Below are 72,089 nucleotides of genomic sequence, written 5' to 3'. Positions count from 1 at the left end.
AGATTCATGACGGACATAAGTAAGCCATACTACATTACCATGGATGACTTGTGCATGAGAAGAGGCATAAAAGGAATTCATCAAGGACAAACATGACTAGAAAAAGAGCAGGCCACTCATGCAGCAAGAATGAGAAAAAGCAGCTGGACAGCCTGAGTGCTTCATGTGATATTAAAGCTCAGCTCAAGTGACACCTACAAAAGACATTTTTACTGATTATGTCAATCATGTTTCTCTCTCATCCATATTACTTTGTTTTTGTTGTCTACACATTTCGTATCAAATCCTCCACAAATATGCTTTCTTAAAGTAGAATGTAAATTCCTCGAGCACAGAAGTTACTCCATTGTCTTTCTATCCCTAACCACGAACACAGGTACAGGCATCTAGTTAGCACTTAAACACTTAGGGCCTGGGCCTGCAGGAACTCCCAGTTGAGGAAATTCCCTCCATCAATGCAGGTTAGCACCTTCTAAGCAACTTATCATTGTAGACAGTTGCCTAGAACACAGAAGTTAAATGACCTGTTCAGTGTCACAGTGAATATGGGTCAGAGACATCATCACTTAAGACTCAGATCTTCCTCATTACAAGAGCATGTCCTTTTTCTACTATACCATTCTGCTTCTTTAATAATTAAAGTGAAATCAACATTTTAAATACTTTGAAGGTCTCCTGCATATAGGATGGATCTTCTATGAAGGACTAATGAAAAAAAAAACAGTATAAAATTGTACAAGATGGAAGTATGTAGAGACAGGATAAGACCTACATAATATATTGCATATAGTAAGTACTTAATAAATGTTTGCTGGACTGAAATGAATTACTATATCAGTAGAAGAAGCACTCATATTAATGAAGCCACAGATCTATCAAAGCAACAGAGTTCACTTTGCTTGGGCAGGGATTCACTTAGCTTGCAGAAGGTTAAATGACTTATCTAAAGTCAAAGGGAATTAATAGCCGAGTAGGGACTTCAGGACTCTTAATTTATGATGAAGTTCATATTGAAGCATATGAATCTCCCACCACATTTCTGAAGTTACAATGAAATCTAAAACAGAGAACAATACGGGCAGTTTTACTGTAATGCAACATGTGTGTTCCCCAAAAGCATCTCACTATGCAAAATCAGGTAATAAAAACCACAGTGTTTTTGAGGAAAATGAGGTTAGGGCACAATGCTCAAAAATTTCATTGGTGACACAAAAAAAGGTAGGAATCTAATTTTAAAAAAACCAGCAGCATAGTTTTAAACACATTAAATCATTAAGAAATACATAAATACTACAGTAAATAATGGTGATATCTGGGCTGATTAGCCTGTACCCCAGGCTGCACAAGAAAGTTGGGCCTCTCACTGCAACTCTCATCCTTGGGGCTGAAAGTCAGGGCAGAAAGGGGTGTGGGAAAAATGATACAGAACATAACCTTTCTGCTTCTGCGCCATAAGGTACACAATAAAGATGCCACTTGACAAAGACCTGAAGTTTGCTTGTGGAAATGGGCATTGGAAGGGTGCAATTCATGCATTACTATATAGTAGTATCATTTTTTTTTTTTGCCTTCTTGCTATTTCTCATGAAAAATTCAGGCAAAAGCAAACTGGAAATTTGTGTTTAACTCAAAATGTTCCCTAATATACAAACTGTGTTAGGACAAATTTGCTTTTTTAAAACATGTTAGAGCAGACCTATTCCATAAAGAGGATGAGCAATTTAAAATTTAGTATATTATTTTCTGAATTTTATTTCTTACACAACTCAAAGATAATACACAGAACATATTCTGACCTACAGGGCTCTCACTGCTGTGTGGAAACCTTCTTCTAACCCAGCTATTTAAAACTTATGACTTTGGGCCAGTTACTTGTCCTATCTAGGTCTCTTCCATCATATGTAAAAATGCAACTGAGGGACCATTTGACTTCTATGCTAGCTAACTTACAGAAGTTTTCTTGTTCTCTCTAAGATCTCTATTCCTCCTGATGACACTGCTTCCATGTTCACTTTTATGGCAGTGATTATGCTTTCATTCATCCCCTCCTCCCCTCAAATCACTGGTCATAATGAAGGAATTGGTTCACTACTTGCTTCCCACTGCTACTTCCAGGCTCACCTTCTATCACTACTCCCACAGTAACCCTTCTCTTTCAGCCCCAAGGCTCAGAGTTGCAGTGACAGGCCCAACTCCCTTAATTAGCTTGGGGTACAGGCTAATCAGCCCAGATATCACCATCCATATTTATTACTCTACCAAGGTTCTGGTGGCTATTGTCTATAGTTCTTCCAGAAATTCTTCTTTCCTCAATTAGTTCGGTGCCTGGTTCACAATCTTTTTCTCTTCCCCAACTCCTTAGCTAATACTAGAGAATTTCAATATTCATATTGATATTCTTGCAAACACCCTAACCTCCAGTTTCTGAATTTATATGTTGCCCATGACCTACTCCTCCACCACACTACAACTACATACAGAGGTGGTCATATCTTAGTACTACTATCGCCAATAAATACACTACATCAATGTCCTTGAATTCTGAAATTCCTTTAACTGTTCATAATATTTTAATTCCCCTCTCCCTTACAATTCCAAGCCTTGTTCCTCATTCTCACCATCACCTCCAATTCATCCGCCCCTTAGAGTTCTTTCTCAGATCATCACCACCTCATTAGCCATACTCTCTTCCTTTGCCCAATCTAATCCCCTAGTGAACCAATTCAACTCTCCATTGTCCTCTTCTTTTGAGTCCCTTGCCCCTTAATCCTAGATATTTTGCCCTGCCAAGCTCCATCCTTGGATTACTCTCGCCATGTCCTTTCTTTGTTACTACATAAAAACTCCCGAACAAAGAAAAAATCGTGAAACTGTGCTAAGTGGGTCCGCCACAAGTTTATGTTACACAATCTCAACTGGGTTCTCACTAAGGTAAATCAAATCTTTTACATCTCCCTTAATTGATTCACTATCCTATTCATCTCAACAGTTTTTCTAAACTTTTTCCTCCTTCCTCAAACCTTCCATAACTCTCCCTCACTTCACCCTCTAAGCTGAAAATCTTGCCTCATATTTTACTGAAAAAAAGAAGCAATTCACAGAGATCTCTCTCTTCTACCTAATTCCTTGTCTTATATCGCTCAGATGTCTTCAGCTACTATCTCTCCCTTTAGCTCCATCTCATATTGAGTAGTCTGTCTTGCCAGGACAAACCCCTCCATATGCACAAATGATCCCATTCTATCCTGCCTTCCCATCCGTACTCACTTATCTTCAACCTCTCACTTTCTACTGACCACTTCTGTACTGCCTACAAACATGCTCACATCTCTCCCATCCTCAAAGAACCTTCACTTGATTCATCCATCCCTGCTTGTTATCATCCTATAACTCATCTCTTTTGTAGCTAAACTGTTTGAGCAGGCCATCTACAATTGATGTTTCCACTTCCTTTCCTCTCACTCTCTTGGATTCTGGCTTCCAACTTCATCATTCAACCGAAATTTCTCTTTTCAAAGTTACTAAAGATCTTTTAATGACAAATCTAATTGCTTTCTTTCAATCCTCATCCTTATTGACCTCTCTCCTTGACAATGTCAATCACCCTTTCCCCCTAGATACTTTCTTCTCTCCGGGTTTTTGGGACACTACTCTCTCTTGGTTCTCCTCCAATCTATCTGATCATTCCTTCTCTGTCTCTTCTGCTGGATCTTCATTCAGATTTTGCCTGGTAAGAGTGGGTTGACAGGGATCTGTTCTGAGACCTCTTATCTTCTCCCTCTATACTCTTCATTTTGTGGTCTTATCAGTTTCCATAGTTTCAATTATCTCTATGCAGATGACTTTCAGATCTTTTTGTCCAGCCCTAATAGCTCTCTTAATCTCCAGTCTCACAGTTCCAACTGCCTTTTGGATATCTCACACTGGATATGTCATAGACATCTTAATCTTAACACGTCCAAAACTGAGCTGATCTCCCCACACCCTTTCAAGCTCTTCTCATTTTCTAACTTCCCTATTATTATTGAGAGTACCACCATCCTCTCCCTTTCACAAGTTCTGAACTGACAACTCAAGCTCCCCCTCCACACACCACATCCAATCAGTTGTCAAGTCTTCTTGTTTCTACCTTCGTAACATCTCTCACATGTCTCCTCTCCTCCGATGATGTCACCAGCACAGGTCCTCATCACCTCATGCCTGAACTACTGCACTAGACCTCTGATGAGTCTCCCTGACCCACCTCTCCTGATTCCAGTCCAACCTCAATTCAGCTGTCAAACTATTTTTCCTAAAGTACAGGTCTAATCATATCACTTCCCTGTTCAAAAAACTCCAGATTCAAATATAATATAAAATCTTCTGTTTAGCTTTCAAATTTCTTCATAGCCCAACCCCTTCCTACATATCCAGTCTTCTTATGCCTTACTCCCCTCCATGTATTCTCCAATCCATTAATGCTGGCCTCACACACAACCCTCCAACAAGGAGCTCTGAACATTTTCATTCCTTTTCCTCTATACCTGGAATACTCCTTCCTCATTTCCTCTTCCTGGCTTCTTTCAAGTCTCAGCTTATGTTCCACCTTCTGAAAAAAGTCTTTCCCATCCCTCCTTAACCTTAGTGCCTTCCCTCTGAGTCTACCCCCAATTTATCCTGCATGATAACCTATTTGTACATAGTTGTTTGCATCTTATCTCCCCCCATTAGATTGTGAGCTCCTGGAGACAAGGAACAGGTTTCTTTTTTTTCTTTTCTTTCTTTCTTCATATGCCCAGCACTTACAACAATGTCTGGCACACAGTAGGCACTTAATGAGTGCTAGATGAATTGACTTAATATAGGCTTAATTCCTGAATAAACCCATGAAAGCAAGCAATCAGTGAGTCAATTTATAGACTGCTATATCACATGTTGGCAAAAGGTAAACTTGGTTTGTGTGATTGGGACATGCTTCATGAATGCCTTGGTATTCTATTTTCAAAGTATTGCCACTGCAATTCTGCTTAAAAAAAAAAAAGCTTTTTGAAGTAGCTTTCAGAGTTACTTAGAGGCGTATGTTATTGTGGGGGAAGGGTGTCAAATAAACTGCTGGATGATCTTCTATGGAAACAAGAAATAATCTCAGGGCATACCAAAAGAGTTTTCTCCTTTCTAAAATTTAGGACAATGGATTGTATACAAATGTGTCCTCCAGAGGAGAGTGAAGGGAATTGTTGGCTGTTCCACCTTAATGTTCTGTTAATGGCAGGACCACAAATAAAAGGACATTATCGGTTTCATTTAGCTTATGTACTCATTATCCTCTCTGCTCTATCAATAAGTAGAGTCAATATAAATCAAGTATTTGGAGATATTTGCACTATATACTTAGGACTAGAAGGGAATAATCAATTAACCTAACTTTTTAGTCACATTATAGTCTCTGCCAAAGGACTGATGGAAGTTGAAGACACTTTCACATACTAATCTTTTAAAACATTTCCCAATCTTTTAAAGTCCATTAAATATTGTGATATCCCTTATCCTTTCTATGACCACTAAAAGTTCATGGAAAAGACTTACTGCTATAAAACAAGGAAATTTCTTCAAATTATCTATATAAATACATGAAAAAGCTCCAAGTTGTCACTTTTATGAACTGTATTTTCATTCTACTATTTAAACATTTTTTCTTCTAAGAATTTAACAGGCAAAAAAAAACTTCTATAGCCACCTTTTTGTGCTAACACGAAATCTTAAAAAACAAACATGACCATCCTACAAAAGAACTACATAACTAATCAAATGCTGGCATAGTTTATAAAACTTCCCTAAAGAATACCATCAAAAGTCTGTAATTTCTTGGTTGTAAACCTATGTTCTAATTCAGTATGCAAAACTTTTTTATGCTGTAATAAAGCATCTGTTAACAAATTTTCTTCTCCTTTGCAAACTATCTAACCAAAAAGTCATTTCCTCATTATGCTACTTTGATAAATTCCCTTTCAACAAAAGATATCTTAATTGCAGCGAGTTCTCCATTACAAATTTACAGTATGAATCTTCAACAGCCATTTTGTTTTCCCTGGCAACACTAGTAACCAGCTGTCTCCAGCCAGACTATTAGCATTATCAGTTAATTTGGAACATCAGCTGAGAAGCAGAAATGGCTAACTTTTATAAGAAGAATGTATTTGTATATTTTATGCTGTTCTTTAAACATGCTTTATTTCTCTACTGGGCTTTAATGTAATTTGTTCTTTTTTAAAAAAAAAATGCTGATTCTTGCTCCTACAATCATATCCCTGACTCCACCCTTTAAAAGCGGTTAAGCCATTATCTTTTCAAATATAAAAATCCTTGAATACTATTGTTTTAATTATAGGTATTGTAAATATTTTAAATTAAAGCAGTCAAATATTTAGCAATAAAATTTACAACTATATTCCAACAGAACAGCTAGCCATGAATAATATATAAAAGCTAACATGCACTATTTTCTCTTCTCAAGGGTGTTCCTAATAGCCAGCATGAAAAACAATTCTCTACCTATTTTGACTGCAGTATCCTGCTGTTTGAATGCCAATTACAATGTGCTTTCACAATTTCTTCAAAATCTTAGATAACAAATTATCTAATGCTATTTTATGTGTTATGGGATCAAGAGGAGAATGACATTGCTCTTCAGGATTCATCTGTAATCCAAAGAAAAACTTCTACTCATCCCTATTTTCAAAAAATTGAAAAGTTACATCATTAACTTTCATCAAAACAACCTAAAACTATTTCTTTTTTAGAAGAATTCTCTTAGTACGTAAATTAACTATTTAAAGAATTAATTAGCCATCTGACTTGATGTATAAATATAATCCTACCTTAAAGTAACAATAAAGAAAGAAAAAGATGTTTGGGGGAAAAGGAAAAAAAAAACATTACCAGGGAGACAAAGGGCTAGAAGAAAGTGTCTCAGAGTAGGGTGTTGCTGAACTACTTTAACAACTTCATTTTCAATTTAAATCCCTCTCCCTCATATTGGGTTTGTGGTGTGATGCTACTACTCATCCACCCTGCTGTGAAAGCATCTGATTTGGATAACATACCCAGCTCCTGTGCCATATGAGGAACCAATCAGCTTTCTTTCTTTCATCTGCAACGTTCCATCAGGGTTATATAACATTTTAGAAACAAGAAGCAATCTAATAATATATAATAGTATATGTCAATGTGTATAGATTTCAAGCTGGATATTGTTATTAAGCATGACATCTGAAAGCCTTGTTATATTATTTAGACTTATACAACATAATCAGCATAATACTAAGAAGTTTAAGGATTTGGAGAAAATATTTTCATCGGGAAAATTTGGGGGAAGGCATAAAGAATATTATTAAAACAATGCATATTAAAATAAATGCTGTGCCTCTTTAATTATTTCTCTTTTGGGGGAAAAAAGCAACTCTCACAGCAACTAGTAGTAGATAGCGGTAAATGTTTATTCAAATAAGATACACATGAAATGATTCAAGTTACTTGAGCTAAAATGTTGTTAAAATGTTTAAAAATAAGTGCAGGCTTGGCTTAAAATAAGTCAATCACCATAACACTTAAGAAGAGTATTTCAAAATGCTTGGTCAAATATTTTTCTAAACCAAGAAAATTAAGGGTCTGGTTGGATATTCCCTAATTTCATTTCTAAAAGTCTCATCTCAAAATTATAAAACAGTAACATAAGAATACATATGTTTTTGTTAAATGTCTTTTCCAGCTGGTAAACTTATAATTATAATATATTCTGATCAAAAACACCTGCAATGGAAATATATAAAAAATGCTTTCTCTGTACTAGAGATAATACTGCATTGCTTAAATATTGTTCATCTCATGATCTACATATTATTAATGTACCAGTCCAGATATTCAGGCACACACCCAGGTGGACCTAGTCAATCTACTATTTTCTTCTTTTTTCCAACTCAACAGAGTCTTGTAGAGGCACTGCTTTGATGAGTGTTATTTTCTTTAAGCTAAATCTGCGATGTGTGGTTTTATTCAAATAGTAGACATTGCCTTAACTGAATGGCTCTCCATATATGGTAGCCATAAATGTAGTCCAAAATATATTACAAGGAGATAAATTTCTGCAGAACTAAATTATTTTCAGAAAAACATTTTTGGACATATCTAAAAGTCAACTGTTCTAACAGTATACACCTTAGTGACAGTGGTTTAAAGCAAGAAGCTAAACATTCCTGAAGAAACTAAGGGAAGAGCAATACGATTTGCCCTAGGTCTTTCTTCTCTCTTTTCACAGTCATTGTCTACAACATGGCTGTTCTTGTAGGCATCTGACTTTCAAGAAACAAGTAATCATTTAAATCATGACTATAACTGTCATCAATAAAAAATGAAGTCAACTCCAGCGTTCATTCTACTGATTTTCCACATCTCACCAGAGAATGCTTGACTAACCCTCTCTCATATTACAAAATGAACAAAAAAGAAGGGATCCATTTGCCAGGAGCTGCAACAAATGGGTAAAAAATAATAATAATAAGACTTATAAAGTGCCTACCAGAAAAAAATCTATAGTTTTAATAGAAAAAAACTTATAGAAGATATACATGTATATTCATATACTATAAACATAACTAATCATTTAAAAACCAACTCATGTGCATGCACTGTTGACTGCCACACAATTTATCTGTATTTCCTTCACATTAGGGGCAAGCAAAATCCAGTACATTCTCAATCTTAACCATAAACAAATCCTAAATAGCTAAAGAGACCTAACATCCTTAACTATATTCTAGACCTTAATCTTATCAATTTTCTCCTTCAGTGTGTCAAACCCACCTCTGAATCATGTTGAAGGTTATTCTTTTCCTAAGCCCAGAACATGCTGCACCATTTTGTTTGTCTTCTGGACAGCGAAGAAACAGGCAGCACAGCAGTGAAAGAGCGTCCTGGAGTCAGCAGAGTCAATGCCAGCCTCCTACTGCAGTCTGTATATTGAATGCACTCAAACCCACAGGTGCCTACGTAAAATCCTCCAGCTGCAGACTGCAACTTAACATTTCCTCAGCAGCAAATCTGTATGCTGCTTTCACTTTTCATTAACCCACTGCATGGCCAGAATACGCTAAACCTCTCTGTCTCTGAAAATTTTCATTACAAAATGCTGTTGTATATATAGTTTTCTGTTATGCAAAATGAATTGTGCCTTTCTAATCATGAAGGTATATTCTGAAGGGTGATCTTTTTAAAGAGAAATGCATTCCTAATGTGACAAAAATGACAATTAAAAAAATTTTCATCATAATGTTACTCAGAATTTCCATAAACACCATTATTCCTACTTTTACAAAACCCGAGGCTTCCTCATTTTCTTCATTAATAGCTTTTGATTTTGCGTATCACTTACTACATCATTTCTTAAATGCTACATTATGACTTATCAATATATTTACAGTCACATTTCCTACATAAGTTTCATAAAAATTAAACCACCTGCCTGTGGATGAATTTTACATTTTCAGAAAAAGATACATTCATATACATACACATACATATAAAGTCATATATATGTGTGTGTATGTATATACATTATATACATACACATGTTCTATACATACATTTTAATATATATGTACATATATTTTAAAAGTGTGCATACACAACACACAGATTTTGTTGTTCAGTTGTTTTTAATCATGTCCATCTCTTCATGACACCATTTGAAGTTTTCTTGGCAAAGACAGTGGAGTGGTTTGCCATTTCCTTCTCCAGCTCATTTTACAGATGAGGAAACTGAAGCAAACAGGGTTAAGTGACTTGCCCAGGGTCTCACAGCTAGTAAGTGTCTGAAGCCAGATTTGAATTCAGAAAGATGAATCTTTCTGACAACAGGCCCAGCACTCTGTCTACTATGCCACCTAACAGAAACAGATAGATAATGTGTGTGTGTGTGTGTGTACACACACGAATATATGATATATACAACATATACATATATATGCTAACATTTACATAGCACTTTAAAGTTTGCAAAGCACTTTACACATTATCTCATTCGACCCTCACAGCAAAATCCAGTGAGACAGGTGCTATAATTATTCCTTTTACAAATGAGGAAACAAGAAAGAGGTTAAGTGCCTTGCCTAGGGTCACAAAACTACCAAGTATATGAGGAGGGATTCAAAACCCTCAGGTCTTCCCTACTCTGCTATCACCCCTTTACAATATCAGTAATAAATGGGTATAACCATGAAAAGGAAAATAGAAACTAATAATCTGTTGAAAGGCTTGATGAACTAGGTAAAGTAACGATCCAAAGCAATCATGAATTTAGAGATGGAAGGGGCCTTAAACATCATCCTAATTGAAGCTTCTCGTTTTATGGATGAAAGTACTGAAGGCCAGAGAAGTTATATGACTTGCTCAAGGTCATATGGGTAGTAAGTAGTAAATACAGGATGCCAACCAGGTCCCTCTGCTCCAAATCTAGCATCACTTTAAGGATGCAACCCATTTTTATTCAATATAGAAATATAGAGGTCAAGGAACATAAATCTTATGGCATACTTTCTACTTTAATTCAACTGATTTCTCCTGCCACTTAAAGGCCCACTAGCAAAAATACTAAGATAGATAAGATTCACCCCCTTCCCTGAGGGAGTTTATGATTCAGTAGCAGTATATAACACATACACTATATAACAAAGAACCTGTAATCTCATTATTGTGGATCACAAGACCATAGGATCACAGATCCAGGCCTGGAAGGCACCTGAGATGTCCTGTAGTCCAAGCCCCTCATTTTACAGAGGGGAAAGCTGAAGCATAGGGAGACTGAGTGATTTTCCTTAGTTTACAGGGTGTAGTATGAGGAAGAGCCAATCCAATATGCAAAACACTCTGTTTGGCTTGCCTCCATGTCCTCCCATAAATTCACCATCAAAGTCCACCCACCATATTAGGGTCTTGCTTTATGGTTGACACTTCACAGAGACCAATGGAGCACAAAACCTATCTGTAAGTTACTGCTCAGTCACTACGTAAGTGGGACAGTTGCTTTTGGGTGGGGAATGTTGTGGGTCATATATTTTTCTGGAGCATCATGTGGTGGAGAAATGGCTTTGGAGCCAGGAAGACTTGAGGTAAAGTCTCACTTCCGCCAAATACTGGCTATATGACCATGAGCAAATCATATAAACTCTCAGTTGTCCAGGAAACTCTGCAGAAAAGGTGCCAGCCTGCACTGGTAATGGCAATTTCCTCATTTGGGAGTTCCTTATATCATTGAAATTACAGCTCTAGTTTCCATCCCTGTATCTCTACGATGACAACCAGTCTTTATACATCTTCTCCTAAAGAATTTCTCATTTTTAATGTGCTGAGGATACAAAGACAAAAGTGAAAGTCTCTACCCACAAGAAGGTAACAATCTGTGAGAGGGGGTATAACTGCTTGATTTTTTTTTCTTTTCTTCTAAGTAAAGAGGCCATCCCTTGACTCACTTCTTAAAGAGGCCTATTCACTGAATGGGCATTACCTCACTCTAAGCGAGTACCTGAAAAGGCCTTAGCCTAAAAGGGCCAGAGTCTCCCATTGCATCCTGGGTCATCCCCAGGATGAATACCAGGTCACTGGATCCAGATGGCTCTGGAGGAGAAAGTGAGGCTGGTGACCTTGCACAGCCTTCCCTCATTCAAATCAAAGTCAACTGCAATTCATGTCATCATTTCCCTGATGTCATGATCCTCTTTGAAAACGAAGGACAAACACAACAACTGTGTGTCAGGCACCCAACTGTTCTCTTTAAGCCCAGTTAGAGATGAGATTTATTAGGAAGCACTGGCTTAATTAGCTTGACTGACTCCCCAAAACCTTTCTTCATATCTAATCCTCCCTCAGATCCAACCTCAATTATCAAATGTCTCACTGCTACAAATGAGAAGTGTCTTCCTCTCAAATTTATGACTTCAGGTCTTTTGTCCTAGGATCATAGACTCTAGATTTAGAGCTGGAAAGGACCTTAGAAGTCATCTAATTCAACCCCCTCATTTTACTGATGAGGGAACTGAAATCTAGAGAGATTAAGTGCTTTTCCAAAGACATTATCTTTGGCAAGGCTGGGGTTCAAACTTGAGTCCTTTGTCTGTAAATCCAAAATGCTTTCCACTGTGCCACAATGACTTCTATATGTAGAAGTACTATCACATGATCAGGAAAAAGACAAATATTGCTGTATAGTATCATTCACTATATTAATACAGAAATAACTTTGGTGAATAAAGTACTTCCTTGTGGTGGTATTTAACCTACTTAACCCGAAGGACTAATACAAAGGCACAAATATAGAGGCGATAGAACTTTAACAGTGAACATGAAGATCCCTAAGGTGGAACCTAAAATCATAGATTTAGAGCTAAAAGCAACCTCAAAGACTACACGGTTACCTCCCATTTTACAGACGAGAAAATTGAGGTCCAAAGAGTTTATAGATGATTTCCCCAAGGTCATACAAGTAATAAATGACAGACCTGAGATTTAAACCTAAGTCCTCTGATTCCAACTCGGGCATGTGCTCAGTAGATAGAGAATACACCTCTCTGTGCCATGACTCAGTTAACTCTATAAAGCAAAGCACCATGCTGCCTCTCTTGGAGTAAGAGAGAGGTAGAGATTCCAGTAGCTTACTCAGGAATTGATCACAAACTGGACTAAGACTACACTCATGAAAATTCATCTTCAAAGTAGTTAGAAAGATGTATTCTCCATTTTATAGATAGGGAAACTGAGACCCAAAGAGTCTCATCCATTTGGTCAAGGTTGCATAGCAAATGAAAGAATATTATTATACTGAACTCAGTTAATTGCTGACTTTACAGATTTTTTTCTTCAGTTTAAGTGGCCTCCACAATCCATCTGAGCTCTACAAAAATCTAAGAAACTGACAGAAAGTCAAGGAATTACTGTGTCTTGTTACACTAATGATAAAGAATGGAAAGAATGGGAAAGACCTACAAGATTTATAGCAACAGAAGCAATGATATAAATTCTTAGAAAAATCAAGACTGTCACAGAATTGTCATGGATCTATACATCCTTCTCCATGCCGATTTTTGTTTACAAGTTTCTGGAGGAGAAGACTTACCTGATGAACTTCTTTTATATAACATCTACCAAAGAGAAAAAGATACTAAATAATTCTACGAGTCTCAGTAGAATGACAATGATTTTCCTAGATTCTCTTCCCAGTCAAATCTCTATTGATTTTATAGACCAAGCTCTTTTTCCAGTATTCACTACTTGAACTTTCTTACTGTCTATAGAAACAAAAAATAATTCTTTCCAGTAAAATGTTCAACAAAGACTAAACAGTTCTCATAGGGTGTGGTCACTGCACACTAGTGAGTTTAATGAGATATTCTACAAATTTTATGAAACTTGCATATGCAAAAGTCTCCCATGAATTGTATGGAACTTATTATTATAATCATATGAACAAGTGTTCTAATTCTATATTACCATATAGTATTAGCGACAAAGAATAATACTATGCTAAGAGGAAGAAAAATTTGAGGACTACTTGCCTAGTGAAATGAGATTATTTGAAAAGAAGCTCTTAGTTACAGGCATTCTTTACCTGGGGTCTATAAACTTGATTTTAAAATACTGTATAACTATATTTCAATATAGTTGGTTTCTTTTGTAATCCCATTTATCTTATTTTATGTTTTTTAACAATATTATTCTGAGAAAGGGTTTACAGGCTTTTCCAAAGTGCCAAAGGTGTTCATCATACATACACACACACACGCATGCACACACGCACACACACAAACACGCAAATGTTAAGAACATTTGTCTCAGTAAAATATGGTCACAGAATTTTAGACTTGGAAGGGACACTAGAAGTCATTTAGTCCAACAGATATCCTAAAAAGAAAAACCCATTCTAACAAACCCAACAAAAAGTCATCTGTTTGAAGCTTTCTAATGAGGAAGGTTATCCTCCATCTCAAGGTAGCTGATCCTACTTTTTGAAATCTCTAATTATTAGTGAGTTGTTTTTTTCATGCTGTCAAGTCTCTATTTACTTCTATGGGACTACTTAGCAATTTCTCTTAGTTCTGCCCTCTGGATTCAAATGGAACAAATCTAATCCCTCCTTCCAAGTGATAGCCCATCCTACATACAGCTGCCAAAGTGATTTTCCTAAAGCGCAGGTTTGACCATGTCAGATCCCCTATCCTATAAACTCCACATGTTCCCTATTACCTCTAGGATAAAAGAGAAAACCCTCCACCTGACATTTAAACCTTTTCAGAATTTGGATCCAACCAATCTTTCCAGTCTTATTACATATTACTCCTTTCCATGCACTCTACAAGCCCTCCATTATGGCTTTCTTTCCATTCCTCGTATATGACACTCCATTTCCCATCTCCATGCTTTTGTACTGTAGGCTGTGCTCCAGGCACGCCTCGAATGCTCTCCCTCCTCATTTTCTCCAATTGGAATCCCTGTTCTCCTTTGAGAATCAACTCAAGTGACTCCTTCATAAGACCTCTTCTTGTTTTCTTAGCTCAAGGGTTCTTAGAGTCTGTGAACTTTTGTGTATCAATAAAATTTATTTCCTTTGTAAACCTATATATTTTATACATTTGAAAATATTTTTCTGATAAAGGGTCCATAGGCTACACCATACAGTCAAAAAAATTTACTGCACAAAAAATGATTAAGAACCCCTGCCCTAAGTGCTTCTTCATTCTTCAGTTTACCTGTATCTACTTTGTATATGATTTTTCATTTACCTCTATATTTGCATATTGTCTCCTCCTTTAAAACAAAAGCTCCTTGAGAGCTGAGAATGTTTCATTTTTTGTCTTTGCAGCCCTGTAGCCTAGCAGATAGAAGAAACTTAGTGTTGCTTGACTGACTTAAAAGCAGTAATCCTACCCCTTCTTTGATTCTACTCATTTTCCCAATTTAGCTTTTAAAAGAAATTTCTTGTCTTTGAAGCTACAGACAAGAAATTTCTTTTAAAAGTTAAATTGGGAAAGCTGTCTCTGAGCTTTAACACTCAATACTATTTTTACAGGACCACGTCACACTCTTATCTTCATCCTTTGTTACTGTCTCATGCTCTTCCTAATTCTATATCTTTTTAAAACTTAAGTTGGTTGATATGTTGATATGACATTGTTATCTTGAGACAACTTCCATTTTTCCTATGTATGGGAATATCATTCTTGAGAATTTTCTATACCTCCTGGACTGACTTCCCTATAGAATTTAGTCTGGAGATCTTATCCTTCCTCTGAATGCATTGAAATCTATTATCTAAACTCTAAAATGCATGTCAGACTATGCCCTACTTTGGACTCTTTCTCTATCTCAAACTTTTGTAGGGAGTCGTCAATTTCCTCCAAGGTTACCATAATTTCCACTCTAGCAATCAGTTCTGCCCTGTTGGTAAGAATCAGATACAGAATAAAATGTTACTCCACCTTTTGAAGAATGAAAATTATCATTAAGGCAGGCAAGCAATTATTAGGTACTCTGTTTCTGGCAGAGAGAATTTTAGCAGTTTTGTGTTTAATGGAAGGGGGAAAAGGGTGGAAGGGGAGTGCAGGGCCAAGGGACTTGCATCCATTACCTATTAAGCCTCATTACAATCCTATGAGGTGAGGCCCAAGTACCCACTACTGAGGTGAGTAAGAAACGGGATTAAAACCTGGTTCTCCCAGGCTCCAAGTCCCTCATCACCACTATGCCACCCAGACTCCCAGTGCTGTCATTACTGCATTTAAAATTCCTTTTAATTGATAATTTGAACTTGAGTCTTTCAAAATTAGCATTAATGACCAAAGAAAGAGACTAAAAGTTGGTTTTTTGCTTTGTGATGGTTTCTTGTACCCCTGGAACTGTATGCAATACTGTTCAATTGTTTTCCAATGATATCCAACTCTTCGGGATTTTCTTGGCAGAGATACTGGAGGAGTTTGAGATTTCCTTCTCCAGCTCATTTGACAGATGAGGAAACTGAAGCAAATAGGGTTAAGTGATCACACAGCTAGTAAGTGTCTGAGACCAGTTTCTGACTCCAGGCTCGGCATTCTACCCACTGTGCCACCTAGTTGCCAGAAGCAAGACACTGCCCTAGTTCTCATCCTCAACTTGGGGTTAAGAGTAGGCTGAATTGAAGGCAATCATAAAGAGAAGTGGTAAAGAGAGGGAATGGATATAGAAGGTATAAAAGCATGTTTCAGTTTTCAAGGAAAGGGGAGGAATAAGACCAAGTACCTAGGAAATAGGTGTTCCAATTCCAAAAACAAGTAGAAGGATTTTTTAAAAAGAGCTCCTATATAATTAGAATAGGGGATACCCCATCATTAATAAGGATGTCCTCAGAAGAAATTCTTCTCTGAAGGAGATGCTCTTGAAACGACTGTTGGAATGAACAAATTAAAACAAGGCAAGTATATGTGAAGGTTTTAGCGCATCAAGAAGCAGAAGAGAGCCAGTGGTGAGACACACATTCAGGAGACTCGATATAAAAATGCTTCTTTAGATTTGGTAAAGTACAAGTCATTTGAAGACTTCTGCCCCTAAAAGGCAGGGGGAATAAATATAGACTAGATTGGAGAGTTTCAGGAAGGCCAATGGTATTGAGAGGAAATTAGAGTAGAAATCAAAACAGTACATTTCAATACTGAAAAGAGGAATAAAATTCTCTTTGTCAAAGCAAACTTCTCAATATTCACAAGTGATCCCACTCCATTACATCTTCTCCAGCATCTCTTCTATCTCTCTTCCAGTTGTGGTTGTTCAGTTGTTTTCAGTTGTGTCTGATTTGCTGTGACCCCATTTGAGGTTTTCTTGGCAGAGGTACTACAGTGGTTTGCTATTTCCTTCTCCAGCTCATTTTACAGATGAGGAAACTGAGACAAACAGGATTAAGTGACTTGCCCAGGGTCACACACCTAGGAAGTGTCTGAGACCAGATTTGAACTCAGGAAGATGAGTCTTCCTGATTCCAAGCCTGGTACTCTATCCACTGTGCCAACTAGCTGCCCCCATCATTCATTATTCAACCAAAATTCTCCAAATTTACTAATGATCTCAGTTGCTAATGATAATTGGCCTTTTCACAATCCTCATCATTTTTTTTACCTTGGTGAAGGAGCTAAATAGTACAGAGAAGAGTGCCAGACCTGGATTCAAGACCTGAATTCTAATCCTACCTCAGACCCACCCACCTTAGCTGTGACCTTATACAAGTGATCTTAACATCCTTTGCATCAGCTTCCTTAACTGTAACATGAGAATAATAATAGCACCTACCTCCCAGGGTTGTAAGGATCAAATGGTCTAATATCTGTAAGGAGTTTAGCACAGTGCCTAGTACCTAATAGACATATAAAAGCTAGCTATCATCATCATCATCATCATCATCCTTCTCCCAGCATCAAACACCAGATTCCTCCCTTCCAGGAAAGAGGAGAAAGGCCACCTATCAAGACTCGACCCATTCTCCTGCCTTGGAGGAAGAGGAATAACTCCATTCCTTCAGCTCCCAGTTCTTGTTCCTGGGACTGAACTACCTCAAGGTCTGAGAGAACTAAATCCAGAGGTCAAAGCCCTGTGGACAGTGAAAATGACCCTGAACTCATTCCTCAATGATTAAAAAAACTCACCCCTAGTCATACCCTACACATCTCGGGAATTATGAACTCTCCGCCCTGTTGGTCAAAACCCTCAGTCACCCATTGCTTGATCCCTTATTCCCACCCCTTCAACCCAAACTGCCCACCAATGTCTTACTCTAAAGTTTCTTTCAGAAAGGAGAGGAAAGAGAGTGATAGAGGGAGAGAGAGAAGGAGAGAGGGAGAGAGGGAAAGAGGGGAAGGGGGAAAAGAGGAAAGGAGAGAGGGAGGAGGGGGGAGAGAGATATTTTAAGTGTGAAAGTGAGTGTGTGTGTGTGTGTGTGTGTGTGTGTAGGGAAGTTGATTTTTGACCAAACTCCAGCTAAGGAAAAGTATGGAATATAATTACAAACTTAATGAGGTGTTGAATTATCAAAAAGTTTCCTGAGGAAGAAAGGGCATTATGCAGTGGTCCAAAGAAGTCCAAAAACAAAGTAGCTGGTGGGAAAATGTGTCCCGGGATTACAGGAGGAATGTTTTATAGCTCCTATTTTTACTCTGCCATCTTAAAAAAAATGCTTTTGCTAAGAGTTAATTATGTCTATTAGTTGATTATTAATAGAAACACACTGGTGGGAGTTCAAATATTAGATGTCCAGAACCAAAGGGTAACCCCTAGAATCTGAAGTAGTAATCACCCTCTGGAGATCCAACTCCTGAATGAAAATGTAAGATAAGGGGAATAGCCCAGAAGGAGTGCTAGATATAGTATATCAAATACCAGAAGTCATTACCAGTAGAGGTATACATACAGATACAGGTACAGGCTGCATTTTTCATAGACTTTTTAAATTTACATTCTTTCAGGCCACAGGATGACTAGGTTTGTGATACAAACAAACAAAAATTTAACTAAGAGGCATAAAGGTACTGTGACTTAAGCAACCAGTACAGCTAGAATACTTACACCACTGCTTCAGTGATGTTCTCTCATTAATTCATACTTTAAAATCTTCCTAGATATTAAAACACCTCATTGATATACTTTGAACTCAAAGCCTCAACCCACTCCAGTCTGACATCTCAATCCCTCTCCAGTTCCTTAATTCTAGTATGCTATGGTATATTTCCAGATGGATGTCTTACCAACTTAATATGTTTAAAAAAAACAAACATCAAAGCCCAGTCCAAGCCCCCTGCCAGAATATCATTTTTGATTCCAGATGAAAGAAAGACCTCTAAAGAAGTATGAAATAAAACCTAAAGCATGCCCTGGAGAGGCAAACTCAAGAGTGAAGACCACAGAAATGGAACTCCACCTCCGACCCTTGAAAAACATATTAAAGGTCAGCTCCAGCCCTTTAAGATCAAGAAAGTTCTTACCTTGAGAGTAGAGAAAGACATGCAGTTCCTAGCTGTTCTGAATTAAAAGGGGCTCATCCATCTCAATTATGGATCCATTTCTATTTGACACAAGTGCTCAAGACCAGTCTTCTCCAAACTTAATGACTCATATATCTCCTTCCTAACCCCTCCCCCACCCCCTGCCATCAGTAAAAAACGTTTGAGCACTTATAAATTTATTTATTTATGTACATTTATATATGTACATTTGTCACTGTATGAATAATTATGGGCATTAATACTTGTGAACACCCAAAAATAGAAATTCAAAAGAATGAGATAAATATAAAATATTTAATCCTAGAGTCAAAGGGGAGCCATTGGCATTTAACAAGAAGGGTAATGACACGATGAGACCAATGTTTTAAGAAAATCATTTTGGAAGCTGTGTGGAGGATGAATTGGATAAAGGTAAGACTTGAAAAAGAGAGACCAATTAAGAGGCTATTGTAATAGTCCAGGTAGGAAGTGATGAGGACCTGAACTAGCATGGTAGTTGTATGAATCTGGAGACAAAAAGATGGAAGTGAGCAGGAGTACACTAGTAAATGTTTAATAACTGGCTTGGAGGAAGGCTGTACACATGATACATTTTTAGATATAATTCACATTATTAATATGTTCTCCAGTGCCTTCTTAGGGCTCAGTAAACCACAAACTGTAGACTAAATCTAACCCACTGCCCATTTCTATACAGCCCAGAGCTAAGTATGGTTCATACATTTCAAAATAAAGTTTTATGGTGTTTAAAATGCCATTATTTGACCCCCTGCTGCTAGCGATCCTCCCCCCCCCACACACAAAAAAACCGTATTTTTACTCTGTATTATATACATGTCTCCCTCAATAAGATATAAGCCCCTAGAGGGCTGAGACCAGTAGATAGAAGACATTTAGTAAATACTTGCTCATTGATTGACATTATATTCTAATGTAATTACAACAGAAGTTATTTCACTTCATTAGAACAGACTCTTCTTTTATAAAATTTTTCCTATATCATCCAAAACACAAAAGTCTGCACACACATAATTCAGGAATTCAAAAACATATGAAGACCAAAATGAAGACTTTCCTTCTTTCCTTTTAGGAAATGGCCACAATTTGATACATACTTCTCACTTAAAAGCAGTTCCCAAGAGCTAGAAAATAAAAAGGACTGTAGAAGATATTCAATGGGAAGGCTACTGCAAGATCATTTTTGGAGCTAAGATAATTGTCAGTAAGTTGGCATAGTCACACAAAAGGTACTTTTTATTAATAACAATAGCTAATATCTATAGAACACGCCCAGGTTTGCGAAGTGCTTTACATACATTGTTATTTTTTTAACAGCTGTTTAACTGGAATAAAAGAAGTTCAATTCAAAAACTTAAGTAAATTCAATTTTCCCTATCTCCACAGGAAAAAGTAAATTTGAAGATAAAAACCTGTGATTTCTAATATTTTAGGTTATTTGTTGCTGATTTCATTTTTAAAAGATATTATCTAGCATTCTAATAGGTCATGGCATACCTAGTTTTATTTTGGGGGTTTTTTTGGTACTAATATTTGGGCTTAATCTTGTTCTTTACTACATCACTGACCAAATAAAACATCACTAATATCCTCTATTCACGCTTCCATAGGCTAAAATTGTTTTATGTATTTTCCAGGATGACCTATAAAGCACTGAATACAATATTAAAGAGGAAATCTCTCTCTGACAAAATTATTCCTTTTTGGCTGGTCCACAATACTCTAGAGAGTCCACTGCAGTTGCAAACATATCCATGGTTTTCATTACTATACATATAAACTATGCATTTTTATCAAGTTTATAATGCATTTCCATAACAACATGTAAACTTTGTAATCATGCTAAGAAAAACAATAATGTTTAACAGGTATCACAAGGGTGGATATTCCCCAAAAGTTACTTTACGAGATAACTAGTTAATGCTTACTCCTTTAAGTGCCTATATCATTCATGTGATGTGGAACTCAGCCCTAAGTAATAAATAATGAGGATCAGGATGATAGGCTTTTCCATATTTCTTAAACAGTGTACATGGAACATAATTTAACATTGTGACTTACTCAAGGCCCTCATTATATTATTCTATTTTCAGAAGGAGCTAGGTGGCATAATGGATACTGAGCTGTACCTGCAGTCAAGAAGACCCAAATACAAATCCAACCTCAGATACTAGCTATGGGATCTGGGGTAAGCCACTTAACCTCTGTTTGCCTCAGTTTCCTCATCTATAAAATGGGGCTAATAATAGCATCTACCTCCCAGAGTTATTGTGAGAATCAAATGAAATATTTGTAAAGCTCTTAGCACAGTCCCTGGAACACAGTAAGTACTTCACTGCTTGTTTCCTTCCTTCCTTCCAGCAGCATATTAAAATAAAACTAAATTAACAAATATACATTGTCATGGTATTAACATGGTATTCAAAGCAAGTCTTAGAATGTCTGCAATATTACTCCTTCTGATGGTTTTATGCAAACAGTAAATATACATACTAAATAATGTTTAATCACTTACCACTGGACCTGTTTTTTCGGCTCGATTTCCCACCAGTGAGAAGCATCTTCAGACTATTTCGAAACATGGCTATGCAATTCAAGTGTCACCAAACTGTAAAGAAAACATTATTAAAAGTTTAAAGCTTTAAGTACACTGTTTGAAATTTTACAACCATATAGTTTGACTCAACAAACATTTACTAAACAATAACTACATGAAGCACACCGTGTTAGATGTTAAGCTCCTGTCCTTACAGAGCTTACAATATAGTAGGGAAATAACACATCTATACAAAATAATACATAATACACGAGATACAGTCAAAAAAGATGTCATAAGGAAGTTATCAGTACCAGACCATAAACTGTACTAGAAGTCATTATAACAAAGTAAGCATTTAATTCCAACTATACATTAATTGCTTTCAGAATTAGGGAAAGACATTATCCTACCAATCACTTTCCATGAGTCAGATATGACCCTGATAACACAACCAGGAAGAGAGAAGTAAGAGAAAGAAAATTGTAGCCTGGTATCTCTAAAAGAAAGCTGGGAAGGTAGGAAGAGAACAAGCACTTATTAGGCACCTACTATGTGCCAGGCACTGTTCTAAGTGCTTTACAATATTATCTCATTTTATCTTCTTGATCACAATCGGAGGTAAGTGCTATTACTATCCTCATTTTACAATTTAGCAAACAGAGTTGAAGAGACTTGTGCAGGGTCCCAGAGAGAGTAACTACCTAAGGTGGGATTTAAACTAAGGTCTTCCTGAACCAGGCTCAGTACTCTATCCACTGACAACACACTATAAGGAGCTGAAAAGCAGGAATGGGGAGAAAATATGTGCACAAGGCAAGTTGGAAAAATAGATCTGAGAATCAAGGGCTATGACAAATTTGAAATTGGTGTGGCTGACATGGTTACTTTTTCAAATGAAAGTTCCAGGGAGGAACGCACAAATGAGAAGAGGAAGCTGCAAAGATAGAGACATCTCTAGATTGAGAAGTCCAATGGAGTGGACATGGAAAATAATATAATAATATTTAATTACCATAGTTGGAAAAATATTGAATAAAATATAAGGAAAAAAGCAGTAGCAGCATATTAAAAATATTATACACTATGACCAGGATTTATATTAGGAATGTAGGATTAGTTCAGTATTGACAATATAAATAGACCATATTGGGTTTTTTTAATTTAATTCTTAAACTCCAAAAACAGCATTTCTATACACATAGATCACAAAAGGGAATTATGTGAAACCATGAATCCCCATATCGTACCACTTGCTTTTTAAAAAATGATATAACAAATTCTACATGTTAATTTGAAAATTGTTCCGTTTATCCTTTCTTACTTTTGAACTTCTTTCTGTTCTCTTTTATGCATTTTTTCTAAATCTTAGTATGACTTCTTTTTTTTTTTTTTGGCATCACTACTACTAACCTCTATCTTCCCTAAACAATCCTCCCTCATTGCCCATTTTTTGGGGGGGAGGGCAGGGAAACTATAACAAATGAGCATAGTCAAATACTGTACCCTGAGATTCCTCATTTATTTTTCCCTCATCAGAATATAAATATTTTATTATTGCTTATTTGGCCCATTCCAAATGCAGACATATACATGTGTATATATGTATATGTATATATATGTGTGTGTGTGTGTGTGTGCGCGCGTGCACGCGCATTTATTTATCCTCTAGACTTCTCTTTGTTCTTGCATTTGCATTTCAAAATTCCAACTCAGTTCAGGTCAATTCATCAGGATAACATTTACCGGGGGGAGGAACTTGTGGCCTTGAGGCCACATATGGCCCTCTAGGTCCTCAAGTGCAGCCCTTTGACTGAACCCAAACTTCACAGAACTGGCTGCAACTTCTCCATCTCTGGTTTAGGCTATTCATGAAGACCTCTATTAAAATTCCATTCCAGCGTCTCCACCCTCCCACAGGATTATATTCAGTTTTAAAGGGTAACTTATTCTTAGTTGTTAGCCTTTATCGTTTACCTTTTGTAATACTGTATTCTAATATTTTTTCTCTTTTATTGTACTTGCTGCCAAATCATAGGTGATCCTGACTATAATTCCTTGACACTCTTTCTGGCTGCCTGCAGTATTCTTCCTTTGACTTAAAAGTTCTGGATTTTGGCTATGACATTCCTGGATGTTTTCAGTTTCAGGTTTCTTTCAAAAATTGATCCATGTATTCTTTCTATTTTCTTTATGCCCACTAATTCTAATATAAGATATATGATCAAATTTCTTTTATGATTTCTTGAAATATGGTATGAGGGCTTTTGTTTTGTCATGGTTTTCAGGAAGCAAAATAATTCTTACATTATCTTTCCTTGATCTGTTTTCCAGGTGAGTTATTTTTGATAGTAAATAGCTTATATTTTCTTCCATTTTTCTTTAGCCTTTTGACTTAGTTCTACTATTTCTTGTTGTCTCATAAAGTCATGGAATTGTTTGCTCAATTCTGTTTTCAGGAAATCTACTTTCTGGGTCTGGTTTTCTCTTTTCTGTTCTTAGTTATTTATTCTCCTCTTAATTTTTTTCCTCCTTAACTCTTATTTCATTTTTTTTATCTTACTTTATTTATTCCATCTTCTTTTGTAGAACTTATGGCCAAAACACTTTTGTATTCCTCTGAAGTTCTGCTTTCAACTATTATGGGTTACTCTCTTCTGGGATTACCTACTGGGCTGTTCACAAGCCATAGTATTTCTTATTTGTGTGTAGTGTTTTCTTCTGTTTATTCATGTTTTAAGCCTCAATACTTATGTTCAGTTCAACTGATTTGGGCAATCTTAGATGAGTTGGATAGGTCATGTTTAGCTGGATGTCACTATCACTATCTATTTGGATGCAGTGGCTTATATTAAGTTTTATCTTCTACCTCAATACTTGACTTCTTAGTCACCTAGTGTCCTATTATGGGATAACCCTTTAGCTAGTCTCATTTTCCTTCACTTTGTATGATCCTCAATCAGAAGTTGGTTCTACCTTCTGCTGCAGCCTTAACATACCTAAATGGGATACTAGAGAACATATTAGTCTTAAAAATAAAGCACCATCCTAAGCATAGGGGTTAAGTTGACCTTCTCATCTATTATGGCTCAAAGTGTTCCAATGTGGGCATAGCCAGGCCTGTTCTCCCTGTGCACTAACCTAGAAGGGTAATTCTTTTCCCTAAGCTTATATTCCAATATAGGTAAGAGCCAAGATGTGGCTTTAGGAATCCAATTATTGGAGCTCACACAGGCTGACAATGACCCTGCTCAGAAAACTGACAGTCTTCTGGTCACTTTGAAGGAGTTCAAATTGGCTTCCTCCTTTACCCTCTTCACTAGTTTTCAGCCAGATAATCACAGTTCAAACTGATTTCCCTAGCATAACCATCTCCACACCTCTGCTATTTGTTCATTTACTAGTGTTCTCTTTGTTAAGATGCTTCTATCTGCCTGTTTATTGCTGTCTTTTTGTGGAGTTGAGGACTATATAAAAGAGCTTCGTTTCTCTTCTTTTTAGGTCTCTATCACTGGTTTTTCTGTGGCTTTTTCAGCATTTTTCTAGAGTCTATGTGGGAGAGCTATGTTTCTCTGTGACCTTTCATGATGCCATCTTAACTGGAAATCCTCTCATTACTTCTTACCTGAACTACTGCAAGAGCCTAACATGGTCTCTCTGCCTCAAATCTCTACCCACTCCAATCTATTTTCTGGGTTACTACCAGATTCATCTTGCTGAAACATAATTCTGACCATGTGATCCTAGAGTATAAAAAAGATCAGTGGCTATCTTGACCTGAATAAAGTTCAAATTCCTTAGCCAGTATAACGTTATGCTGAATAAAGGAATCGAGTCATTCCCCTTAAGAATAAGACAAGTCACCACTGCTATTTTAATATAACACTAGTATTATTAGATTGCTGAGAAATTTAAAAAAATAATGATGGTAACAAACACCATCTAGCACATAAACATCTAGAAAGTACTTTACATACATTATATCATCTGTCACTCACAACAATTTTACTTAGTTCTACAGTGATTGCTTTCCACATTTTGAGGAGGGCAGAGGTAATGTTGAAAGTATGCTGCCCTCTGCCTGAGGCTAGGCTCACATTAGGAAGCACTAAAACTGCGGAGACTCTGCCTGGAACATACTCACAACCCTGCCTATCCCCTTGAAAAAAAATTAGCAAATGCTGATTTAACAGAGATGAAATAAAAGAGGGTCAGCTGTGCAATGGGAGGAAAAAAGGGAGAGAAAGAATAGCTGCTAACATTTATATACTGCTTTAAGGTTTAAAAAGGGTTTTATATATGTCATCTCCTTTGATTCTCACAATACCCCTGTAAAATAGGTGCTATTACTCCATCAGACAAATGAAGGAACAGAATCTGAAAGGTAGTGTCTTGCCCAGGGTCAGGGTCAGACAGCTAGTAAACATCTGAAGTTAAGATTTGAAGTCAGATCCTCCTAACTCCAAGTATGAAACTCTATCTACTACAATTTGAACCCAGCTGGGTTAAGTGTTTATCTCCCAAAAGCTATACTCAGGGCTAAGATTAAAGCTGGCAAAACCCAACTCTCCCCATTTAGAAGGAGACTGAGGCAATTTTGCACCCTAGTTTGGGGGTACACACACCAACAAAGAGTGAGGAGACAGTAAGTAACTGAGTAAGGGACTAATAAGGTTTTGGGTTTTTTTTCTTTTTAAGAATGAAACAACAAAAATTTGAAAAGAAAAAAAAACTAACTCAAAAACCTGGAGCACATGCAGATGAATTAACAGAAAAAATTATAAAATTAGAATGAAACTTATTACAAAGCTCTTGGCAAATATTTTAAGATAAAAGAAAGTGAACTAGGGCCTGATGAAATTCAGAATCCTATGGAATGCCAATATAGCATAGATTATTTTAAGAAATACCACAATGGTTCAAAAGATATATGATATCAATACTAGAAGAACACAGAATTGAACGGGTCCAATTTAGAGCTCTCAATGCAGAAATTGCAAACTCGATCAATAAAAATTAGACAAAACTGATTCCACAGTGGAGAGTTTAAAAAAGTAAAAGAGAGATTAAAATATTTGGAATACAAAAGGGCCTAAAGAAATACAGGATTTCATGGATTCCCCAAGGAGCATGGAACTGCAAGAAATCTTGAATGCTTCGAAAGACAAAGCCATACTAGAAGAAAATAAGAATTAGTGTAAGTCAGAATTAATCACAAAGTTGGAAAAAAATGATTAGAAAAACAATTGACTCCTTGATGGAGAGAGACTAACAGACTAAGAAATCAAAAATGGTGTAATGGAAGAAAAGCTAGCAAAAGAAAAGCAAACGGCACAATAGAAGATATGATCTTTACATAAGCCAAAACAATTGAATTAAGGATGACAGATCTCCTGGATCAACAGGACAAATCAAAAAGCCTGATGACCACAATGTACAAAATAATAGAAGACAACCATCCAGACCTCCTGAATAGAGAACACAGAGGCACTAAGAAAAAGAACATGCTCCAGAACAACAACAAAATACTGCTACTCTTCAAGCACAAAGACACATAGCGGTTAAATTTAACAGTATCAACAACAATAGATTCTGCAAGTGGCCAGGAGAAAGACCTTCAAATACAAAGGAAAGGAAATATTGCCAGTCCCCTAGAAACTCAAAGGCAAAGGAATGGCATTTTCTGGAATTCAAAAAGCACTCACTACCATGAGAGGAGAAGTGAATGCTTGTAATAAGATATGAGAGCTGGTACATTGGTGGACAGCCTTTTCTGAGAGAGTAAGTGCTGCATCTCCATGGATAAAATTCTTGGTCTGGGATGTCTAAGCTCCTGGAGGCATGTGTGTGTGTGTGTGTGTGTGTGTGTGTGTGTGTGTGTGTGTGTGTGTGTGTGTGAAGGGGATGGGGACAGGAATAGAGCCAGAGATGAGATGGCACAGTCAATGCTGGGAAGAATGGTTATAAGACAGGTAATAGAATTGGGAATAGAATACCAATAGGACATGGTAATTTCTACCACAGGGTACTGCTTCTATGCAATAGTACTTTCCTCATAAACTCATATTTTTCAAAGTGAAGAGAAACAGAAAGAAAAGGAACAATGGAAAAGGATTTAAAAGGCAGTAACAGAAATTGAATAGATACGGGAACTCAAACTCAGTACTTCAAAAAATTTAACCCCATAAAGAACATAAATTAACAAATAAGGGTTTAGTTGTCAAACCAGAAAACAAAATTTCAGAATAAACTGGAAGGGAGGAAAAGTAGGGAATAAAGGCAAAAATAAATTCTTAGAAAAAGTACATTAAGAAGAAAAGAAACATTTATTCAGCACTATTTGCTGAAGACTGTACTAAGAGCTGAGGATACAAACACAAGCAAAGGGGGTAGAGCCAAGATGGCAGCTGGAAAGCACAGACTTGCTTAAGCTCTCCCCCAGGTCCCTCCAAACACCCGTAAAAATGGCTCTGAACAAATTCTAGAGCTGCAGAACCCATGAAATAGCAGAGGGAAGCAGGGCTCCAGCCCAGGACAGTGTGGATGGTTGCTGGGAAGGGTCTATCACATGGAGCTGGGAGCAGAGCACAGTACAGCACAGCGTGGGCTGCAACAGGACCAACCAGACCGGGAGCTGGGTGGAACAGGTGGTAGGGCCCTGAATCATTGAGCTGTGGGAGTTACTAGACTTCTCAACCCACAAACACCAAAGACAACAGAGCCAAGTTAGTGGGAAAAACTGCTGGATCTCCTGGATCTGAGTGAAAGGAGTGCATGGTCGGCCCCAGCCCCAGGGGCAGTGGAGGTGGTGCAACTCTGAGGCTGCTCCCAGAGCTCCAGCTGCAATTGCTTCCAGCCCCAGGCCCACCAGGTGGGAGGAATTAAGTGGTGGATCTGAGCAGGAGTATAGAGCCAGCTTAGATCTGAGTCTGGTCCAGGTTGGCGGTTCTTGGGGAAGAAAGAGGGCTGGTGTTAGAGCTTGCTGTGTAGAAATATCTCTGAAAACAACAATGCAGTTCCTCAAGCTTGGGACAAAGTACTGTTCACTCTACAAGCAGTCAAACCCCAACAAAAAGCTCAAGGGTCAAGTCTGGGAACATGAACAGGCAGCAAAAATGGACTCAGATTCAGACTCAGACTTTGGAATCTTTTTTTGGTGACAAGATCAAAACATACAGCCAGAAGAAGTCAACAAAGTCAAAGAGCTTACATCAAAAGCCTCCAAGAAAAACATGAACTGGTCTCAGGCCATGGAAGAGCTCAAAAAGGATTTGGAAAAGCAAGTTAGAGAAGTAAAGGAAAAATTGGGAACAGAAATGAGAATGATGTGAGAAAACCATGAAAAACAAGTCAATGACTAGCTAAAGGAGACCCAAAAAAATACTGAAGAAAATAACACCTTAAAAAATAAACTACCTCAAATGGCAAAAGAGCTCCAAAAAGCCAATGAGGAGAAGAATGCCTTGAAAGGCAGAACTAGCCAAATGGAAAAGGAGGTCCAAAAGTCCACTGAAGAAAATAATACCTTAAAAATTAGATTTGAGCAAGTGGAAGCTAGTGACTTTATGAGAAATCAAAATATTATAAAACAGAACCAAAGGAATGAAAAAATGGAAGACAATGTGCAATATCTCACTGGAAAAACCACTGACCTGGAAAATAGACCCAGGAGAGAGAATTTGAAAATTATTGGACTACCTGAAAGCCATGATCAAAAAAAGAGCCTAGACATCATCTTTCACGAAATTATCAAGGAAAATTGCCCTGATACTCTAGAAGCAGAAGATAAAATAGAAATTGAAAGAATCCACTGATTGCCTCTTGAAAAAGATCACAAATACAAGCAAAAAGAAAGACAGGCACTGCCTTCAAGAACCTTATATTCTAATCATTCAAATGAGGGAAAACAACACAGAAAAGAGAGTTAGAAAATGAGGACAGAACAAGAATAAAGGTACTCAACACAGAGTTATGATTTTAAAATTTAGAGATTTGAGAACAAGCCCTTAAGGAAATGGAGGCAGGTCAGCCTGGGCACCCCTGAAAAAGGGCAAGTCCTAAAAAACTCACTAAAAGAAGGGGAAGGGCAGACAGGACTTGGGTAGGGATATTCCATGGTAAGCAGACCACCTGGATGGAAGAATGAAGGAAGTTTCAGAATGAGATTGCAATAGAGGCATGATTTTGAAGTCCACAAGGTCACAAACAGGGCCAGGAGGAGAATGAAGGTAGGCCATTCTGGGCCTCTTCAGGAAAGAGAGGCTTAAGGAAGAACTCAATGGGAGAAGGAAATAGGCCTTATATAAAGAACTAGTGAAAATGACACAACTGACAGGGGAAATAAAGGAAAGGAAGAGGAGACTAAGTAAATAAATAAAAGAAAAACAACCAGTAATTTAAGGAAAACCCCCTACCTAGGGAAAGGGTTGACAAAAAGGAGCAATAGGAAGGGAAAGGAAAAGTCTGTAGAAATAGGGTTGTATTAGTTTAGGAAGAATTTATCACAGAAAAAAAATATCAACAGAGGAAAGGGACAAAAATAAAATCTAAAAAAAAATTTATTAAAGACAGAAAAGAAGGAAAAAACACCTAAATCAATGTGAATGGACTAGACAAGATAAGTAAAAGCGTGACAGAACAGATTTTAAAACCTACATAATCTGATACTTTATTAAGAAACACACGTTAAACACATCACACATATAAGAAGCAGGAACAAAATTTACTATGCATATCAGGTGAATACGAAAAAGCAAAAATTGAGATCCTGATATGTGACAGTGGGAAGACCTTTATGAATGGATGCAGACTAAGGAAGGGCTATCAGAACAGCTTGTACAACTTTCAAAGACATTAGAGCTCAGATAATTGCAATGATGAACCACAAGTCCAGAGGACAAGAGGTGAATTAAGCCATGTACCTCAAATAAAGAGGTGATGGACTTTTAAATGCAAAATGAAATATACATGCCAAGGTAGGAATTCGTTTTGTTAAACTATTCCTATTAGTTATGAGGGCTTTTTTTTTCCTTTTTGCTTGTTGCTCAATTTAGAAAGGAGGAGCAGCGGAAGAGAGAGAATAAATGTTTGTAAAACAAAGTACATTTTTAAAAAGAAAGAAAACCAAGAAAAAACTATAGCCTAAAGGAATGATAAACAAAACAAAAAGTTTGCTTTTTCAAAAAATAAAAAAACTGATAAACATTTAGCCAACCTGATTAAAAAATAAAAGGAAGAAAAATCAAATTTAAAAATGAACATTAAGAATGAGATTAAGAAATAAAATGAACAAGGTGAAATCAAGTGAAACCAGAGGAAATAAACAGATCTTTGAGAACATATGCACAGGTATAAGCCAGCAAAACCAAAAAAACAACCAAAAGAAATAGAGGATTATCTGCAAAAATATAAAATATGCAATATAACATAACACCAAATAGAGAGCTTAAGTAATCTATCTCGGTAAAGGAAACTGAATTAGCTTAAAGGAACTACCAAGGTGAGGAGGGGAGAAATAAATCCTGGTGCAGATGGGCTTGAAGGAGAATTCTATCAACTTTTAAGGAACAGTTTATTTCTAAATTCCATAAATTATTCTCAAAAATTGAGAAAGGACTGTTACCAAACTTCTTTAATAAGATAATATAGTCTTAAACATCTCAAGAAGGGAAAGATAAAGCAAAGAACAAAATGGTAAATATTATTAATGAATATTGATTCAAAAATATTAAGTAAAATTCTGGCAAAAATTAATTCCCCCCAAAATCATTCATAATAGCAAAGCAGGATTTATACCAGGGATACATGAAATTTAATGTGTCCAAGGGTGCATACTTTAAATGCTATGTGCCTGTTGTATTATTTTTCTCTCTTTTAAGTTTATTTGTTTTATATCAACATCATGCATGCAACGTACAGTTTGCTTACTTTGTGCTTATTTTGCAAAATCTACTGACATTATAATATGAATGCAACCGTCATTCACATGCTGCTTGGAGTGGTTGCCATGAAAGACAGGTTTATGTTGCCTAAGACCCTAGGAGTTCTGTAGCTAACTAGCTCTGAGAAGAGTGAAAGAAATCACACACGGGAACTAGAGGGCAGAGTTTTCCACTATTTTTGGAGTTTAAATCTTATGAGGAGAGAATGTGAATTACTGAATTTGATTACAAACTATAAACTGTCCCATGAAGACTTTTCTTCCAATTGTCAAATCACTAAAGAGACATCTAAGATTTTATCTTAGAACAAACTCCATTACATTTTCTGAGGATAACAAATAACAAAAGCAGGGGGAAGAGTGAAAGTGTGGAGTAAAATCAGAATATTTGGTTCTGGTACCTTTACTTTTTTTCAGCTGAATCGAACAATCAGAACAGGGCCTATATACCTTCCTAAGTCAATCAAAGCCTTTGTGTGATAGATCGGGTCACTACCTGTAATGGTAATTAGTGGGAGACTTTTTTACTGTTTTCTCTTTTGGAATGCTGAGGTAATCAAGCACCTTTGATGAGTCTTGCCTTTCAAATGTAATGGCAAGCAAAGCGGACTTTTTGTTGTCTTTGTTTTGGAGTGCTTCTCAGCACTAAGGAATCTTTGATTGAATCGGGAGTCTTTGATCTGCTTACATCATGGGAAGGTCTAAGTCTCCTGGATTTGAGTGGCATGGTTGTAATGCCCTTTGACCCTGAAGAAGTGTATATAAACTCAGAAGTTGATGTTTTGCCTTTGGGGGCACACTCATTGAAAGAGTGTTGGTGACGAGCCTCTGCGTAGCCATTGAAGCAGCCCCCATGGCTTTCAAAACCCAGATGTTGGACAGACAGCTAGAAGCCTGTCTGCTGATTTGTATTATTTGATCTATTTGTATTTTCTATTTGTAATTTCTGTTTGTATTTGCTCTGAAGTTCAGGGTGCTGGCTTTCCCCCCTGAACTAAGTGAGTGACATATGTATGTTTAATTAAAGTAAGATTGTTAATCCCTTAAAGTTGCTTTCCTTAGAAAAGCAGATCAAAGGACCTGTGCTAGCAGCTCTCCTGTGTGCTCTTGTTGGTCTTACACAGCCACAGTAGTGGCAAGCAGCATTGTTGTTATACTACCTAAGTACAGCTGAATAAAAAAGAGAGACTTTCCTCAGAGGCGAAGAAGACAACTTTGGGGTCAAGAACTTACCATTTGACAAAAACTGCTGGGAAAACTAGAAAGTACTCTAGAAGAAACTAGCTATAGACCAACATCTCACACTATATACCAAGATAAGGTCAAGATGGGTATGTGATTTAGACACAAAAAGTGACCATGGAAAAATTTACCTGTCAGATCTCTGGATAAGTGAAGTGTTTATGACCAAACAAGAGACAGAGAGGATTACAGGAAATAAAATGGATAATTCTGATTCTATAAAATTAAAGTTTTTGCACAAACAAAACCAATGCAGACAATATTAGGAAAAGGAAAGCAAAAAACTTGGGGGCAGGTCACAAGGGAATTTATAGCAAGTTTTTCTGATAATGGCTTCATTTCTCAAATACCTTGGGAACTGAGCCAAATTTATAAAAATAAGAGCCACTCCCCAATTGAAAAATAGTCAAGGAATATGAACAGGCAGTTTTCAGAAGAAAAAATAAAAGCCTGTCAAATACAAGGTTACCATATTTATTTGCTGCTATAAATTGTATGTCTACTCTTTTCCACTGATTTACCTTTTTATTTCTTAGCCAGTACCAGATGGTTTTGATAACTACAGCCTTTTAATATAGTTTAAGATCTGATGCTGCTAAACTTTTCCTCTACATTTTTTATTAGTTCCTTTAATATTCTTGACTTTTTGTTTTTCTAAATGAATTTTATTATTGTTTCTTCTAATTCAGTAAAATTATCTTTTGGTAATTTAATTGGGATGGCATTGAATATATAAATTAGGTAAAATTGTCGTTTTTATTACATTGACCCTCCCTACCTATGAACAATTACTATTTCTCCATTATTTAATGTTTCTCATTCTTTAATTGTGATTTAATTATTTATTATTTAAATCTGATTTTATTTGTATAAAAAGTGGTTTTTTTTAAAAATAGTTTTGTTCATATAGTTCCTGATTTTGTTTTGGCAAGTATACTCCCAGGTATTTTATATTATCAATAGTAATATGAAAAAATGCTCTAAATCACTATTGATCAGGGAAATGCAAATTAAAGCAACTCTGAGGTACCATTACCTCACATGTATCAGATTTAACTAACATGAAAGAAAATAAAAATGATAAATGTTGGAGGGGATGTGGGAAAATGAGCACACTAATACACTGTTGGAGGAGTTGTGAACTGGTTCAATCATTTCAGAGAATAATTTGGAACTATTCCCAATGAGCTATAAAACAGTGCATATATACCCTTTGACTCAGCAATATCACTTCTAGAACTCTATTCCAAAGAGATCAAAGAAAAGGAAAAAGGACCTCTATGTACAAAAATACTTATAGCAGCTCTTTTTGTGGTGGTAAAGAACTGGAAATTGGCGGGGGGGGGGATGCCCATCAACTGGAGAACGGCTTAAGAAGTTGTGGTATATGATTGTGATAGAATACTATTGTGCTATAAGAAATGACAAGGAGCATGGTTTCAGAAAAACATGGGAAGACTTATCAATTGATGCAAAGTGAAATGAACAAAGAGAATATCATACACAATAATAGCAATATTTTAACAATTATCAACTGTGAAAGACTTAGCTACTCTGATCAATACAAGGATCCAAGGCAAATTTTAAAGGACCCACAATTAAAATGCTATCTATCCCCAGAGAGAGAGAGATCTGATGAACTCTGAGTGCAGACTAAAGCATACTTTTCACTTTCTTTATGTTTCTTGCTTTTTGTTTTGTTTGTTTTTTGCAACATGGCCAATATGGAACTGTTTTCCATGATTTCACAAGTATAACTGATACCATTTTGCTTGCCTTCTCAATAGATGGGAGAGAAGGAATTTGGAACTCAAATTTTCAAAAACTGAATATTATGAATAAATCAATCAATAAATAAATAAATATTTTTAGAAATAAGTGAAGATATTAAGAGATTCTGAGTGGCTAGAGAAGAGAGGCTGGAACAATCATACAGCAAAAGGGGAACTTTGCTATAGCATATAAAAAGAGATATCAAGGAGAATTCTTGGCTTTACAAGCATCCAGACATGGAATCTGCAGACTGAGGGTACTCAAAAGAAAAATCAGCTCCCTTCCTCAGCTTCTTATTCTGATGCTTGTCTACCCGTAGAAACTATAATATAATCTGTTGCTTTGTAATCTAAATGTTTACACAAAACTGAATTTTGCCTCTGCTACAAAGACGGTAGATATTCTTTCGCTCTCCATACACACACACACACACACACACACACACACACACACACACCATTTTCCTCAGTTTTTTGAGAATAATTTATGTAATTCAGGAATTAACTGTTCTTTAAAAGTTGATAGACTTCTCTAAACCCATCTGGACCAGAGTTCCTTCTCTCCTTCCACTTTGGTAGTTCCTATAAGCTAATTCAATTTCCCTTAGAGAGATAGCTCACTTAAGATCTCTACTTAGCATATTTTATACTTTTGCAGATAACCCTCTATTTCTTTTGATTTTTTTAAGTTTTGTTGGCTTATATCTGTGTATAATATGTTCTTATAATTCTATTTAATTTCTTTTAGTTTCACTTGATTTCACCTTGTTCATTTTATTTTCTTAATTTGATTTTTCTTCTTTTCCTTTTTAACCAGGTTGGGTAAAGGTTTATCAGTTTTACTAGTTTTTGAAAGAGCAAGCTTTTTGTTTTATCATTTCTTCAGGCTACAGTGTTTTTCTTGGTTTTCTTTCTTTTTAAAAATGTATTTTGTTTTACAAACATTTATTCTCTCCCTCCCACAAATGGCAGAAGAGATAAAGGATGATAGTTAACATGAACTGAAGGATAACATGTAACCTTTTTTTTAGTTTGAGGGAGAAGGGCAGGTTTGTAGCCAATAGAGAAGAAGCCAGTAAACAGGAAGAAATTGAAGATAAGTAATAGAATGAGGTTAACAGTGGGAACAATCTGATGGAGGATATGGAATAAATTGTAACTGCTTGTGTAGATGGTAGAGTGGGGAATGGGGTTGGAATGATGACCTGCATGGGTAAACAATCACCAAGATATCTAGGATATTATTAGGTGTAAGGTTTATATAATTTTGCTACTTGTATTCATTTGACATTTCTTAACATTTTAATGACATTAATTCCTTTGTGCTTCTTGATTTGTATCTCAGCAATGTTATATTACCACTTTTTTTTACCCGAATTAAGATTTTTCTGATTTATTGCAACTTCTATAAATGTTGAGCAGTGATTCAATATACTAGACCTAATTAAAAGAGACAAACAGAGAACCTACAACTTGCTGAAAGGTACCATAGGCAATGAATTAATATCAATACTAAACATATATATGTAGCCAAAGGGCATAGGATCTTAATAATAAAAGGAAAACTGAACAGTGAGAAAAAGACAGTAAAACCACAATAGTGGGGAACTTCAATTTACTCATCTTAGACCTAGATAAATCTAAAAAAACAAAAAAAAAAAGAAGTGAAGGGCATACAAAGAATTTTGGGAAAGCTGGATATGATAGAACTCTGGAAATTATTGCATGGGAATAGAAAAAAGTATACATATTTCTAAGTTCTGAATAGTACCTTCACAAATACTGATTATGTTTTAGAGTATAAATACCTCACAAATAAATCCAGAAAAACAGAAATGTAACACATTTACCAAAAACAATAAAAATTACATTAAGTAAAGAGTTGCTAAGGAAACAATTAAAAATTAATTGAAGTGGGGGCAGCTAGGTGGCGCAGTGAGTACGGCACTGTGCTGGAGTCAGGAAGACCTGAGTTCAAATCCGACCTCAGACAGTTGACACATTTATTAGCTGTGTGACCTTGGGCAAGTCACTTAACCCTAAATGCCTTGCCTTCCCCCCCCAAAAAAAACAGTTGGAGAATAAATAACTTAATCCTGGAGGTTAAGTAGAAAGAGACAAAGAACAAGTCAGGGAGAAAAATCAATAATTTCACTTAAAGATGACAAAAACGAGATAACATTAAAATTGGGGGAAGCAAATCAAGAAATTGGATAAACAGCTAAATGAAATCAAACTTAACAACTTTTTTTTAAAAAAAATTAAACACCAAAATAGACATCTTGAAAATCAAAGAGAGTAACAAAACTGAAAGCAAACAAAAACCACTGAATTAACAAATAAAAGTAAGATCTGGATTTTTTAAAAAATAAAATAGATAAATCGTTAGCTGATGTAATTTTTAAAAGAAAGAAGAAAACCAAAATAAAAGTATCAGAAGTGAAAATTCACAGCCAATGGAGAAACAAACAAAAAATAACAACTTTCAGTAACTATTCTACTCAGTTAAATGACAATGAAAATAACAATCTAAATTATATAGCTGAATAATTTGCAAAAAATAAAATAAAATACACAGATTAACTAAAAAAGAAATAGAGGAGCTAAATGACCCAATCACAAAAACGTACTGAACAAACAATAAAAAATCTCTTAAATTAAAAAAAGCCTAGGACCAGATAAATTTTAAAAGCCAGTTCCACCAAACATTTAAAGAACTCCTAAGTCCAATATTACACAAACTCCTTGGGAAAAAAAAGCAGAAAAAGAAGTTCCATCAAATTCCTTCTATGATACAAAAATGGTCTTGATGTTTCAACCAAGGAGAGTCAAAAGAGGGGGAAAACCTATAGACCAATATCACTATTAAATATTACTGCAATAAATTTTAATTAAACACTAGAAAGCAGATGAAAGCACATCACAAAGATTATGTCTTATGACCAGGCTGGATTTATAACAATAATGAAGGCTTGATTCAATATAATGAAAAAAAAATAATTCACCAAACTGATAACAAGTAAAATGAAAATAGTTATTACATCAACAAATGCAAAGAGCAGTTTGGAAAAGATTTAACATCCATTCCTCTTTAAAAAAACAAACAAACAAACAAAAAACAGTTACAGGCCAAGATGGCAGCTGGAAAGCAGGGACTTGCATGAGCTCTGCCCTCCACACCCCAACCCCGACCCTCCAAACACCTATAAAAAATAGCTCTGAACAAATTCTAGAACTGCAGAACCCATGAAATAGCAGAGGGAAGCAGGGCTCCAGCTCAGGACAGCCTGGATGGTCACAGGGTAAAGTCTATCACACAGAACTGCAAGTGGAGAGGAGCAGATCCCAGTGTGAGCTGAGCCCAGACCCACCAGACCAGGAGCCAAGCAGGAACAGGTTATAGGGCTGTGAATCATTGAGCTCTGGCAGTTACCAGACTTCTCAACCCACAAACACCAAAGACAAAAAAGAAGGTTAGTGGGAAAAGCTGCTGGGACAGAGTTAAAGGAGTTTGTGGTTCGGCCACCACCCCAGGAGCAGCGGAGGTGGTGAAGCTCTGAGGCTGCTCCCAGAGCTCCAGCTGCAGTTGCTTCCAGCCCCAGGCCCACCTAGTGGGAGGAATTAGGTGGTGGATCTGAGCATGGGTGCAGAGCCAGCTTAGATCTGAGTCTGGTCAGGGTTGGCGGCTCTTGGGGAAGGAGGAGTGCTGGTGTGGCAGAGCTTGCTGTGTACGAATAGCTCTGAAAACAACAGCACAGCCCCTCAAGCTTGAGACAAAGTACGCTATACACTACAAGCAGTCATACTCCAGTGAAAAACTCAAGGGTCAAATAACTTGCCTGGGAACATGAATAGGCAATGAAAACGGACTCAGATTCAGACTCAGACTTTGGAATCTTTCTTTGGTGACAAAGAAGACCAAAACATGCAGCCAGAAGAAGTCAACAAAGTGAAAGGGCCTACATCAAAAGCCTCCAAGAAAAACATGAACTGGTCTCAGGCCATGGAAGAGCTCAAAAAGGATTTGGAAAAGCAAGTAAGAGAAGCAGAGGAAAAATTGGGATGAGAAATGAGGATGCAGTGAGAAAACCATGAAAAACAGGTCAATGACTAGCTAAAGGAGACCCAAAAAAATACTGAAGAAAATAACACCTTAAAAAATAGACTAACTCAAATGGCAAAAGAGCTCCAAAAAGCCAATGAGGAGAAGAATGCCTTGAAAAGCAGAATTAGCCAAATGGAAAAGGAGGTCCAAAAGACCAATGAAGAAAATACTACCTTAAAATTAAATTAGAGCAAGTGGAAGCTAGTGACTTTATGAGAAATCAAAATATTATAAAACAGAACCAAAGGAATGAAAAAAATGGAAAACAATGGGAACTACCTCATTGGAAAAACCACTGACCTGGAAAATAGATCTAGGACACATAATTTAAAAATTATTGGATTACCTGAAAGCCATGATCAAAAAAAAAGCCTAGATATCATCTTTCAAGAAATTATCAAGGAGAACTGCCCTGATATTCTAGAGCCAGAGGGTAAAACAGAAATTGAAAGAATCCACTGATTGCCTCCTGAAAAAGATCCCCAAAAGAAAACTCCTAGGAATATTGTCACCAAATTCCAGAGCTCCCAGATCAAGGAGAAAATATTGCAAGCGCCAGAAAGAAACAATTTGAATATTGTGGAAACACAATCAGGATAACACAAGATCTAGCAGCTTCTACATTAAGGGATCAAAGTGCTTGGAATATGATATTCCAGGTCAATGGAGCTAGGATTAAAACCAAGAATCACTTACCCAGCTAAACTGAGTATCATGCTCCAAGGCAAAATATGGATTTTCAACAAAACAGAGTATTTTCAAGCTTTCTCAGTGAAAAGACCAGAACTGAATAGAAAATTTGACTTTCAAACACAAGAATCAAGAGAAGCATGAAAAGGTAAACAAGAAAGAGAAATCATAAGAGACTTACTAAAGCGTAACTTTTGTTTACACTCCTACATGGAAAGATGATGTATATAATTCATGCAACCTCAGTATTAGCGTAGCTGAAGGGAATATACATACATACATACATACATACATATATATATGTATATATATGTATATATATATGTATGTATATATATGTATATATATATGTGTGTGTGTATATATATACACACACACACACACACACACATATATATAGACAGAGGGCACAGGGTGAGTTGAATATGAAGGGATGATATCCAAAAAAAATAAAATCAAATTAAGGGATGAGAGAGGAATATATTGAGAGAGGGAGAAAGGGAGACTCAGAATGGGGTAAATTATCTCACATAAAAGTGGCAAGAAAAAGCAGTTCTGTAGGAAGGGAAGAGGGGACAGGTGACAGGGAATGAGTGAATCTTGCTCTCATTGGATTTGACCTGAGGAGGGAATAACATACACACTCAACTGGGTATCTTACCCCACAGGAAAGTAGTGGGAAGGGGATAAAAAGGGGGGGATCATAGAAGGGAGGGCAGATGGGGGAGGAGGTAATCAAAAACAAACACTTTCGAAATGGACAGGGTCAAGGGAGAAAATTGAATAAAGGGGGACGGGATAGGAAGGAGCAAAATATAGTTAGTATTTCACAACATGAGTATTGTGGAAGGGTTTTACATAATGATATGCATGTGGCCTATGTGGAATTGCTTGCCTTCTTAGGGAGGGTGGGTGGGGAGGGAAGAGGGGAGAGAATTTGGAACTCAACATTTTAAAAACAGATGTTCAAAAAAGAAAAGTTTTTGCATGCAACTAGGAAATAAGATATACAAGCAATGAGGCATGGAAATTTATCTTGCCCTACAAGAAAGTAAGGGAAAAGGGAATGGGGGGGGAGTGGGGTGACAGAAGGGAGGGCTGACTGGGGAACAGGGCAACCAGAAAATATGCCATCTTGAAGCGGGGGGGAAGGTAGAAATGGGGAGAAAATTTGTAATTCGAACTCTTGTAAAAATCAATGCTGAAAACTAAAAATATTAAATAAATAAAATAAAATAAAACACTAGAAAGCATGGGAGTAAAGAGAGCTTTCCTTAATATGATAAGTACTTTCTATCTAAAACCAAGAGGCAGCATTATTCTGCACTGGAGATGAACTAGAGGACTTTCCAGTAAGATCTGGGATAAAGCAAAGATAGATACCATAATTGCTACTATAATATATATAGTGCTAGAAATACTAGCTATAACCAAAAAAAAAGAAATTGAGAGAATAGGCATGAGCAAACAGGAAACAAAATTAACGCTTTTTGTAGATATGATGGTTACCCTAGGAAACTACCTAAAAACTAATTAAAATATATCACAACTTCAGTAAACTTACAAGGTAGAAAATAAACTCACATAAACTCAGTATTTCTGTATATTACCAAAAACATCCAGCAGAAAGAGATAGATAGAGAAATTACATTCAAAATAGCTAGAAAAAGTATAAAATTCTTAGGATTCTACCTACACACAGGAATTATAGGAACAAAATTACAAAACACTCCAAATATACAAACACACATACACATACACACACACACGTAGATCTAAATAATTGGAAAAATATCAATTGCTGATGGATGGGCGGAGCAAATATAATAAAAAGGACAATGCTACCTACCTAAATTAATTTACATATTCAGTATCATACCAATCAAACTTCCAAAAAATTACAAAACTAGGAAAGAATAATAAAATTCACCTGGAAGAACAAGAGATCAAGAATATCATGGGAATTAAAGAAGAAAAAGTGGCAAAAGGGAGGGCCTAGCAGTATCAGACTTCAAGCTATGTTACAAAGTAGCAATCATCAAAACAATCTGGCACTAGGTAAGAAATCATCAGTGGAACAGATGAGGCACACCATATACGGAAGCGCACAGTAGCTAGAGGTGCTGACACAACTACTGAAACAAAAACTCACTGTTAGACAAAAACTGTTGGGGAAATTGGAAAATAAGCTGGCAGAAACTAGGCAACATTTCACATTGCATACCAAGAGAAGCTCCTAATAAGTACATGATTTAAACATAAAGGGGGACATCATAAACAAAAGAGGAGCACGGAAGAAGTTATCTGTCAGATCTATGCATAGAGAAAGAATTCATGACCAAAAAAGAAGGATTCAAAAGAGGTAAAGATTTTTATTGCATAAAATTTTAAACAAACAAAACCAATGTACCTAAATTTAGAAGAGAAGCAGGGAATTGGGAACATATCTTTGGAGTTTCTCTGATAAAGGGCTCATTTCCCAGCTATATCGAGAACTGATGCAAATTTATAAAAATAAAATTCATTTTCCAATTGATAAAAGGAAAAATATATGAATAAGCAGGAAGAAGTATAAGCCACCAATAGCCGTATTAAAATAAATACTCTAAATCACTAATAATTAGAGAAACGTACACTAAAACAACTCTGAAGTACCACCTTATGCTCAATAGACAGGCGAAGTAGACAAAAAAGAAAAATGAAAAATGCTGGAGGGGTTGTGGTCAAACATGCATACTTATTGTTGGTAAAACTGTGAACCGATCTAGCAGTTTTACAAAGCAATTTGGGAATATGCCCAAAAAGCTATTGAACTGTGCATATCCTTTGACCCAGCAATATTTGACCTCAGTATCAATCTAATGTGTGCTGTGTAAGAAAAATAATAATGTCACTTAAGAAGATGAAGTCAGGAAAACTGACTGAACCTGACCAAATGCACATGGATGAAACCTGTGTTGCAGCTGACACAATTTCAGTGGCACTGAGCTATAAATTTGTAATATATCTCAAAAGGTTTCAGAAGAATTGAAAAGGAAAGGAAATTACCACAGGCAGTATTATTAAGGATGCATTAAACTCACGTTCAATTTCTCATTTCTATAAAACATTTTATAAGAATGGTCAGTGCTGGCAGGGCGGGGAGGACCTGCAGCCTTGAGGCCACATGTGGCCCTCTAGGTCCTCAAGTGTGGCCCTTTGACTAAATCCATACTTCACAAAACAAATCCCCTTAATAAAAGGATTTGTTCTGTAAAATTTGGACTCAATCAAAAGGCTGCACCTGAGGACCTAGAAGGCCACATGTGGCCTTGAGGCTGCAGGTTCCCACTCCTGGTCTATGCACATCAAGAGTATCCAAGAGATAAAAACATGTGAATGGAGTAGGTAGGATTTCACTGACAATTTTTTAAAGCAGATCACATCTTCACAGACAAAGAGTTGACTGAAAGTTATAGAGAATAAAAGATAACATTTGGTTTAACTATTGGTTCTGAAAAAGCATTTGATTCGGTTATAATACGAAGCACAGTCTTCAGAGAGGCCTCTCCATTAACTAGGAATCTCCTGTGCACATTCTAAAATCATACACAAGTCCATAACAGCTGCAACCACAGATATAATTTTGTTCAATGAATTCTGGGTACCAACACTAAACAAGACAAAAAAAAAAAACTAGATGTTTGTTAAAAGTGTTCACCATCCCCATTTATAAATTACTAAAGGAGATAAACAGGCAGTTTTTTAAGGAAGAAACTGAAGTTATTGAGAGCCACATGAAAAAAATGTTCAAAATCACTGTCTAAGTCAAATAAAGGCACAATAACAAACAGAGGTAAGAGGAGGTAAACAATCTCAATGATGACCAACCAAAAATATGTTAAAATAATGATTTCCCAACCTTCTCGAGTGATGAAATGCTACTATTAGTTTGCTTTATTTTAACAGAATTCTAGATCTAGAGTTGAAAGGCACCTCAGGGCTCTACAAGAAATTAAGACTCCCTATAATGCTTCAAAGAAGCAGGGTTAGAGATTTTCTGAGTTAAGGAGTCAAGAAAACCATGAGACAAACAGGAAGTGAAAATGAATATGAATACAACTAATCCTCCATTTGAGTTTATTCTCTTGGTTCTAATGGCATTTAAACACACTAGGTCCATGACTAGGGTCTCAAAAGTTAGCATGTGGGCACAGGCTTCCATGGAAGCCAAAGAACTAGTCAGGGGAGGGCAGATGTGCATCAGCTCTTAAAGTTCCTGCTCAATGGCACAGGTTTCATGACTTGTTTAAATGCTACTGTCAGTCTGTACAAGAGTGATACAGTGGAAAAAGCACTGGCTATGAAGTCAAAGGACTGAGATTCAAATCCTGCCCCTGATTTTTACTATCTATGGCACTATCTGAATCCATGTCATACAATCTCAGTGATCCTCAGTTTCCTCACCTGTATGTACCACGTGCTCTGGGCTTAATCTACCAACTTCCTCTCACTTCTCATACTGGAAAGTCAGATCCCCAGAGTCTGGATGTTATGCATCCTCAGGGCTTTAGGGAACTCCCAAGGGTTAGGCATGGTTTTTCTTTTTTTTTTTTTTAAATTAATTAATTTATTTTTAGTTTACCACACATGGTTCTACATAGTTTTGAGTTCCAGATTTTCTCCCCTCCCTCCCCCCTCCCTCCCCAAGACAGCATGGAAGCTCATATAACTGTCCTGTGTAACTTCGCATTGAATTAATTTATGCACTAGTCAAGTTGTGGAGAAGAATTTTGACCAATGGAATGAATCATGAGAAAGAAGAAACAGAACCAAAAAAAAAAAAAACCCAAAAACAAAAACAAAAGAGAAGCAAAAAAGGCGAGCATGTAGTGCGCCTCGTTCTGTATTCAAACTTCACAGTTCTTTCTCTGGATGAAGATAGCATTCTCCATCGTGAGTCCCCTGGAGTTGTCCTTGCCCCTTAGGTTGCTGAGAAGAGCACAGTATGTCAGGGTTGGTCCTCATGGAATCCATATATCTGTGGCTGTGCACAACGTTCTCCTGGCTCTGCTCCGCTCACTCAGCATTATGTCGTGTAAGTTTTTCCAGGTTGTTGCGAAGTCTGCATCATCCCCATTTCTTACGGCACAGTAGTATTCCATCACCTTCATATACCACAGCTTGTTCAGCCATTCCCCAATTGATGGGCATCCCTTTGATTTCCAATTCTTGGCTACCACAAAAAGAGCTGCTATAAATAGCCTTGTACATATGGGTCCTTTTCCCGCTTGTGTGATTTCTTTGGGATACAACCCTAGAAGTGGTATTGCTGGGTCAAAGGGTATGAACATATCTATAGCCCTTTGGGCATAGTTCGGCATGGTTTTTCTAATGCTACAGCTCACCAGCCCCCACCAGTATGCTGCTCCCCACCATGATTATCATCTGATATCAAACTAGCCAGCTTATACTTAACGAACTTTTAGAAACAGATATTATGGATACTATGTGCTTTTGGAAATAGATACTATGATTCTATAACAGGTACAAAATATTCTCCTTGAAAGGGAAGATACCATCCCATCAGTACATACACAGTCAAGGGGAAAGTAGGCTCAAGTTTAGAGACGAAAGACATGTTACAAAGGGGTAATTTACAATTCCTGGAAGTCCTTTGGCTGAAGTTCTCAACATATTCCCCTTAGGTATGCCACGAATATGACTTCTTCACATTCATTCTATCAACAGAGCCCAACGAGGACACTGACATCAATCACTGCTATCCCAGGAACACTGCTAGGATGCCTATTAAAAGAGCCCAAGTCCTCCCTTGTTCTTGAGGTCTTCCTCTAGCCAAGGAAGAGGAGACCCAGCTCAGAGATGAGATCAGAGTTCTTCTCCATGTCGACCACCAAGCAATTACTTCTCAGACAACTGGTTGTAAGGCTTCTAGAATTAACTATCAGAAGCATGAATTCTTCACCCTATACTAGCTTGCTGGTTTTAACCAAACCCTATAAAGCACGACTAAACTTCTCAATCAATCTGAACAAATTTGTTCAATCTCAACAGATTTAGGAGATGATCATGCTTTGTTCACATCTAACAAAGGCAACAGGGCTAAGCAGACTGGGGTGATTAACTTAATTGACGCCTTCCTTGTATGTAAAATAAGTATTAGACTAAATGACTTCCAAAGTTCATTCCAAAAGTAAATTCAAGATCCTATGATCTTAATCCCCAATTAAGATTATTGGTAAGCTTTTCCCAAGACCTGCTTATTGACCTCTTAGAATCAGCATAGCACATTCACAGCACCGTCTTCTGTTACTGAGCTTTGTTGGCACTCACTGGTTATTACTAAAACCTCCTCTGAGGAGCTGTATATGCTCTGGCTTATCTTGTTGGCACCTCCTGTGAATGAGGATGACACCTTCATCAGCATTATGGCTTAACCTATGGATTTAGGTACTTACCTAGGAATAACTGCAGTTCTGACAAAATAAAGAAATCATGAGACCCAAAAGGCAAGAAAGAAATATTTGTAGTACTTTAAAATTTTTTCTGTGTCTGAAAGGTAAACAGAAAATATAAACATCTAGATCAGAGGTTATTATCCTTTTTTCTGTCATAGGCCCCTTTGGCAGTCTAGACTATAGACCTCTTCTCAGAACATTTTTAAAAGTATAACAAAATAGGACTATAAAGGAAACCAATTATATTTAAACAGTTGACAAAATATTTTTAATGAGTTCAGACCTCAGGTTAATAAGTCCTGATCTTGATGATAATTTTACATAATCTTCTATGTAAGGCAACTACCATTAGATAACAAATTGAGTCAAATATGTTATGATTTGTAATAATGCATACCACTACACTATCAAGAATTTATCTTATCTACACCTTTTGTCCTTTCTATAGTATTATAAGCAACTGTCTTAAGAATATAACAGACTTCATGTATAATGGGTATCATATTGTTTACCTTTTTTGGGTGGGGGGCAGAAGGGAGAGAGAGAGAGAATTTGGACCTCTAAATTTAAAAATGAATGTGTTTTTTTAAAATGAATGTTTAAAAAAAACGGAATATAATATGAAGAGAAGGTGGCCAAACTACTTTGGTAGAGAGAGTTTCCTCATCTGGTGATTCCCTGTGCCAATGAAATCAAAGGTCTAGTCTCTAGCTCTAGCCCCAGAGTCATTATACCTAATAAATGAGATTTCTTATTCCCATGGTATCTGTTATTTAGGGGAAAGCACACATTATTTTTTGGTTTGTTTTTTCATTTAATGATGGAAAGCCTTTCTCAAATTCCTCTTTCAAAATTTGGATTTGTTTTCCTTGTACTTAACTTACAATCAAAATTCTATTGATTCAATTCAATTCAACATTTATTTAAGTTCCTACTATGTGCTAGGAAATAAAATTTTAGTGCTTCTTTTTCAATGTCAGATGACTTAAGATCTCATTGAGATGGTTATTTCTTCCCACGGTGCAGAATCACTATTCATCAATGCTTTCCATATAACTTTTGAATTTGTCCTCCTATAAATTTTCCAAGGGAAATCATCTAGTACCCTTCATCTAGATATCTTTATAACATTCCAGTTACCAAGGCAGCAAGTGTGCTGCACATCTGTCATCTACTTTGATTTAAAAAAGAGGTTCATCTCTTTTTTAATTTATACATCTCTGATAATACATCACTTCCTATGTGAAATTTAAGTATTTGCTATGCTATCTACATGCTACATTTTATCATTCTCACCATATTTCTTTCCACTGCTGTGTGTCTTACAATTTTTATTCCTTAGAAATTATAATATTTCATGATTCATAGTCATATAGCATTACATCATCAAAAGAATATTGATGTTGAAAGCACAAGATTCTAGTTTAAGGAGAAGCCGGAGTTATTGAAAAAACTATGCAATTTGACCAAATGCAATCCAGACTTTTCTTCCTCCAGTTCACCTGACCTTATAATATCAAAGATATGTGTACTGAAGGGTCAACCCTACAGACTGCTTATCCAACTACACAGCACAATGGGCAATATTATTCATCCATTTTTTCCACCCCAATTCAGGCCCTCATCATCTCATACCTGTACTATTAACCTCTTATCTCTTTATTTCTGTAATGGTAATGTAAATTTGAAGATCTTTCCCACTCATTAATAGGCCCATGTGACCTGCTTACATCACAGGAAGCCTAAGTCACATGAGGTGGGAGGAGCTTGCTGAACAAGAGGAACAGGAAAGGGTGGAGCAGGAAATGCTCAGAACAGTTAGAGCTAAGGGAGAGCATGGAGGTGTGCTAGCTGGGCTGTGACTGCGTTTGTTGGAAGGCCCCAGCCAGGGTGGGGGGGAGAAGGTTATGTGATGGCAAGGCTCCATGCTGTGATACTGTGTTTTACATTCCTTGCTGTTATGATAAAGTGGACTTACTGGTTTTGGGAGTGGGTTGCTGCTTGGATGGATTGGACTTATTGATTTGGGGATTTGGTTCTCTGGTATCTGAATAAATGTTTTACTTCTACCTTCTATATGGAAAGTCTCTCATATTTTGTGATACAGAACTACACAGTCACATTCACAATTATCGTCGATGTTGTGTTTATTGCCTTACTGATACAATTTTCAATTGTTATCATCCCAGTTTCCAATCTAATCCATCTTCCACACAACCATCAAATTAATATTCCTAAAACATAGATAGGTCTGATCATGTCACTTGCCTACTCAAAACTCTTGAGTACTGGTACTAGGAAAAAAATGCAAACTCTCCTCAACATGACATATACAACCCTCCACAATATGGCTTCAATATACATTTTTCATAGCCATTTCATAGTATTCTACTTCACGCAATCTACATTCCAGCCAAACCAGCCTACTAATCATTCCTATATTCACCATTCCATCTCTCAACATCATGCCTTTGCAACATACCTCCGATGACTATAAGGTTAATCCTTCTTCACTTAGACTTTTCAGAATTCCTGTCTTCCTTCATAGCTAAACTCAAGTGACACCTTCCACATTAAGCTTTTCCTGATCCCTCCAGTCATATCATTATCTCCCTCCTGAAATTACTTTATATTTACTTATTCTTATAATGCTGGATGAAGCAAAGTGGATAAAGTCTTAGACATGGAATTAGTAAGATCTGAATTCAAATTCAGACTTACACTGTGTGACCCTGGCAAGTCATTTGGACTCTGCCTCAGCTTCTACATCTGTAAAATGGGGATAACAACAATACTACTTCCCAGGGTGGTCATAAGGATAAAATTACAGAAATTTTGTGATGAGTTTTGCAAAATTTAAAGCACTATATAAAGGCTAGCTATTAAGGTTGTATCCCTCCAGGAGAATGTAACTTCCTTGAATAAGGACTATTTCCTTTTTGTCTCTGTAATCCAAGTACCTAGCATAATGCTTTGCACATAATAGGTACTTGCAAAATGTATACTAAATAGAAACTAATTCCTGTGTGGATAGTTAGGCTGAATGATTACAAACATAAATAATTAGAAAGACTCTATAGGGTTATAGGGCTTGATGTAATGAGCAAAATCTCATCTGTAGAAACTTGAAGGTCTCACCTTCCACAGGAAATAACTATTGTTTATATCATGCTGTAAAGTTTGCAAAGTGCTACAGACATGGATGCAGATGCAAATGCATATACAGATACAGATATAAATACAGATATCTGTATCCACAGGGGAAATACTTTCATTTGGATTCTATGCTGGACATAATCCAAGAGAGAAGTAAACATCTTTGGTAAACATATACCAAAAGAATATCAATGTCATCTGTTGTCCTGCCTGTAAAGGGATTATTCATGACTAAAATGATGTATGAGAAATACCTGCTGGAGGACAGACATCAAAGGGGAATCTTACTCTATGAAATAATTTTTTTTATATTCAACACACGATAAGCACAAGTAGAATCTTATATTCTATCATTCAATGACTGTCACTGCAAAGAAAGAATCTGCTGTAAAACAGTGTGAAAGCCAACTGTTTCCTTCTATTTTTCTCAAGGATGCTCTCATTATATGTATAAATTGTACTCCTAAGCACAGGAAAGTAGGTATACAGGTAAGTAGCTATTGATACCATTTAGTATTTATGTCCAGGATTTTTTTTTTTACAATCATTCAGGATTTTCCTCTCATTTGGTTATCTTGAGAGATGCATTCACTCACAAAATGGTGCCATAGAAGGACAAAACACCTTTCTGCATTCTTGGTGTCTATTCTTTGTAATAACTGTGATCTTAAAATTCAAATGTAGTCACTCCACTGTCATTGATGGAAAGAAAAGTTTGTTAGAGAAATTTTGACAGATATTTTACATTTTTCATCTACTATCTTCAGTTTCATCCTTAAATGCTCTGAGCACTTAATTGATACACTCAAGCTTTCTGAAAATCATTTTTCCCTCTACTGATTCTCTTTTATAAAGTGATGCTGGGAAAAACTTCTACCATCCTCTTTTATAAAAATTTAAAAATCAGTTTGGATCTTAACCAGTATTGTCCTTGGCTATCAATTCTTCCTTCTTTGTCAAGGAGAACAAGCGCTTCCTAAGTAAATTAGTTTCTAGGCACTTTTGGCTCTTGCAATAATTGCTATATATAAGTTAAATTTCCACAGAAAATTATGAGGATTAATGAACTTAATATACAGTTTTAAAAGTTGTAAAGCCAACAAATAAAACCTAAATAAGCACAAAAGAGGAAATATTGAAAATCAGAAGACCAATAGATAAACTGGAACCCAAAACAATTATAGAAATGATAAACAAAATTAACGGCCAGATTTCTGAAGTCAAAATTGTTAAACCTGCAGCCAGCCTGACCCAGCTGACAACCAAATCAACAAAATAACAAATGCACAAAATGAAATTAAAGCACAAAATGACAAAACTAACAGAAAACCAACTAGATTTTCTGAAATCTAATTTCAGAAAAGGAAAGGAAAAAGAATTAGTTGTTAAGGAATTACGGAGGAAGGGAAGGGAATGAACATTTACATAGTGCCTACTACGTGCCAGGCCCTGTGCTTAAGTAATTCTACAAATATTACCTCATTTGATGCACACAAGCCAGAGAGGTAGTTGGTGTTATCTGCATTTTGGGGTTGAGGAAATAGGCAAAGAGAGGTTAAGTGACTTGTCTAGGGTAACACAGCTAGTGCCAGGCCAGATTTTAACTCAGGTCTCCCCGACTCCAGGCCTACTGCTCTATCTACTGTTCCTCCTAGCTACTTCTAAGGAAGTCATTGGTAAAAAGAAGGGCATACATACCAAAATATCTACAATATCTATAGCAACACTTTTTATAATAGCAAAGAACATTAAATGAAATAGATGCCCAATGATTAGGGAGTGGCTAAACAATCTGCTATATACCCATGTAATAGATTATTATTGTATCATAAGAAAAGACGAAAATGACGAAGATGGAGAATCATAGGAAGACATGAACTGATGCAAAGTGAAATAAGCAAAGCTATGAAAATAATACACAAATGATATAGAGCAGGGCTGTCCAAGCTTAGGTTTTTATTGAAACAATACACAATATACTTTGACTTGCCATTTTAGCAAGAGCTCAGTTTCACTTACTAAAGCACTTATGTAAATTTCTATGCTTGTAGGCAGGCCACCTTTTGGACAGCCCTGATAGAGAGAGTATTTATTAAGTGGTTACTATGTGCTAGGCACTATGTTAATTTAAAGATACAAATAGTCCCTAACTTCTAATCACATTCTAATGGAAGAAGGCAACCCATAAAGGGGAGCTGGAAAAGGGCAGGAAGGGAAGGTGAGAGGAGAATATGGGCAGGGAAGCTGGAGAAGAGATAGATTAAGTCTACAGAGCAAGTCCAGCCAGGAGTGACATCTAAATGGCTGGGGAGCTTCTTTCAAAGGCAGTCCACAGAAGGAAAGCAACTGTCAAGAGAGGTGGCCTCAGGGCAGAGGTGTCTTCATTTAAAATAATAATATGAGTAATAACAATAGAAGCTAATATTTATATACAGCTTCCTTCCTATGTACCAGGCACTGTGCTGAGCACTTCACAATTATCATCTCATCTGATCCTCACAACAACCCTAAGAGCTAGATGCTTTTATCATCTCCATTTAAGAGCTGAGGAAACTGAGGCAACCGGGTGAAGTGACTTAACCAGGGTCATACAGCTAGTAGGTGTCTGAGGCCAGATTGGAACTCAGGTCTATCCACTGTGTCACCCAACTGTGCCAAAGTGACTATGCAATGGAAATAGAAAGAACACCATCACCAGCTGAAGCTGAATGCCACACGTTGTGATGATCAAGTTTGGCCTCAAAAAGCAAATAGGAGAATGCATTTCAACATTGCTTCTAATGTTAGCCTTTTTTTAATTTGTTGGTTGGTTTGTTGGTCTCTTATTTTTCTCTTATTTATTCTTTTTTTAAATTAATTCATTTATTTTTAGTTTATAACATTCAGTTTTTGAGTTTGGAGTTCCAAATTTTCTCCCCCTTCCTCTCTTTCCCCCCTCCCCAAGATAGCATGCAATGTGATATAGGTTCTACATTTACATTCACATTAAACATATTCTCACATTAGTCATGATGCAAAGAAGAATTATGACCAATGGAATGAACCATGAGAAAGAAGAAACAAAACGAAAAAGAGAGACAGCATCTTACTTATTCTTTGTCATAGGGGACAGGTCTCTGAGAAGGAATGCAGGAAAGTACACTGTGAAATGTAGGTGATATTAAAAAAAAAAAAAAGATAACATTTGAATCTGTCATCTCATCAACATTTAGTACTGCTTCTATTGACACAGAATGAAACCTCTCCAACATGTTTTCTTCCTGTGTAATTCTTGACCATGCCTTAATATAAACCCATCATAAGAAATCTACTCTGGGGGGCAGAGCCAAGATGATGGCTGGAAAGCAGGGACTTGCTTAAGCTGCTTCCCAAATACCTCCAAACACCTGTAAAAAATGACTCTGAACAAATTCTGGAGCTGTGGAACCCATGAAATAGCAGAGGGAAACAGGTATTCAGCCCAGGAGAGCCTGGATGGTCACCAGGACGGGTCTATCACACAGGGCTCAGAGCGGAAGGCCGCCCCACATGGGCTGCACAGCAGCAGACCAGACCCTGAGTCAGCCAGCCAGAACAGGCCTTGGGACCATGAAACAGTGAGCTGTGGCAGTTACCAGGCTTCTCAACCCACAAAAGCTAAAGGGCAGGTTAAGGGGAAACTGCATGACGGAGTTCAGAGCAGTCCAGCCTCCAACTCTGGGGGTGGAGGAAGTGGTGCAGCGGTGGACATAGCAGCAGCAGGAAGTTCCTGAGGCTGCCTCCAGAGCACCAGTGTCAGCAGCTTCCTGAGTCCCTGGCTCACATGGTGGGAGGAATCTAGCAGCAGATCAGAGCAGGAGTACAAGGAGCGCTTTGTGGCCAGAAAGGCAGGTTCTCTTGCTGTGCCCTGCTTGGATCTGAACTGCAGTCCTGGTTGGCAGTTCTTGGGGGAGGAGGAATGCTGCTGTGACAGAGCCTGGGGTGACTGTGGAATAGAAGTAGCTCTGAAAATAGCAGTACTTGGACCCTAAAGCTTGGGACAAAGTAGTCTCTCCTCTACAAGCAGTCATATCCTGACAAAAAAAAAAGTTCAAGGGTCAAGTTGTTGGCTGGGAACATGAACAGGCAGCGAAAATGAACTCAGACTCAGACTCAGACTCAAACTCAAACTCTAGACTCCTTTTTTGGTGACAAAGGAGATCAAAACATACAGCCAGAAGAAGTTAACAAAGTCATAGAGCCTACATCAAAAGCTTCCAAGAAAAACATGAATAGGGCTCAGGCCGTGGAAGAGCTCAAAAAGGATTTGGAAAAGCAAGTTAGAGAAGTAGAGGAAAAATTGGGATGAGAAATGAGGGTGATGCAAGAAAACCATGAAAAACAAGTCAATGACTTGCTAAAGGAGAACCAAAAAAATACTGAAAAAAAATACTGAAGAAAACAACACCTTAAAAAATAGACTACCTCAAATGGCAAAAGAGCTCCAAAAAGCCAATGAGGAGAAGAATGCCTTGGAAGGCAGAATTACCCAAATGGAAAAGGTGGTCCAAAAGACCAATGAAGAGAATACCACCTCAAAAATTAGACTGGAGCAAGTGGAAGCTAGTGACTTTATGAGAAACCAAGATATTATAAGACAGAACGAAAGGAATGAAAAAATGGAAGACAATGTGAAATATCTCATTGGAAAAACCACTGACCTGGAAAATAGATCCAGGAGAGATAATTTAGAAATTACTGGACTACCTGAAAGCCATGATCAAAAAAAGAGCCTAGACATCATCTTTCAAGAAATTATCAAGGAAAACTATCCTGACATTCTAGAGCCAGAGGTAAAATAGAAATTGAAAGAATCTACCCATCACCTCTTGAAAAAGATCCCCAAAAGAAAACTCCTAGGAACATCGTCACCAAATTCCAGAGTTTCCAGATCAAGGAGAAAATACTGCAAGCAGCCAGAAAGAAACAATTTGAGTATTGTGGAAACACAATCAGGATAATACAAGATCTAGCAGCTTCTACATTAAGGGATCAAAGGGCTTGGAATATGATATTCTGGAGGTCAAAGGAGCTAGGATTAAAACCAAGAATCACCTACCCAGCTAAACTGAGTATAATGCTCCAAGGCAAAATATGGATTTTCAATAAAATAGAGGACTTTCAAGCTTTCTCAATGAAAAGACCAGAGTTGAATAAAAAATTTGACTTTCAAATACAAGAATCAAGAGAAGCATGAAAAGGTAAACAAGAAAGATAATTCATGAGGGACTCACTAAAGCTGAACTGTTATGTTTACATTCCTACATGGAAAGATGATGTGTGTAATTCATGAGACCTTTCTCAGTGTTAGGGGAGTTGAAGGGAATATAGACAGAGTACATAGGATGAGCTGAATATGAAGGGATGATATCTAAAAAAGTGAAATAAATTTAAGGGGTGAGAGAGGAATATATTGAGAGAGGGAGAAAAGGAGAAATAGAATGGGGTAAATTATCTCACATAAAAGTGGCAAGAAAAAGCAGTTCTGTTGGAAGGGAAGAGGGGGCAGGTGAGGGGAAATGAGTGAATCTTACTCTCATCGGATTTGACTTGAGGAGGGAATAACATACACACCCAATTGGGCATCTTACTCCACACGAAACTAAGGGGAAGGGGATAAAAAAAGTGGGGGGATGATAGAAGGGAGGGCAGATGGGGGAGGAGGTAAGCAAAAGCAAACACCTTTGAAAAGGGACGGGGTCAAGGGAGAAAATTGAATAAAGGGGGACAGGATAGGATGGAAGGAAATACAGATAGCCTTTCACAACATGAGCAATTTGGAAGTGTTTTACATAATGATACATGTGTGATCTATGTTGAATTGCATGCCTTCCCAGGGAGGGTGGGTGGGAAGGGAAGAGGGGAGAGAATTTGGAACTCAAAGTTTTAAAAGATGCTTAAAAAAAATAAAAAAGTTTTTTTTTTTGCATGCAGCTGGGAAACAAGATAAATAGCGAATGGGGCATAGAAATCTATTCTGCCCTTCAAGAAAGTAAGGAGAAAGGGGATGGGGGGGGAGTGGGGTGAAAGAGGGGAGGGCTGACTGGGGAACAAGGCAATCAGAATATATGCCATCTTGGAATGGGGGGAGGGTAGAAATGGGGAGAAAATTTGTAACTCAAAATCTTGTGGAAATCAATGTTGAAAACTAAAATATTAAATTAAAAAAAAGAAATGATCAAAACAAAAAAAAAATCTACTCTGACTGGAGGCCTTACTCTAGGCCTTTTAATATTTCATGAATGCCTGTGTAACACTCAGGTACCTTATCCCTTACTCTAGACATATGACCCAACTCACCTTTTCTTATCTTTTACACTACTTTATCACTTTTCCTTCTTATCTTTTACACTACTTCTTAAATCCAATTCATCATTAATAATAGTCTCCAGCCTACTTTCAGGACAAGGGACAAGTGGTTTCAAGGTCTTTCTGGAGGGTTCTTAAATGAACTAGGATGATCTTTACAAAGCCTACGTCTGTGCAGATATTCCTGAATTCTTCTAAAGTTGTTGGAAATTCACAGACTGGAAACTTTATAGAAGTTAAACAGGCGAGAACAGAGGGGAAAACTGAGTATCCTTACAAAAATGTTATTACTGTTCATTCCCTTTCAGTTGTGTTTGAATCTTTGTGACCCTATTTGGGGTTTTCTTGTCAAAGATACTGGAATGGTTTGCCATTTCCTTCTCCAGCTCCTTTTACAGGTAAGGAAACTGAGGCAAACAGGGTTAGGTGACTTGCCTAGGGTCACACAGCTACTAAGTGTCTGAGATCCAAATTAAACAAAATATGCAAATCAAATCATAAATACTCAGTATATAATTAATGGCGAATATACAAACAGCAACTCTATCAATGAAAGGAAGCAAAAAAATCTTTGATCTAATCCAAAAGAATGTCCAGCTGACACCACAATTTTAATCACCATACCACTCTTCCTAGTCACTGGTTCAAAACAGGATCAAAAGGAAAAAGCACTCTTTATAGAACTGACACTGCCTTTTCCTGCATCTCTTTTGTTTTTTCTGATTTCTCCAAACCACATATTGATCAGTTCTAACAGGACTCAAAAAGTTAAAACCAACCTGCTATTCTGGAAGATTCAGTCATCATCCTTACAGAATCATAGGATCAGAGATCTAGAGGAACCTCAGACACCAACTAATTCAACCTTCATATTTTACAGAGGTAAAAACTGAGGCCCAGACCAATTACGTGACTTGCCCAAGGTCACACAGGTAGTAAATACCAAAGGTAGAATTTCAATACAGGTCCTGAGACTACACAAACAGTGCTCTTTCCATCATACCATGCAGCCTCCCACATGTCTAAGAAAAACAGAGGGGAGGGTACTACCATCCACTACCAGGTGGCAAAGTGGATTGAGTGCTAGTCCTGGAAATAGGAAGATCTGAGATCAAATCCAGCCTCAGATACTAGCTGTGTGACCCTGGGCAAGTCACTCAACCCATTTGCCTAACATAAGACCTTCTTGGATCGCTGCCTTGTCATAGCAGATAGGCTTGCATAGCTCAATGAAACTACAAGCTATGCCAGACAGTGTTACCCAAGACAGAGCATACTGGAGAGTTCCGGAAAAATAAAGGTGATCTTCTGGAGAAGGAAATAGCAAACCATTCCAGTATATTTGCCAAGGAAATCCCATGGAAAAAGTAGTGCACGGGCTCACAAAGAGTCGGACATGACTGACTAAACAACAACTACCATTTTATTTTCAGGAACATATATAGCATATAAAATTTCTCAGCATACACTCCTTAGTTGCAAAGAATTTATCAGCAGAATAATGCTGACCTATTTTAGTATACTGCCTTCTCAGAAAAAAAAGTAATTTCTGCTACAATTCACCATTAGGAACCACATAACACCTCTTTTCAAAAATCTATATATGTATACAAAGATCTCCTACTTAAGAATGCAAAACCCTTCTTTTGACAGTGGATGAAAAATGTTATTGACCAAGGTAGGATTCTTCAATAGATTGATAGCTGAATTTTAACTAGAGTGTTTCTTTAAAGAAATTAAGGAGCAGTTCCCATTTATTATGAAAATGCATTTAAATCAAGATTCATCCACTGCTGAACATTTTGAAATCTACACAATATAGGACAACCAGCTGAAAAAAATTAATCTATAGAGATTAAAAGTAATTTCCTTCTTCTGTTTCAATGTAAACTTTAATTAACCAGAAGGTTTAGAATGCTCAGGCTAGAATGATCTGAATAATTAACCATTTAATAATCTAAGTCCTAAGACAGAGGGTTTGGATATTTTTATTTACTGAAATACATGCAAAATATAAAACCAAAGGAAGGTTTCTATAAATTCATAATTTTCTAAGTAGTCCCTGTAATAGCTGTATCACCATCAATAGGATCATGATAAGGCACACAAAATACACTTTAATTTTTAATAACCAAAGTTACTTAATGCCAAAGAAACCATAGCAACTCACACCTTCTCTTCATGTACTCTGTTCTCAGAAGATGAGAAGGCTGTAACCCTCCTTGCCAAAACTAAAACCTCCACTGCTGCTGTTACACCAATTGCCTCTCCTATAAAATTTTGCTCTACTCATCACTGTGATGGTAGCCAGGCAGTTCAGTGGATAGAGTGCCCGGCCTGGAGTCAAGAAAATGAATCTTCCTTTGTTCAAATCTGGTTTCAGACACTTACTAGCTGTGTTACCCTGCCTCAGTTTCCTCATCTGTAAAATGAGCTGGAGAAGTAAATGGCAAACCACTCCAGTATCTTTGCCCAAAAAAACCCAAATGGAGTCACAAAGAGTCAGATGCCACCAAAAAACAATTGAACAACATCACGGATACTTCCATCTCTACTCCCTCTTCACCTTTCATCTTCAGTTTCTCCCCCTCTCTCATCTCTTGCTCTCTGTCCACAAACATGAGCAGGTATCTTGTATCCCAAACAACAGCAACAAAAAAAATGCCTTCTCCTGACCTGTCATACCTGCTACACTCCAGTATGAACTTTATTGTATTATTTCATAATAGCCTCCTAACCAGAAAAGCAGAACCAATTCAAAACCCTACCAGAAATGAATTTAATGTACCTTTTTTTGACAGCACTGAATTTTTCATCTTTTATTATCTTTGCCAATTTAATAGACATAAGGTGATATCTTAGAATAGCTTTAATTTTTATTTCTAATGATAAGAAATTTTTAATACTTTTTCAAGTGGCTGCTTATACTTTTGTTCCTTTCTCTCAAAAACTTATTAATATTCTTTTAATAAAAGTTTATTTAATGGATAATGTCTCTTATTATGCATTTGTATTAATTCCTTACAGATTTTGGATTTCAGATTTTTATCAGAAATATTTAATCATACCACATACCAAACTTCAAATGGATAAGTAACCTTAATATTAACAAAATTTAAATTTTAAAGAACAGAAGGAAGTACCTTTCAGACTTATGGCTTGGAGGAGAATTCATAACAAACAAGGGAGAGAAGAAAAAAAGACAATTTTTGTTATATGAAGGGGAAAGCTTTTGCATAAAGAAAATAAAATGCAATTAGAACAAGAAGAGAACTAGATGTTAGAAAGGGAAGATTTTTACATATACTATCTAAGACAAAGAACTGATATCCAGGATTATAGAGAATTGATAGAAACAAGAACCATTCCCCATAGATAAGTGGTCAAAGGATATGAACAAAGAATGTTTAGAAGATAAAATGTGAATGATCAAAATCCAACTACCAAAAGAAAAAATGTTCCAAATCACTAAGAGATCTCCAAATTAATATAACTGGAGTTTGTGAAGAGATGTGAATCTATCAAACTGACCAGTGGACTTGTGATTTAACAGTAGCTAACATTTATGTAGCTCTTCAAGATTTGTGAAGTGTTTTTCATATATTTTCTTCTTTTATCCTCACAACAACTCTGAGAGTTATTGTGATCCTACTATTATGATCTCGACTGTACAGATGAGGAAACTGAGGCATAAAGGTTAAGTGACTTTCCCAGGGTCACACAGCCAAGATGTATTAGAGGTGGGACAAAAATGATAAAATTTTAAAACAATCACTATTGGAAAAATAAAAGACAGGCACATGCAATGATACTTGAGTTATAAAGTGGTCCAACTAATCTGAAGACCAGATAGAAAAGTAACTAAACTGCTCATAAGACCATGAGCCAATAATACCACTGCTAGGCCTTTACCCCAAGACAATCAAGACAAAAGAGAAAGTCACACTAGATATGTACACCAGCTCTTTTTCTGGTAGCAAGAACCTGAAAGCAAAGTAGTTCCCCATCAATTCAATTCAGTAAGTCCATCAACTGGGAAATGGCTGAACAAACCATAGTATATATTTGTAATGGATTATTTCATCATAAAAAATGACAAATGTAAAGAACTCAGAAAAACTTAAGATTTGTATAAAATGATAGAAAGCAAACAATAACAAGAGAAAAAATACACAATGAGTATAATAATGTAAAAGAAAATGCTACTAAAAGACATAAGAATTCAGATGAACACATTAACCAATGAAAAGGATGAATTCACCACCAACAAAGATGAAATTAAAGCAATTATTAGGAACAATTTTGCCCAACTATATGCCAATAAAAATGACAATGTAACTGAAATGGATGACTATTTACAAAAATACAAATTGCTTAGATTAACAGGAGAGGAAACAGAACACTTAAATAACCCCATCTTAGAAAAAGAAATTAAACAAACCATAAATGAGGTCCCTAAGAAACAATCTACAGGACCAGATGGATTTATCAGTGAATTCTACCAGACATTTAAGGAGCAATTAAACCCAATAGTACCATATTTTTGAAAAATATTATTATTATAAAAAATATTTGAAAAATAGGTTTTAAAAAAGTCCTATCAAATTCCTTCCATAACACAAATATGGTTTTGATACCTGAACCAGGGAGAGCAGAAACAGATAACTAAAACTACAGACCAAATTCTCTAATGAATTTTGATGCAAAAATATTAAATACTAGCAAAGAGACTACAGCAATATAGCACAAAGATCATACACTATAACCAGGTAGGATTTATACCAAGAATGCAAAGCTGGTTCAGTATTAATTGATCATGTCAACAACAAAAGCAACAAAAATCATTTGATTGTCTCAATCAACACAGAAAAAGCTACTGACAAAATACAACATACATTCCTATTAACAACACTAGAAAGCATAAGAATAAATGGAAGTTTTCTTAAAATGAGAAGTAGTATCTCTCTGACACCAAGAACAAATATCTTCAAAGTGGATAAACCAGAAACCTTCCCAATAAGATCAGAGGCAATATTATACTAAAATTGCTAACTATAGCAGGCGAAGAAAAAGAAACTGAAAGAATAAGAACTGACAACCAAACTATTTCTCTATGCAGATGATATGATGGTATATTTAGAGAACCCTAGAGAATCAACTAAAAAAATAGCTGAAAACATGAACAACTTCAGCAAAGTTGTAGGACATAAAATAAACCCACACAAATCAAGCATTTCTATATATCACTAACAAAACCCAGAAGGAAGAGATAGAAAGAGAACTTTCATTTAAAATAATGGCAAACAATATAAAATATGTGGGGTTCTACCTGCCAAGACACACTCAAAACTATATGAATACAATTACAAAACAGTTTTCACACAAATATATACCTAAACAACAGGAGAAATATTAGTTACTTGTGCATAGGCTAAATCAATATAATAAAAATGACAATTCTATGTAAATTCATTTTCTCATTCAGTGCCATGCCAAATACCAAAGAATGATTTTATAGAACTAGAAAAAATAACGAAATCCACCTAGAAGAGCAAAAGGTAAAGAATATCAATGGATTCAACAACAACCACCACAACAAAATGTGAAGGAAGGCAGCCTAGCAGTACTAGATTTCAAAGTATATTACAAAGTGGTAATCATCATAACACTCTAGTACTGTCTAAGAAAGAGGGTGGCAGGTTAGTGGAATAAATTAGGTACACAATAAACAATAGTAAATGATGATTGTAATCCAGTGTTTGATAAACCCAAAGATGCAAGCTTTTGGTCAAGAACTCATGGTTTGACAAAAACTCCTGGGAAAACTGGAAAACACTCTGGCAGAAACTAGACATAGACCAACATCTCACATCATAAACCAAGGTAAAGTCAAAATGGGTATATGATTTAGAATTAAAGGGTGATGCATAAGCAAATTAGGGGTGTACAGAAAAATTTTCCTGTCAGATCTATGGATACGGGAAGAATTTATGACCAAACAAAAGACAGAGAGGATCATGGGAGGTACAATGGATAATTTTTATTACATGAAATTAAAAAGGGTGTGCACAAACAAAAGCAATGCAGTCAAAATTAGAAGGAAAGCAAGAAACTGGAGGTGGGGAGTTTACAGCAAGTCTCTCTGATAAAGAGAAATTTCTCATTTCTCAAATACTCTTTGACTCAGAAATTCCACTGCTAATATACCCTGAAAAAGAAAGGTTCCATATTCATCAAAATATTTATAGCATCATTTGTATAATAGCAAGGAACTGGAAATAGAGCAGATGCCCTTCAATTGGGGAAAGGCTAAACAAATTATGATATATGAGTCTAATGAAATATAACCATGCTCTAATGGATAATGTTTCATTATCAGTCCTCTGGAATAGCGAAAGATCATTGTATTGATCTTAATTCTTAGAACTTTTAAAGTTGTTTGTTTCTACAGCTTGTTCTTATCATACAAACTTCTCCTGATTCTGCTCATTTCTTTCTTCATTAGTTTATGAAAATCCTCAAAAATGTTCATTTGTATATTGATGTTATAGTATAAACTGTTTTTCTGGTTCTTTTACTTCACTGCATCAGTTCATACAAGTCTTCCCAGGTCTTTTTGAAATCATCTATTTTCTCATTTCTTACAATACAATAGTGTTGTAAGAAATTCATATACCACAATTTGTTCACCCATTCCTCAACTGATGGACATTCCTTTAATTCCCAGTTTTTTTTTTTTGTCACCATAAAAAGACTTGCTAGAGATCTTTTTGTATATAAAGACCCTTTTCCTTTTTCTTTGATCTCTTCTGTGTATAAGCCCATGACTGGTATAGCTGGATGAAACGGTATGTACTGTTTTATCACTTTTTGGGTGTATAATTCCAAATTGCTTTCCAGAATGGTAGTACCTTTTCTTAAGTCTAGCAACAGTACATCAATGTGCCTATATGTCTCTCCAAAATATATCATTTCCCTTTTTGGTCATTTTTTCCATTCTGATGTATGAGACAGAATCTCAGAATTGCTTTAATTTGCATTTCTCTAAATAGAAATGATTTGGAGCATTTTTTTCATATAACTATCGACAGCCTGGGTTTCTTCCTTCATGGACTGTCTATTCCTATCCTCAGACCATTTATTAATGGGGAACAGCTATTTTTATTATAAATTTTAAATAGTTCTTTATCTATCTTAGAAATAAGTCCTGTATCTGAAAAACTGCAAAAGATTTTTTCTAGTTAATTGTTTCTCTCTTAATCTTAGCTTTATTAGATTTTTGAAAAACAACTTGTTTTACATATTTGAATTCATTCATTTTCTCTTCTGTGATCTTCTCTATCTCATCTGGTCATGAATTTTTCTCTTGTCCATACATCTGCTAGGTAGGTTTTTTTTTCCATGTTTCTCTCATTTCTTTATGATGTGTCCTTTTATATTAAGGTCACATATCCACTTAAAACTTATCCTTGTATAAGACATGAGGTCTAAATTGAATCTCTCTCATACCACTGTCCAATTTTCCCAGCAGTTTTTGTCAAATAGTGAGTGCTTATTCCAGTTCTTTGGGTCATTGTGTTAACTAATACTGGTGTATTAGATTCACTTACTTCTGAATGTTGCATACCTAAACTGTTTCGCTGATCAATGTACTTTTTAAACAGCACCAAATTATTTTAATAACTACTGCTTTGTAGTAGTTTGAGATCTAGTACTGCTAGGCCCCCTTGATTCCTATTTCTTTTCATTATTTCTCTTGAAAGTCTTGACTTTTTTTTTTCCTCCACATGAATTTTGTAACTATTTTTTCTAATTGTTTAAAGTAATCCTTCAGTAGTCTGACTGATGTAGTATTGAGTGAATAAATTAATTTTAGTTTAGGTAATAGTCCTTTTCATTTTACTGGCTCATCCTACTCATGAACAATTTATCTTTTACCAATTATTTAAGTGTGTTTATTTCTGTAAACACTTGTAACTGCATTTATATAGCTCTTAAACATATCTCAGAAGGTAGACTCCCAAGTATTTTACACATTCTGTAGTCATTTTTAATGGCATTTCTCTTTCTGGCTCTTCCCGTTAGGTTTTCTTGGTATCATACAGAAATACTGATGATTCCAGTGAATTTATTTTATATCCTGCAAGTTTGCTGAAATTATTGTTTCGATTAATTTTAGGTGACTTTTAGCATCATCAGCAAAAGTAATAATTTTGTTTCTTCTTTACTTATGGTTATTCGTGTAACTTCTTTTTCTTCTCTTATTGCTAATGACTGCATTTCTAGTACTATGTGAAATAGAAACAGTGGTAATGGACCTGCTTGTTTCACCCCCTGACTTTATCGGAAAGGATTCTAGTTTATTTCAATTACAAATAATGGTAACTCTTGATTTTAGATAAACACTATCGATCATTTTAATGAAGATATTTATGCTTGTTTTCTGTTGTTTTTAACCAAAATAACTATTGCATTTTGTCAAAAGCTATTTTCTGACTCTACTGATAAAAACATGTCATTTCCATTGATTTTTAAATTAATATGGTTAAGTTTGTAGTTTTCTTAATGTTAAGGCCATCCTGTATTCCTGGTAAATCCAGCTTTGTCATCGTGTATAATATTTGTGATATGTTGTTTTAGCCTCATAGCTAATATTTTATTTAAAATTTTTGCATCTATTTCTATTATAAATGTTAGTCTACAGATTTCTTTTTCCTTCTCTTTTTTGATTCCACCCTAGTTTATACATTGAGTCTATTTCTGAGTCATAAAAGGAATTTGGTAGGATCTCCTCTTGCTATTTTTGCAAACAATTTATATGACAGTACAATTTATTGTTCTTTGAATGTTTGATACAATTCAATTGCAAATTCATTCAGTCCTGGAAATTTTTCTTTGAGGGTTCATTTATGACTTGGGTTGCTTTTTCTGTTAATTTGGGTATTTTATGGTTTTGAAAATATTCATTTATTTGACGTAAGGGGTTGTTTTTGTTGGCATATATTTCTTCTTCATTTGCTGTGAATTTTCATTTTTCATTTTTGATAGTGGTAATTTCATTTTCTTCTTTCAAAGTTCTTTTTCATTATAATGCTGTTATTGTGTAAATTGTTCTCCTAGTTCTGTTCATTTCTTTGAGATATAGACAGACCTATGAGGATATAACCAGGTCAAAAGGTATGCACAGTTTAATAACTTTGGGGTATAAATATAGTTCCAAATTGCTTTCCAAATGACTGGACCAATTCACAGCTCTACCAACAATGCATTTGTGTGCCTGCTTTCCCACAGTCCCTCCAACATTTGTTATTTTCCTCTTCTGTCATCTTTGTCAGTCTGATGGATATGAGATGGAAAACTCAGAGGTGCCTTAATTCACATTTCTCTAATTATTAGTGATTTGGAGCATTTTTCATATAATTATTAATAGCCTGGAGTTCTTCCATTGAAAACTGTTAACATCCTTTGACCATTTATATCCTGAGAATGGCTTTTTGTCTTATAAATTTAAACAATTCCTTATCTATCTTGGATATGAGACCATTATCAGAGAAACTTACTGCAATGATTTTTTTTCCCCAGTTACCTGTTTCCCCTCTAATTTTAACTGCATTCAATTTGGGAAAAAATGTTTGTTTCATATAATTAAAAATTTCCATTTTATTTTCTGTGATTCTATCATTTATTTATTCAAGAACACTTCCCCTATCCATAACCTGAAAGGTAATTTTTTTCCTTGCTCCTCTAATTTGCTTACAATGTTACCTTTTATGTCTAAGTTATGTATCTATTTAGAGTTTATCTTGGTATACAGTAAGAGTTGAGGGTCTACCTAGTTTCTGCACAATATCTATGTCTTCATCCAAATCACTGGTAAAAAATGTTTGGCAAAATAGAGCTAAGAATTTGGGTACTCTACTAAAGATCTCCTTCAGGTTGACATTGGTTTTGATGACCCTTTCTGCATGCAGTCTAAACCCACCTAACTATACTATCATCCAACTCACATTTCTCCAGCTTGTCCACAAGGACCTCATGAGAGATTTTGTCAAATATCTTGCTGAAATCCAGGTATATTATATGCATGGTATTCCCTTGATCCCTGTCAAAAAAGGAAATGAGGTTAGTCTGACATGACTTGCTCTCGGCAAATTCATTCTAGCTGAAGCTGATCACCACTTCCTTTTGAAATTGTATGTTCACAACTTATCCTTTAAGCAATATAGTCTGGAATTATGTTAAGAATAAAGCCGGGCACAGTGGTCTATAGTTTGAAGAAACTACCTTCCTGTCTGCCTCTGGTCATTCAGCAATATGACCAATTTAACTTTTTAAGTGACAGATTATTTAATTTTCATTTTTAAGTAACTGATTTAATTTTTTTATCTTAGTCTTCTGAGAAGGGGTGGGGGTCAAGGGGAAAGAGAGGGAGAGAAAGGAGAGGGAGGAGGAGGAGAAAAGACAGAAGAGGGGGAGGAGGAAGAGAAAATGAGAGGAGTGGGGAGAGAGAGGGAGATAGAAGGCAGGGAGCTGGGCAAGGGAAACACAATTATCAAAGATCAGTACAAAAAAGCAAGGCTAGGAATGATGAAAATAAGTTTTACCTAAAATTAGCCTCATTAATTCTGGTTTATCTGAAGATAAATAAAAACTCTATTCTAAGGTATTTGGTATGTGCATACTCAGACATTGGTATTGAATTCTATGCTGTACACTAACATTGCTCTGCATGACTTACAAAGAGGTTTTTGGACTTACTAAAGGGTTTCATGGGGCTGGATAGACCACACTTACTTACAGGTCATTCCCCAGCCTGCTACTTAATTTGTTCCCATATTAATTCTCATCAATCTATTGCAATCTAGACGTAGGTTTGGATATTTTTTCTTTAATTATTAAATCTTGACATCTCTCATTAAATAATCAAGTAGGTTCAGATTCACCTATAATCGTCTCTATAACTACACACTACTTCTTATTTCTGGAAACACTATTCACCATTAGATTAATTCAGGATAATCAAAATCTCTTTTCAAGAATTCTATTCTTCACAAGTAAAAGGTTAGAAGAATTCCAGTAGGAAAGACATTTTTCTTTATCTTCTTACACCTTCTGTCAAACCTTCTCTCAATGGTTTCTTTCTCCAGCCTCACTCCTCACATAATTTTCTTTATAATATTTCTTCATGAGTTAAACAGATCTCCCAAAAAAGTATTCCTCCTTCACCTTATTCCAAGACACCAAAAAAAGTCTCCTCCATGGTTTCTTTCAAATCTTTCTCAATTAACTATCTTTGGTTTCTCTAGAATCTTGTCTTATACAATGGCACTTAAAACTGTTACTCTCTAAGCTTACTTACCCTGCCACTCAAAAAGATAATAAGTTTCTATAGTCTCTATAGAAAAAGACTAACAAAGGTGGGGCAACATTTTATCTTTGTTTGGGTTAGTTTGTTCTGTTTTGGTTTTTTGCCTTTGCTGGGGCTGAGGGGAAATGTAGGCTTTTTTCTTTTTAATACAATCAACTTCAGTCTAACTACAAGCTAAAGGAACTTCATTCTAAGAGAACTCATTAATTCAATTATTTCTGCAAATACTTCTTCTGGAGGTCCTAAACTAGTCAAGTTTTCACCGACTGCAACCTCAAGACAATTTACACAAAATTCAGAATTCAAAAAGATTCAAGATGTCACCACTATAAGTATTGCCTCCCCTGACAAAAAGCCTCCTCTACAACTGACTAGTACTTGAGACAGTCTTGAAGTTCATTACTCTTAAATCATGTGATTTAAATGTGACAAGCCTCTCAAAACTTAGCTAGGTTAGTAATAAGACAAAAGACATATAGTCCATTCTCAGGTCATAAGCCAAGCCTTTCAAGACCTATTAGTACTTATGCCCTGCGGCTGGCACAACCTTTAAGAAACTAGTGTTACCCACACACAGAGTATGACTTTAATAAAAGTATTCTATCACATTCCAAAATTTATATTTAAGACCCTATTTTCTATCTCATGTTTTTCACTGGCTGGATCTTATACATGGCAGGAAATCAAATATACTCTACTGAAAAAGGGGGGTAAGAGCATGAGGAAAATATAGCTCTGTCTTTATGCTCTTCCTGTAACCTACTTCTTTCTTACAATTTCAAGTTTGGAAGGGATATGTACTATCAAAACATATACATGTTCCTGAATCTTGCAACTTTCATTTTTAATTTCTTGAAATCTAGTAGCATTAACTACTAGAGATTCTGTTCAAATAAATGTTTGACAATTTGACCCATGCAATTGTAAAAAGGCCTTTATTTGTTTTAATAAAGGAACTATAGTACTATAGGCAGTAACCATAGGCAGAATAATGCCTATGGCAGTTGAGCCACAATTCGCTCTAAGAAAAAAATACTAAAAATCAAACAAATTTCCAAAATGGTTCACAAAGAATTCAATTATTGCCCCAAATTAAGAGTACTGGAAAGTATTTTTTTAAATAGTGCAAACATGATAGCTTATTTTGACTTGTTTTCAGTGGGGTGGCGACTTGGGAGAAGGGCAGACAAGAAGTCCCTATCATATAAATCTCTTCACATTACCATTTTTATAAATTAAATTAAGAAAAATAACTAGTCATCAAAATAACAGGATAGATTAAGCTAAAACAAAAAGATGAGTGCCCTCAAAGTAAAAAGAAAAAAGTGGGGGGTACATAAGACTGAGAGGGAAAAGAATTTTGAGATTAGTTAGCCTTTTGCAACAGATAGTTTTTTTCAAGTCACCGAAATCAAATTTGGATATTCTGGATAAGCAAAAGTATTCTAGTCAATCTCAAAAATGTCTATAAATATAAACTATAAGATAATTTATGAATCTAAGGTATAGAACTCAATGATGTTCAAGAAAATATATATATATAATATATATTTAATCATTTTCATTCTATTCTAAAAGAAAGGCCAGTGTTCAATGTATTAGTTACCAGCATGTGTTTGTAGTAAACTATCTCACTGCCAACCATTCTTCCACTGAATTAACCAATAAATGCAATCATTCCCAGGATCTATTTCTGCCTTAATCTAAGTGTCCCTACATCAGTACTTCCACAGAACATTATAGGGCTTCAAATTTATTAATAGAATACATATATACTCTCAGTAGAATCTGGGAATACAAAAACAACCATAAAGAAAAGGAGATTCAGAGATGTTCTGAAGTAAAATAGAGGAAAGTATGGCTTATTTCATACCCAAGAATTCTTCCATCTAGTATTTTATGCATATATAATTTAATACTCAGAGGAACAAATTTGTAGTAACACAAATTAACACTCCAAGGTTTCACCTCACACTCATCAGATTCACAAAGATGTCAAGACAAAAATGGTAACAACTATTGCAGAAACTGAAGACAGGCCTACTAACGTATTGTTGGTAGGGCCCTAACTTAGTAAAGCTACTCTGGAAAACAACATAAAATGTTATTTTTTTTAAAGTCACTAAACTGTACATATCCTTTGACCTGTGATTCCATTGTTGAACATATATCCCAAGTAAGTCAAAGACAGAGAAAAGGATATATGTACAAAAATGTTCATGGTAGCACTTTTTGTGGTAGCACAGAGTTACAAAACAGGTATCCATCAAGTGCAGGACAGCTAATCAAATTTTGGCACAGAAATACAATGAAATCCATAAGAAACAAGTAAGAATAATTTAGAGAAATGTGGGGAAACTTGTATGAATGGATGCAGAGAGAGGTAAATAGCACCAGGAAAACCATTTACACATTTACACTACCTCCCCTACTCCATCCCCCTAAAAAAGTGACAGTGATATAAGATAACATCAATAAAATGTTTTTATTTTTAAATAAAGCTTTAGAGTAGAAAAGCCACACTTTGAACTAGATCAAAATGAACCAGCCAGCATTATAAACTGGAGAGGGTACAGTTCCTAAAAACACTGAACTTACTAAACTTTCTGAGCTATCTAAATGCATGCCATGGTTAAGATTTTAGACATCAACAACTAATATTTATTCAATTCACATATTAATTTATGTACACAAATGTATAGAAAAGATGATCATTAACAAAGCATATTTAATAAGATCCATCTACATTCAAGGCACTGTTCCAAACAATGGAAATAAAAAGACAAAAGTGAAATTGCCCCTAGTGTACACACGTAGATATACAGTATACAAAATAAACCAAAGTTACATGGTTTGGGGGTGGGGGGAGAGAGTACCCAAGGGAATGTCAGAGAAGGCTTCCCATACAAAGTGGTGCTTACACTCAGCCTTTCAGGAAACCAGGATTCTAAGAGGAGGAGGTAAGAAGGGTATGTATTCCAGGCATGAAAGACTGTCAGTGTACAGGCAGAAAGAGGAGGAAATAGAGTGTTATGTAGGAGGAATAGTAAAAAAAAAAAAAAAAAAAAAAGCCATTTGGACAAGACAACAGAATATGTGAACGGGGAAAATGTGTAATAATGCTAAAAAGATAAGTTAAAGTCAGATTGCAAATGACTTTATATTCCAAAAAGTATAAATTTGATCACAGAGATAATAGACAGCCACTGGAGCTGAGAGTAAAAGATGATTCTATGTTAATTAGGGGAAAGGACTTTTGGCATTGTGTGTGTGTGTGTGTTTAACGAAATGAGGTCTTAATTCTGTCTTGGAGGACAGATACTTGGAAAAGGGGATTATCAAAAGTGGATAACAACCCAAGAAGACTTGGTAGCAAGATTTGCCTAGGAAGAGTAGTCAGTACACATAATACCATTTAAACAGGTACCAAATGACTATGATAAAAACTTTCATTTAAAATTAGTAATTTGCATATGCAGGGGAAAAAAATAAAAAACTAACTTCTCCAAAGCTTCCCTAGAGAAATTTAGTACTTAACTGAAACTGGTCTTTGTCAGTAAGTTCATCTCAAGACAAACCTTTAAGGATTACTTTTAAAACAACATACCAAACTTCGGTCTCCTCTACTTCTTTTATATTTAACAAAAATGATCACTGAAAAGAGATGCTATCTCCCCCACTCCATCCTCCTAAAAGAGTGGTCATAAGCACTGAAGAAGACTGAAAAGTGTCATTTTAAACTAAACATCCACCTAAGATGACTTGAAGAATCAACCAATATAGAAATATTTATTAGTACCTACTATGTACCAGGCACTGTGTTAGGAGTTAAGAATATAAAGATAAAAATGATACAGCCCTTGCATTCAAGGAGATTACATTCTATCAGAAAATTTGGAGCTAAACAGAACTTTGGAAGATAGCTAAATTAACCCCTTCATTTTGAAAATAATGATACTAGGGTTGAGTGATTTGCCCAAGGTTACATGGGGAGTAGCAGTAAAAAGTTGATCCAAACTGATGTTCCTGCAACTACAACTTTGAGTTCTAAAATACCCCTGAAAAAATATTGCCATAAAAAAAACCTCTGCCCTCACACTACTGATTTCTCTCAATTCTCAATTCCAGAAATAAATGACCACAACATACACCTCAAATAAACTTCCACATATAAATTACCCTATGTAATTATGTATTTTTGTCTGTACTTTGTATAGTTAATGTTTAAGTCTTACTATGTTTTTCTACTCCATAACGGATATTTGAATTATTACTGATAATCCATAATTATAATTTAAGTGCTATACTGGAACACAATGAAAAGCTTTGCAATCTAACTAAAATTTGATACTTTTTAGAAACTAAAAACAAAGGCATCCTATTTACTTCAGACTAATTCCACTATAACAAAATCCTGCAACTGTGGTGTTTCCTTTCAAAAGGTATTAATATACATACCCACTAAGGAAGGAAAATGGCAGGAATTAGTGGTTCCAAAGAAGTGCAAGCCATCTACTTATTCCCCTACCACAGGAATCCATTCCACTCCACTGGGGGGCAGTAATAACAAGGGAAGACTGGGGCAATGAGGTACCTTTTCCTAAGGACAGCCAGTGGGTGGCAGCATTTTAGGCGACAGTCAAATAAAACATCAAGTCAATTCTTATTCTCATCTGGCCTGCATCCTCAATACTCTATTCCCAGGACTCCAAAGTGAGGGTAGCACCTCCTAAAATTCAGTCGCCAGTACAAAAATAATCCCCCAGGAAAGCCCAGTTTGATTTCTGAAGCCAGCTGACCCTTACTGCTGTCTGCACAGAATTTGTATCTGAGTATGAATTTTCAACTTAACTAGCATGATGCCAATAAGAACAATATTAATTGAAATTATTATATTCCTACAAAATATCAGTTACATTAAGGTATATACCATTTCACTGACTTGGTGTCATAGCATGACATCATCATGAAAGCATGTCTTATGTTCACAAAGTATGTGTACACGGTATATAGCTCACTGAGCTACCTTTTGTTACTTCTAAAAGAAATTCCCGCTATGCTTTAGCAGATAATTCTCTGGAAACAGATATTTCATGAATTGTAGTCAGAATTGCTGCATGCTTTCTAGCATGGAAGGTAATTTTAAATACCGATTTCAGCTTGATGATCTGTTTGTAGCCACACTTCCAAAGATGATCCTTCACCTGTGAGATGCTACAAGAAGGGTTTCACAATTCATATCTATGTATCCATGTTTTCATTCTTTATCCCACATTTACTGTATCCAGTTTTGTCTTTATACTTCATCCTTGCCCCCAAATGAGAAGCCAAACATCAGCGCTGCACTACTACATATCACACCTTACCTTTAGCTAACAGCTTTGGGCTCCTATACCAAAAAGGAAAACCACATCCTGAACATGTATTCTTTTTC

The sequence above is a fragment of the Trichosurus vulpecula genome, chromosome 4 (genome assembly GCF_011100635.1).
Source record: "Trichosurus vulpecula isolate mTriVul1 chromosome 4, mTriVul1.pri, whole genome shotgun sequence".
Lineage (NCBI taxonomy): Eukaryota > Metazoa > Chordata > Mammalia > Diprotodontia > Phalangeridae > Trichosurus > Trichosurus vulpecula.
Note: the sequence above shows the minus strand (reverse complement) of the source record.